Source organism: Camelus dromedarius, chromosome 11 (assembly GCF_036321535.1).
Source record: "Camelus dromedarius isolate mCamDro1 chromosome 11, mCamDro1.pat, whole genome shotgun sequence".
Lineage (NCBI taxonomy): Eukaryota > Metazoa > Chordata > Mammalia > Artiodactyla > Camelidae > Camelus > Camelus dromedarius.
In genome coordinates, this window is record NC_087446.1 from 36,836,955 (window position 1) to 36,909,043 (window position 72,089).

Consider the following 72,089-nt stretch of genomic DNA (forward strand, 5'->3'; position numbering starts at 1 on the left):
TACATTCTGAAAGGGCTTCCGATAATGAGGGTTCAGACTATTCTAGGCATAGTCCTCAAGCAGTTCTGCTGTTTTGGGGACCTGGTAAAAGATATTCCTGTCTGTGCCCCTGGAGATCCTGGGAGCCCTCAGAGGGACCTGGCAGAAGCCACACCTGTCTGCATATCTGGTAATAGGCCCACTGACTGAGGACCCAATTGTGGACCCTGAAGTGGACATTTATTCCTGTATTATCCTACTGAACAAGGAACTAGAAGCAGTCCCACCCACCCAGAGACCAGCAAGGATCCATGCCCACCCTAGCCCTTGGTAACAAGCCTGCTCCAACCGTAGACCTCACTGTGGACCTAGTGGCAGCATGGAAACTAGCTCCAATCCAGCATGACTGCAATTCTAGAGGTTACCCCATCAGCCCAGGGAACTGACAGAAGGACTTTACCTGCCAAAACCAGTCTGTAAAGGCTGGAAGAGGTGTTTGCTCCTTCAAAGGCACAGATACTAACATACAAAAACCAGCTGCTCTTGTAGTAGCCTACAATAAAAAAGAATATGAAAATGAATATATATGTACACATATGGACTGAAACATTATGCTGTACACCAGAAATTGACACAACATTGTAAACTGACTACATTTCAATTAAAAAAATAAATATGTAAAAAAACAGCTGCATTTCAGTACACTAACAATAAACTACCTCAAAAAAGTAATAAAGAAAATAATCCAAATTATAATAGCATCAAAAATAATAAAATACTTAGGAATAAATTTAACCAAGAAGGTAAAAGATCTGTACTCTGAAAACTATAAGAAATTGATGAGAGAAACTATATAAGATACAAATAAATGGAAAGACACCCTGTGTTCATGGAATAGAATTAATATTATTAAAATATCCATACTACCCAAAGTCACAGACTCACTGCAACTGCTACCAAAATTCCAATGGCATCATTTACAGAAATAGAAAAAACAATCCTAAATTCATATGGAACCACTAAAGGCCCCCTCCTACATACACTATGGTAGTTATGTTACTAACACTATAATACAGAGAATATCTTACTAACGGCTTATTACAATGTTTAAAATTTGTAGTTACTCATATAAATTTTGTTTGTTTGTTTATTTAATGTTTTTTTCCCCTGGGGGGAAGGTAATTAGGCTTATTTATTTTTTAGAAGAGGTACTGGGGATTGAATCCAGGACCTCATGCATGCTAAGCATGCGCTTTACCATTTGAGCTATCCCTTCCCCAGCTCAGGTAAATTTTGAAAGAATGTAAAGGGAAGAATGTTTCATAGTTTTTCTCATATTTCTCATTTTCAGTTCTCTTCATTATTTCCCAAAAGTCAATGTTTCTATCTGACATCATTTTCCTTTAGCCTGAACAATTTTCTCTTGCATTTCTTGTAGCATATGTGTGTTACCAATAAATCCTCTTAAGTTTTCTTTTATCTGAATATGTCTTTATGTTGCTTTGATTTTTGAAACACATTTTTGGAGGATATAAAGTTCTGGATTGGCCTTTTTGCCAGTGCTATAAAGGTATTCTACTATCTTCTGGTCTCCATTATTTTTGATGAGATGTCAATGGTATTCCAATCATTGTTCCTCTGTATATATGTGTCATTTTCATCTGGCTTCCTTCAAGATATTCTCTTCATTTTAGGTTTTCATAAAATTGCCTATAATATCCTTAGATATGATTTTCTTTTTTATTTATCTTGCTAGGTATTGGCTGAGTTTCTTACATATATAAATTTGTGTCTTTCATCAAATTTGGAAAAATTTCAGTCATTATTTCTTCACAACATTTTATGTCTTATTCTAGCTCTCCTTTCCTTCTGAGACTTCAATTACATGTACATTAAACCTATTGATAGTGTCTTCCAACTCTCTGAGGCTTTGCTCATACTTTAAATCTTTATTATCATTGTTTTTCATGTTGAAATATTTCCATTGACTTATCTTCAAATTAACTGTTTTCATCTCCAATCTGATGTTAAACTTACCCAGTGACTTATATTGCATATATTACATTTTTCAGTTATAAAATTTCCATCTGAATTTTATGGCTTCTCTTTTTTGCTGATATTTTGTGTCCTTTAGATTATGAGGATGATAGCTGATTTAAAATTACTGTTCACTAATTCCAAAATCTGTGTTATCTTAGAATCAGTTTTCATTGGTTGTCTCTTCACTATGAGTCACATTTTCCTGTTTCTTAAAATGTCAAATAATTTTGAGTTGTATCCTGGAAATTGTGAATAATACATAGTCTAGACTCTTGATAGTATTATATTCCTCTGAGAAGTATTGTTCTTCATTTGTTTGTTTTATCAGTTAACTTGGCTGAACTTAGCTGCAAAATTTTATCTCCCTGCAGTGAGCACCAGCTGAAATTTTAGTTCAGTTCTTTTAGCTTTGGATGCACTATTAGGAGTTTTTACCTAAACTATGCATGTATAGTTTAGAGTTCAGCCAGAGACTTGATCAAAGTTTATACACAGAGTTTATGGCTCTGTCTTCCTGTTCTATTCATCCAGGGACTCTCCCTCTTTTTTATAATTGCTCTGAAATCTGTCCTCTAGTTCTTCAAGCCAGTAATACTGTGGCTTGCCATAAAGACAGAAAAACTCACCCAATGCCATTTCCTTTTTCCTAGTGTCAATCCCCCTACAGATTCTGCCCATTTTAGTAATGCCTTCAGGTAATTGTTTCTTATATTCTTTCCAGAGTTTATGCTGCTATTTCCAGGAAGGTTTGTCATACAGGAACTACCTAGCCATGACCAAAAGTGGTAGGCTCGCTAGAATGTTGAGACAAACATTTGCAAATAATCCTGCACACAGTCTGTTGGGAAGTATTCATTTAGCTTTTCAGGAACAAAAATTAAGAAGGTGTAGTGTTCAAGGACTTATTTCAAATGAAGCCAACCTCAGGCATTACATGTAAATGTCACACTTCAGCAAGTGGTCAAACAGGTAAGCAGATATAAGCTGTTTTAAACTAGCATTCCCCTGAGTCCCAAATATCAAATTTCTAGCTTAGTGAATAGCACATAATGAATAATTTTGTGGTATGTTAGAAGGTGATATGTGCTATAAAATCAAAATCAAAACAGGGGAATTGGGAAGGCAGGGTGGGGTAGAGGGCGTTGCAAATTAAATAGGATGGTTGGGGAAATGGGATATTCATTGAAAAGATGATATCCAAGCAGATTCTTGAAGGAGGTAAGAAAATTTACCTTGCAGCTATCTCGTGAACAGTGTTCCAGGAAGAGGGAACAGCATCATATACAACATGTACCAAGTGCTGCATAGTTAATTCTCCTAATAATCCAAGGAAGAAGTTGTATTACCTCTTTTTAGAGATGTGGAAACTGAGGCTCAAGGAGGTTAAACCATTTATTTGTCTGCGGTTATAAAGCTGGTAAGCAACAGAACCAAGTTCCTTCAACCAGCTATTGAAAGGCACAGTCCCAACCCTCAAGGTGCATACAGTGTAGTACAGATCATGTATATAGATAGTTTCAAAATAATGTAGTAGGGATTATAACAGAGGTCCATTAGGGACACAGAAGTGAAGGCATCTTGCACAATTCACACTAAAAGTTGACTAAACAAAGGAAGATTAGAAAACTGACCAACTGCTACTTCTACTTCTATTTCTTTGTGTCAGCCCTGAAGTGAGTCTCCCTGCTTTGGCCTTAATGCTCTCCCTGCACACTCCCCACCCTCACACCCCAGCTGGAATCTACCCTAAACACTGAAGCAAAGGCAATCCTGTTAGAAAGTAAGTCAGATCGTGTCACTCCTCTGCTCAAAACCTCCCTCGTATAGGTTTCCCTCCCAGTCACAGAAAAGCTGAGAATCTTCACAGTGGCCTCCAGGGCCCTATGCTAGTCCTCCCCTCTCTGCCCCAACCTGCACCACTGCCATCTCAGCTGCTTTTCCTCCCCTCTTGCTCATTTTTCTTGTTCTCCTTGCTGTGCCTATAACACACTGGGCGTGCTGCCACTTGGGGGCTGGGCACTTGCTTGTCCCTCTGACCGGGATGCTCTTCCTCCCATAGCCTCAGTTTCTCTTACCTCCTTCAAGTACTATGCAAAGTTCCCTTCACAGTTAAGCCTTTCCAGTAAGATTAGCTGCATAATCTGTGGGACTCAGAGCAAAACAAAAATGCAGAGGCCTCTTGTTCAGAAAATATTAATAAAGGCTCTGAGAAATCCAGCAGCAGGAACTTCATTTATCACAAAGCTATCCAAACTTATTTAAGCACAGAAGCCTTTTTCTCTTTAACTATTCACAATATTTCCATTTTGCAAAATGCCTGGCAGAAACTTGAAGATCTCTTTCAACTCCCAAAGTCCATAAATCTATGCTTGTATTAATGTTAATAATCTATAAAATGATATAATTAATCATATTGTATCACATATAATCTACATTATAAAATAATGTGGTATATGTAATATAACAAAATGTATAATACACATTCATAATATCTAATAATATATATTTGTACAATTTATAATATATATTTATATCATATCTTATAAAGGTATGGACTTTAAATAATTTTCCTTTAGCTTTATAGGAGGTTTGTCGGGCAAATATGAAAATGGGAATTTGCCCTTTGGGTGATTTCTCCACCCAAATGTTTGGGAAATGATATAACAAACTTTGACAGTATATCTTCTAAATTTTTCTTCTAGCATTCTTCTCTTTTTTTAAAAAAATGGAAGTATAGTTGATTCTTCAAGGTTTTTATAAGATATCTGTGCTTTAGCAGTAAATGTGACTTTCATTCTTTGGCTTTAAACCCTCAAGACTGAACGGTGACACCAACAGCTCCAGAGATGACAGCCTCTGTATATACAAAGGCGGGACAAGATTTCTTAGAGACAAACAGAAGAGGCAGGGTTTCAAAAGAACTTTCTTTTCTGACAGTAACTGAGGACAAGGGGAATCCACATGCATGCTCTTCCATAGGGTATTTCTCTAATCTTCCGCAGACAGGTTGCTTACATATATATATATACACACACATATATATATATGTGTGTGTATATATATATATGCACATGTCTGTATATACGTTTATGTGTGTGTGTGTGTATGCTCAGGGTGAAGGACCAGGCTTGTTTGTTTAAATTACCATTCATCTACTTATGTTATTCAAAAATATAATTTAAAAAAAATTACTAGAAAAAGGAATTTAAAAAAAACAAAGCCACACAAAACACAAGGCCAAAGACATAATTATGAGATTCAATAAGCATAAAATCACTCCGTCAAATTTCTATAGAAGTTTCTAAATGCTTATCTTCAGTTTCTGAATTTATATCACCTCAGACCAGAACCAACATTTGGGGTATTGGTCCCAGCCTGTGTGCTACATGTTGAGCTGCCCTGCTCTTGACCTCTTGCCTTCACCGCTAATTTAGTATGTAGCAAATACTACCATGTATTATAATCTAGCTTTTCATTTCCTTGAGAGCAAGAAATACCTACTTGCGTCCTTGAAGCATGTGGGAGAAAACACTGAACATATTAGGTGCGCAGTGAATGTGTCCTGATGTGCATACACTCGACAGACCAGGGAGATGAGAGACAGGTAAGTAGGTAGAGAGAGCTTTTAAAAAACACTTGGCATTTTTTCTCCTTTTATAGCCCTTCTTGGTTCAAGGTAAACAAGGAAACAAAAAAGCCTCTTCAGAAAATTTCCAAAATAAATAAAAGCTATTGTAGGGCATAAAGTTTATGACATACACTAAGTCAAAAGATAATGGTTTTTAAAAGCTTTCAAATAAGGTTTTTCTTTTAAGGAAAAGTTGCACTTACACATTAACAAACTTGTATGTAGCTGTCTTGTTTTTAAAGATCTCTTGGGACAGACTTCAGAACTCCTCATAGCTGTCTCAGTAGTGGATAATGTTACTTTAAAGCAACCATATATGTGATTTTCACAATGAAGAAAATGAATTCCTGTTTCATCTGAGCTTCCCTGATAGAAACTTCAATTCTAAAACTCAAAAAAGGAGATGACAGATGCCTAATTAATCTACTTTTAAGTACTGGATGGTTTCCTTGATTAATCTCTAAAGCTCTAATGGCAAAAGGTTGTCATAAATCGAATACATTTTTCATGCATGTGGCTTGCTGTTATTGTAGGTATTAGAGAGCAGAAGGATCTTTAATCTGCAGTTCACTACCAGCAAGAAATAGCTCTTTAGTGCAATATGGTTAACTTCTTTCATACAAACTAAATTATGTTAGCAAAAAGATGGGCAGAGAAATGAGGCCTGGCCATCCTTACCTAGAAAGCAGGATTCCTTGAGAGTGTAAATCAGGCGGCCCTGTAATCAACCAATGGGCTGGTGACTACTGAGTTCTACAGGAGGACAAAGAAGGGCAGGTATGTCATAGGATCCAAGATACTGAGCTTGGAGATGTGCTCCGTTTAATTCTCTCCTCACGGCAGTCTCATGCCCTCTCTGCTTCTTCCACCTTTGGTTTCAGGATAAGTTGATCCACTGTCTTCCTTTGGACTGCAGCTCATTGTTTCATACGAAGTATCTGTTGGGATCACAAACCACAAAACGGGTTGGTTGGAAAATATAAAGAGTCGAAAGTACTTTTACAATAATAAAGAATGAAACTATAATAAAATAGCAACAGACTGGAACAATACATTTGCATCTGAAGTGCTCATGTTAAAATTTGCAAAGACTCATTCAAGTTTATAAAAGAAGTCCATCCCACTCAATAAATGAGCAAAGAACAGGTAGTTTATCCATGGGAAAATACGAATGGGAAATAAACAAATAAAATTTTTTGAAATCTTTGCTCGTGATCATATAAATGGAAATAAAAGAAATTGATAGCAAAAATATCTATTTAGAAATGTTGAATTATATTAAAAGTTAAGACTTTAGAAACTTGAACATTCATTAAAGATTAACATTCATACAAATTCTATGTTTGAGGCGAAACTGAAAAATTCACACACTTCCGATATCCTTCTAAAATGGTAATTCACAAAGGATAAATTACACAAAAAGCTATAAAGAAAAACATAGAAAAACATAAAAAAAAAATCCATTATCATTTGGGCCTGAAAAAATCACTGAGGGATTTATCCTAAGGACATAACTCAACAGATTCAAAAACCCACAAGCAGGGAAGATACTTACTGTAACTAAGAGAGAAAAACTTCTTATACAACAGAAGAAGATTAAGTAGCCAATAAAATTAATATTTTATAAAGCTACGTAGAAATTTAAAAGGAAATAGTGATTATAGAATGTCAAATGAACATCAAAAATGCAAAACAATTCCAACCATTTAAAAATTGCATGCATGTGGTGAACTACCCAATTAAAAATATACAAGTGGTTTTTGAGTGATAGGTTAAGGTTTTTCCCTCTTTTTTGCAAATTCCCTTACTTGGGTTTTTTGTTTTTGTTCTTGTTTTTGTTTTTTTTTGCTTATTCTATGCATTTTTTCCCTTAATTTTCTTTTTTTTCAAGAGAGAAAGGAAAGGATGAGTATCTGGAGAAGATACTTCTCCCCCTTCATCCTACAGTCAGGCTCTTGCCGACACTCAATTTTCTCCAGTGCTGTCAGCTCCTTTTCGGAGGAGTTGATGTGTAGCGCTAATCCTGTCTGCTGGCTGCCTCCCTATTCAGGAGGGTATGCAAATACTTCCAAACCAGAGCATTTTAGACCTATTCACGGCCCAAGACAACACACTTTTCATTAGCATTTGAAGTGTGAGGGCTGAAAAAGGGGAATGGACAACTTTTTTTTCTTTTTTTTTTCTTTTGGCTCGAAGCTTTGGGGAGACTTGAAAATGTACGTTTTTCATCCCTTTGCACACATCAGCATTGGCGCTAAACTTCAGAGAGACGCATTGACTGCCCTCAGGGGAAAGCATTCAGGAGGATTTTTACACATACACAGAGGGCCATCGCCTGAAATAAATCACAGAATGGAGGTGGCAGAGATGAAGAAAGAGGGGTTCAGTGGGCTAAGCAACGCGTCCAGAGGCATGAATTTAAATCACGATTTATTTTCTTCTCACTCTACTCTTGCGTGAACCTCAGTTTCTTAATCTTCAGCAATGAGGAGGGGGCGTCGGGGAAAAGAGACCCAAGATTTAAGATGCAAGGCAGGGCTCTCATAAAACAGCCCTCTGGAGGTGTGGTGTCTGCAGCCCAGCGGTTAGAGCCTGGTGCTCTGAAATCTAGGTCACAAGTTCAATCCCCTTCTGGGTCAGTTAGCTTTTCTCTGTTCCACAGCCACAGACTAAAGGCCTGAGCCCCTTATTCAGGCCGAATGTCTAACAAAATGTGTGCCCTTGGTCACTGCGCAAAACAGCCCAGCCGAAGCCTAGCAAATCTATGCTCCACTATGGAGGCCCATGGGGAAGCAAGCTGTTATTGGGGCCTGCAAAGGCAGGAGCATCCCTGCAAGGAGGCAGTGGGGGGAGTGGTGAGGAGTAGGTGCTGGAGGCTGCCAGACTTTGGGGGAGACCCCAGCCCTGCAACTTAGTGTGTGACCCTGAGTAAGTTATATAACCTTTCTGAGCCTTAGCTATAAATGGATAGCTACTGCATAAGGCCATTTTGATGACCGAATGTGTTAATGCACTTTAAAAGATTAACACTGTGCCTAGGGTGCACTGAACACTCAGCCAAAATTTCCTAGGACTCTCATCATTGATCGCCAAGGTAAAACACTGCTCTAAGGCTATTTTAGGATATTGAGGAGGATGATTGTGGGTGTTAAAGTAAAACAGAGAGGTCTCCAGCTGATATTAGCAGATTATTGCGTGCCTGAGATATGTCAGGTACCATGATAGACTTTTTGCGGGGGGGAGTATTAAAAATAATAAATCCCTCACGGGTCTTGTCCCAAAGAACTTATAAAGCTAGATGGCCCAACTATAAATTCTGATTTCAGTCAATCACCATCTAGGTTACCTTGGATCAGGTTTCTCTTTTGATGCCTCAGATTCCTCATCTGTAAAAGGGGGATAATAACATGTGAAGCTCTAGTGCTTATCTTAAGACTTTAAATGAGTGGATATTTGTCTTGTAAAAAAAAAAGTATGTTCTTGCCATTCTTCAGCTTTGAAAAAGTTACCTGTTGCAAGCCGGATCACAGCCTTGATATATTTTAAAAAATCTGATGACAACTTACCTCTCTAGTTTTGCTTTTGCGCTTCCAATCCACAGCACACCTTGTGCGACATACCTTGCAGTTCAGTTACAGTGATGGGTCCACCTTTCCTTGATGCCTCCTTTCTCCCCATCCTTGCACATGTCCTCACATGCATCCTTTCTGTCTAGCCTTTTCCTCTCTCATTGGTCCACCTCATGAAAAATGCTCAAAATGTCCTTTCTCTGGGAAGCCCTCCTTGAGCTGTCCAGAAGAATTTCTTGCCTCCTCTAACTGCACATTTATATATGCTCAAGGATAAATGGCCCGGACTCAAAGCCTCTTAAAATGAATCTGCTTAAAAGCAGGGACAAGATTTCAAGAAAATAATGAAAAACAGGTTCCCAGTTGGCCTTTTAAGGGGAGGCAATCTCTCTACCCACTTCCACTGGATAGAGCAGACTGTGAAGATACAGAGGAAAAAGGCTGTCAACCAGTTCTGTTTATAATGTCTTCTATACTCCCACTCCCAGTGCCACCTTTATTAAGGAAGCCTGGCTTTGTGTCCATGACAACTCCATTTTGTACTTGTTTCTTATCAGAGCTTGTTTTCTTCTTCAAGGTTGAGTGAGTGAAGGGGGAAGCTTTGAGCTCACTCAGGAGTAGATTTGGCAATTGGTTTCATTTCAAGATCTAACTGATTGGACCAAGAAGGGTTGAACTGAGGACTGCTAGTTTGGGACTGCATCTGGGATCAGCAGGGAAGAGAGCTGTGGTTGATTAATGACATTTGCAGTAAGTGCTAGGAGTTGCATTTTTGCTTCATATTTGGAGACTCTGCCTGAGAGGTTATACTGTGTTCCTAACACTTGCTGAATACTTTATCTACAAGTCTGAGGTCACCTGAAACGAGCTCCCCCATGTTCCCTCTTCTCTGCCTTATTATTTCCTTGTATTCTCACCTAGCCTCTCCTAATAATAAGCAACTCTCTTAAGGGAAAAAGAAATGTTCTTTCTCCAAAGCTAACTTTTCTTCTCCCACCCGTAATTCAATCCCCTCCCATCTGCTCCAGATCTGAAAAAAACAAAACAAAACTCCAGATGTATACATCCACTGCCTCTTTGTTATTTCCATTTAAATGTATAAAAGCCATCTCAAAGTGAACAACGTCCAAAACAAAAATCTCATGTTTTCCCTCTACATTTGCTCCTCCCATTATCTTTGCTGTTTCCATGAATAGAAATATTCTTTTCATTGATCACGCCACAAACCTTGGAGTGGTCCTTGACCACTTTTTCTCTCAAATCCTATATCTGATCCATCAACAAATTCTTTTGACTCTAGATTTTCAAAATGATCTGATTCCTGCCTCTTCTCATCTACATCATCACCCTCCAAGTCCAAGGTTCCGGCATCTCTCTCCTGGATTAAGGTAATGGCCTCTTAACTAGTTTCTCTGTTTCCATCCTTGTTCCCTATGTTCGTTCTCATCACAGCAGTCAGTGGAATCCTATTTAAACATAGCCAGATCTTACCACTCCTCTGCTCAAAAACCTTCCAATGTTTTTCTTCTTCCTCAGAATAAAAACCAACATCCTTTCAATGGCCCTTTACCATCTAGGACCTCACCTCTTACTACTCTTTCCTTGCTCACTCTGTTTTAATTACACTGGCTCCTTGCTGCCCCTGGGACAGAAATCTCACTCCCACCTCAGGGACTTTGTATTTGCTATATCCGATTCTGACCAGAATGCTTTCTCCCTAGGTAATCTCTCTGGGTGGTTCTCTGATCTCCTTAAATTCTTTTCCCAGTGTCACCTTCTTAGTGCATCCTTCCTAACCACCCTGCTTAGTACAGCTCCCACCTCCACCCCTGGCACTTCCTACCTCCTTCCCTGCTTTTTCTCCAGAGTTCTTCCATTGGTTGTTCCGTGTATTTGTTTGGTTGGCTTATTGTTATCTGTCACTCCCCTAAAATATATGAGCTACACGAGAGCAGGAAGTTTTGTTCCCTGTAGTATTCCCTGGGCTTAGAACAGGGTCTGGCGCAGAGTAACCAATCAGTGAAAATTTGCTGAATGAGTAAATGAAATGATGAATATAACAAGCTTACCACTGTGCCTGGTACACGGCAGATGTTCAATAAGTGTTATTTTTATTTCTCACTGGGTTTTCGTGGGGACCAAATAGTGTTAGGAATAAAGAAGCAGGATGCATTTCTATAAAATGCTACATAATTCTCAGACACAACTACCTTTATTGCTGTGTTTATCACAGTGCCTTGTATTTAGCCCATATGGATTTTGAGCTGAGATTTAGATGGGATTGTTGCCAGAAACAGACACAGGGACAGCAATAGCCCCTTATCTGCTGCAGGCTAGAAATCCAGATGACCGAATAATTTTAATTATGTTTAAAATGAGAATAAATGTTTTTTATTGTGTCTTGATGGCTGTATATAAGAGATAAATCCTATACAGAATAGCCACAAGGGCTCAAAAAGCATGGCCACCTGAGGCCATTCTGTGCCAGGGTAAGCAGGTCTAGACACCTCATCAGCTCTAGGGTATCCCTGCAGAGACCTGAATAAACAAATCTTAGCCATTAAGGAAAGATTAGAGGTCCAGTTACATGACATATCAAGGAAGGAAAACATAATATATGCTAGGAAGGTTTTCATAACAAATGGTCAAAATTTTATATAAACTTGTTTTTGAATCTCATAAGAACAAGCTTCAAGGCTCTAGAAAATCAATTCATGTGAATTCCTCCAGCTTTCAAAAACACTAGAAATGGCTTTATTATTGACATACTACAAATAGCCTAAAAATGCAAGGAAATAAAAGACTTAAAAACTGGTCTGTTCTCATTTCCACAGCCTTCCCCTTTAAGCCACGCTGTTTCCTATACTGAAAATCAAGTATTTTCTAAATCAGCCCATTTGTTATTTATATACTGTATATACTTTTAATGGGTTTCCTTCAGAGGTTTGAGAAGGACAATTTTTCTGTAAAGAAGATAAAACTGAAAGTATCCTGTAATGACCAGTGATGGGCTAAGGTAAGCAAATTTGAGGAAAACAAAACAAAATTACCCAGTTTATGCTAAAGGGGGCCAGAGAAACAATTAACAATTAATTCTAATGAATTATCAGAGCGTAAGTTAGATCTTAACCACGCTCCCAGTTGGAAAAGGCTCTGAGGAGGTGGTGATCAGATAGTTCATTTCTCAAAGATGCCAGCAGCCCTCTCTTTGGTTACATTCGAAGTTCAAGACTTCCAAGAACAGTCTGTGAGCCTTAAGGAGATGAAGACTAACATTCCTCTTCCCTGTTCAGGCCAGGATAGCCTGAGCCCCTGGAGAGATGACCTCAGGAAAGGTAATGACAACCACCACAGCACGCTATCCCCAGAGATCTGGAAACATACTGTCCATTTTATTTCTCTCAACTTCCTTTGGACTCAACTAGTGCCACATGGACATATAAATACTCTTCTTTTAGAAATATTTATGTTTGAGCACAAAGGAGAACAGTCAAAACCAGTCATAAAAAGCCATCAGCATTTAGTGTGAGTGGGCTAGCTTCCTGATTCTGGGTGTCAGGCCAGGACACCCTATCAGTGACAAGGACTTCAGGGAATGGAAGCCCTTGAATCCGTTTCTTCCTGCCCTTCTGAGACCTGGTTCAGTTAGTCTCCTTCTCCCTTTCCTGTCTCTTTCAGCTTCTGCCTCTCAGCCTAGAGGTATGCTCAAGTGTCCTGAGAGAATCAACTTCTCTCCAGTTCCTTTTTCTCTTCCAAGCTTTACATAAGCAAAGGCAGGCTTGCTTTTCTCACTTCCTCACTTTCCATTCCTGTGTGAGCCCCTCCAGGCTGCCTTCCAGCCCCTCCTGGAGTGAAAATCTTGCTAAGTTCACCAATTATATTTGCCCTCTCCCTAACCAAAGCCCTCTATTTCCAAGTGCCTTTATTTCCTTCATGGAGGGTTCTTGATCATAGACATTTTTGGAGATGAGAAAAGTGGGGGTTACAGAGGTAAGGAGATTAGCCTATGCTAATGTAGCTAATTTTGCTCAGGCAGGATTTGATCTCCCAATGAAAGCTAACACCATAGTCCACACTCTCCTTCTACGCACATCCCCTGCCAGACTGAAACCCTCCTTAAGTCTTATAACAAAGTAGAATCAAGATAAACGAGTTTCCCTGTAGGCAAATGAAAGGTATCTCATTTAGAGAGATAATCTGAATAAAACTGAAGGATGAGGAGCTGTGAGCTAAAAGTTATAGTCCTAAGAGAAAGTATCTAAAGGGCGGAGAATCACCTCATTTATAAATAATGGAAGATCTGTGTCAGAGTAGTGGCTATGGGAGAGAAGGAATATTACAGGACATTTTAGAAGCAAAATTGTTAGGGTTTTGTGCATGATGTGGGAGTGGGTAAAGACAAAGTGTGAGATGTTGAACAGGGAGCACAGAGAACTCAAGGGAGCTAGGGGAGTAGGAAGGGAAGGGAAGTAGTTTGGTTTGGGACAGGTGGGGTTTGAAATACTTTGAGACATCTTTGTAATTTCCAAAGGTTGGGTTGTCTTCAAGGAATCAGCATATTTAAAATACACATCAATAACAGGCAAACTTCTCAAACACAAGTCAGACCTTGCGTTGGAAGGATACTTGCTGGGTTATTTCTGGGAAGTTAATGTTCTGTGTGATCAGATGAAGGCAAGAGGCATAAAAATACGGGCTGCCACTGTTACATCAACCACTCAAGCCCACTGTGTACCTTTAAGCTTATGAAGCCTGGGAGTGTGCTTATTCTAAAGGCAGAGAATCCTTTCTCAGACTCATTCTAGAACTGAATCCAGGACCATTTCTGCAAGGTCACAAAAGGGACTTATTCAGTGACTCCAGTAAAAGGGTAAAATCTCTTTTGGTCTCTTTTGGTCTTGATGGATGATATAGGAGAAAGCCCAGGGAGAATTACATGGAAAAAATCTCTCACTGGACTCATTCTATTTTATGCTGGTCACATTGTGCCATTCTGGTGATACCTAACACTTGTTTACATAATTAAACAAATGTGTATGTAGCACTCCAATATACCAAGTCTGTGCTAAATGCTTTACAAATACTAACCCATTTAATTTTATATCGACCCTATCTTTAGTTATAATTATTACCCACATTTTATAGATAAGGAAACTAAGGTAAAAGGTTAATGAAAATTTCCAAAGTCACATGGATAGTAAATGATGGAACTGGGATTCAAACCCAGGTTGTCTGATCCCAGAGCCTATGATGTACTATTGTTCCTATCTGTCAATTAAATTTCTACATTGGAAAAATAAAATCTGTACCTGTATATAACTTGTGTGCAAGAAGATTTTGGCACTTTGTTCTAGTTCCATTTGCTCTATGTTCAGTTTGATATCAAATTATTAGGGTTGATATGAAGAAGTGAATTTGCCTGTTTGCTTATGCCCTCCTTCTTTCAAAAATAATTAAAGATGTAATTAGCATGTTCTACAAATCTGGAGGCATTGAGTTTAAATTGCTAGTTGGAGTACCTCATGTAGAAAACATCTATTAAGCATTGTAAAATGCCAACCCACAGAGAAGAAAGGTAAGAATATTTTGGGACTGGAGATTATAAAAGTCAGGATAGACTCACACTTGGGAGGAAGCCTGATAATATTAGTAACAGCAAACACATTCTGCTTCCTGTGTTTCAGGCACTCTTCTAGAAAATTTACACATAGGGAGTAAGTTTTTAGTGGAGAAATCAAAGCACAGAGAAGTTAAGTAACTTTCCCAAGGTTACCCAACAAGTACATGGTGGAACTGGATTTGAACCCAGGCAGCTAACCCCAGATCCTGAGTCCTTATTCCATGTGCTACGTTAATGCAAGCTGGCCACCTAGCAGCTAGCGATAAAGGGGCAGACTATTTGGCCTTGAGTGGAGGTTTTCTGGATTAAGTCCCACAGGAAGTCAAGAGAATCCCTAGAGAGATTCCTAGTGCCATGTGATCACTTTATGACTGAAAGAACAACTTTCCAAATTTGGGACCCACTAAAATCCAGTGAGGGTGAAAGTGACCCTCCCTGGGATGTGTCACTGGCATCATGGAAGGGATGCAATTTGGCCATTTGCATCTTAATCCCCAAAGTCAGTGTTAGGAATCTAAATTCTGATTTCAGTCTGTAATAGTCCCTTCCATTGGTGATGCTCATTCTAATTCAGTCACCATTTGCATTGAATCAGTCTCATTTTTGCCCTTACAGTATAGCAAATTAAAATTTGATGAAAATTAAAAATCAAGAAAAAGTTGATGATAATAATTTACACAATAATGGGCACTGAATTAAGAGTTTAAACTAGATGACTAACTTCGGACAATTCTCTGACACACTACATGGGCATTTGTTTATTCACCTATAAAATAAGGGTAGAAGAAGTCAACAATTATTGCTATTTATGTTCAAGGCAGTTTTTCTAGGTACTTCACATATGGTAACTCATTTAATCCTCATAATATTAGTAACTGATAGATTAACATCCATTTTCTAGGCTAACAAAACAGAGGCTTAGAGAAGATATGAATTTGGCTAGAGTCATTCAGCTAGCAGGAATCAAAGCATCAATGTTTATGTGGTTTTTTCTTTCTTTTTTCTTTTTTTTTTTTGCATTTCTCTTCCACTGTAAATCTGTAATTCCAGAATTTTAGCAGTCACAAAGGGACATGGTATTGCTGCTATTCTTCAACTCCAGTGCTACCACCTAGGTGACCACGTTAACTAATTTTTACTTCCATCTCTTGGGAGGTCTCCTGGGATTCTGATTTCATAGTGAAATACAATGGAAAAGTGTTTTTATTCTCACTAACAAAATTTAGATTTAATCACCCGTATGGTGGCTGCATGTACTATGCTTCATATATGGGTGTATGGTACCCCATTAAAGTGAAAAACTTATATGCATTCCCTTAGCAGGTTAACTTATATCTAAGGAGTGACAGGTATTGGGGAAGAGAATTTGATTATAGGTATTGTTTGCATGATCTATTTTAATTTCAAAATATTTGAAAGTACTTGATCTAAAGACAAGAAGGGACCTGCTTTTGGCGGTGGGCGTTTTCTATTCTCATGAATGTAATTTTGTTTCTGCTGAAAATTGGTAAGTTGCTTTGTCCAAAGGACACTGACATCCTATACTATGCTTTATTTGACATCTTATACTGCGCACTAAACCACACAGGGCAAACCTCAAACAACTCAGCTATAGGAATGTATATCTGATTTGAAAACTGAGGTCAGCTCCAATGTGCTTCCTCATGTTGCTCCCAAAGGAGGTGAAGACATCTGTGAATGCATCTTCGCAGTGTCTTTGTCTTCTTCTGTTTTTATAAAATGGTCATCAGATACCCAAACACTGAAACATCTTCCATTACATCCAGAGATTACTGTCTTCATCGCAGTTGTTTTGGATATTAGTAACAAAGCCAAATACGGACTTTTGATGACTTCCAAGAAAGAATGTGAGTGGATCATTAGAATAATTTGTAATTGATTGAGAAAAAGTTGCTCCACACCAATCTCTGGCATTATTATGGTCAAATAATTCACTGATGTAAAAGTTAGATAAACAGAGCTAAAACTTTTCTCTTATACAAGGACACAAACAAACTATGGGTTTTATCAGCAAAGGCATAAACAGAATCCCAAATTGTGGCATCATTTAAGTTAGAAAAAAATTATATCAAAGAAAACAGGCACCCATATATATTATAGAAAGGAATTCCCATAAAGACCCCTTTGGTGTTCTTAAAAATTTTTAAGTACACTTTTTTTTTTTTACAGAAAATTTGCACTGCCTATTTCTTCTACTTGGAATACTCTTCTTCCAGATAGCCAAATGGCTCACTTCCTTAATCCTTCAAGTTCATGCTCAAATGTTACCTCCTTAATGAGGCCTTAACCTGTTCAGCCCTGCTTAAAATAGAAACTATTGGTTCCCACATACCCACAGAATTCTCTACTGTTCTTAACTCGCTTACTTTATTGCTACAGTATTTATTATATACTCCTCTACCATTTTCTCTCCACTAGGATGGCAGCTCTCAAGAGCTAGAATTTTGGTCTGTTTTGTTCACTGCTTTATCTCTGAAAGAACTGAGTCAAGCTTTGGGAAAACCAAATATCAGGGCTGAGTTCAACAGGCAGGAGTGGGAAACAGAGAAAAGGGATAGTAACTAGGCAGATACTAGATAAGATCTAAAAGAATGCAGGTCAAGGCCAAACAAAAGGCAGCCAAGAACAGCTTTTTTGGAATCACATAAGAACACATATGCTTATAGATATTAGCTGATAGGTAGGAAGTTTGTATATGGCTGGACAAGTTTCAAGATGTTTGGCTATACAGACAAGGATGATGGTGAACATTTGCTATGTTTTTGATCACTCAGCAGCTGAATCCACCGTCAGTCAGGGTAGGCAAGGCTAAGCTACAGTAACAAAAAATTCCCCAAATTGCTGTGGTTTTAAATAATGACATTGATTTCTCACTCATGCTACATGTTCATCACAGGTTGGTAAGGAGGCTTTACTCACTGCAGTCACTTAGGGATTAAGGCTGACAGAAACCTCATCTTAGCATACTTCCATATTTGCAGAGGTAAGGAAAAGTAAATTGAGAAATTAGTGCTTCTGTCCTGAAGTGATATATGTCATTGCTACTCCTACTTAACTGGCCAGAGTTAGTCACATTGCTAAACCTGAGTCAATGGGGGTAAATAATACACTTTTCCTATGATAAGAGATGACTGAATATAAGTGATGATTAACAGTCTACCTCATCCAGTTCTGTAAGTGGAAACCCATCTTATGGCTTCTGGAGGGAAGTAGAGCCTGTCTCCTACTACAAAAATTGAAGGACCTGCCTTCCCCACCTCCCTGTCCCTAATCTTATGCACTGGGGTATGATCTGAACTGGGGTTGATGATATAAAGCAATGTGGGAGGAGGGAATCGTTTCTGGCAAGACTCTGGTGGCAGCAGCACTTGACTTCCAGGGACAGTTCTGCAATCATACCCATAATGACTTCCAGCATCATTAGGGTAAACTGGAGTGCTCAGAGTCCAGGGGTGGCCAACGTGGGAATCCTTACTTAAAAGTATGTGATGTGATTCAGAATGCAGTTATGGCTTTATAGCTTCCTGTCATAACCATGTATTTTAATGCCTAGTTCTCCAGCATTCCAATCAGTTCTATGAGCTCCCCAATGCCTTTTCAATTAATACCTTTGTATTTAAATCAGCTCAGTATGTCTTTATTGTCTGCATCATGATTAACACAAGTGGTCTGAAATACTGTGCACTCTTCTTATCCTATTTATCATGTTTGCAAACACCTGAACAAAAGCTGCTTTATCCAGAACTTGGCTAAATGGAAGAATATGGTTCCTATCACTTTAAATTCAGGGTTTTGTTTTTGTTTTTGTTTTTGTTTGTAAAGTTATCCATGAACATATACTAAAAAAAATAAATCAAATTTCTCCAAGGTATGAAAAGCAACACTCCTCTTTCTACTGCATCAATCTCTTCTTCCCACAATCAATTTCTACTTTTTTCAGTTGGTTGTTTTCGTATTTACTTCCAAGGCTCTAATAATATTATCGTGATGGTCAACATATCTGTATTGCTTGCTATGTGCCAAGTACTGTTCTAAGCACATTAGAAATTTAGTCATATAACAATCTTATGAGATAGATAATTATCATCCCAATTTTCAGATGAGAAAACTAAGATGCAGATAAGTAGAACAACTTGCCCAAGGTTATATGGTTATTAATTGGTGGTGGTGGGATTTGAACCCAAAGATTCTGACTGAAGAGTCTGCACACATTACTATGCTATGGTGTACCTCTCTATATATATTAACATTCTGATTATTCAGTTTAAAAATTTTTTTGTGTGTGGGGGAGGTAATTAGGTTTATTTATTTATTTACTTTTAATGGAGGTGTTAGGGATTGAACCCAGGACCTTATGCACGCTAGGTGTGTACTCTACCAATGAGTTATCCCCTCTTTCCTGATTATTCAGTTTTGACTATTTATCTATTAACTTCTTATTTGGTGAATACCTCTTTTCCCTACCACACACAAGTACAATTCCCATACCCTATAGGCTATAGAAATATTTACTAATCATTATATTTATGCAAATGATATTTATAGAAGAGCCACTAATTTAACTTCAAAATCTCCCCAAGTTGTGTAAACCTCCTCTGAATATATTCAAACATACTAAGTAATCTCTACATTTCATCTTCTTATAGATTGCTCTCAGAGTCTCCTAAAACATTCTAAGCTGAACAAGTTTTCTCTAGGCCTGATATAGAGCTATTGTTTTGGATCTTTCCTCATGGAGAGATAGTCATAGGGTTTTCTGTTACCTCTGTCTTGTGTTGGATCTTCTTTTCTAGGATCCCATATCTTCTATTTTCTTAGTTCATCATTCGTTTTTTTAAGACACATCCTCCAGTAGCTTCCTGAGAAAGAGTGCATGAGAGATAGTTTAGTAAAACTTTTCATTTCTGAAAGTCTTTTTATTCTCCATGCACAATCAAATGATAGTTTTTCTGGGTATAGAAACTTAGGTTGAAAATAAATGTTCCCTCCTAATTCTATAGGCATTATTCCATCATCTTTTAGCTCCTGATGTTGTTTTTGAGAAGTTCAGTTTCATTCTGATTCTTAATCCCATTTAGTCAGTAAATCTGACATTACAAAACAATCAAATAGTTTTCTTAATTATAATTTTAGTTTCGTAAGGATATTTTGCAAAATTACAGTGTACATTGACACATATTTATATAATTTTTATTTTTGGCTTATTAGTTTCATAATAACTTGGATATATTTTGCATTGTGCTTCAAATATAAGTCTTCTTCACTCTTATTGCTAATGTAAATATATTTTCTCTCCTCCCCTAATCTAATTCATTCCTACAGAAACTCTTTCAATGTTGTCACTATTTTTTTTTTTAACATTCCTAGTGGGAAGAGGGAACAGGTTGGCAAGGAGATACAGAAGGAATGAGTAAAGATGTTGAGAAATAGGGAACAGTCAGTACCAAAGCTGAAGGTAAGACAGAGTCTATCTGGTTCAACTATTTTATTTTATATAGAGAAAAAGCAGCCAGAAAAGTTGAAATGATTTTTTCCAATGTCACATGCTAATATGAGTGACCAAAGAATTTATCATTCAAATCAGGGCACTTATGAGAGTGAAAGAGGATATATGCATAATTATACTAGAATGGTAGATGTAAACCAGGTACACTAGGTCAACCCTGGACAAACTAGGATGTATGATTTCCATATGGTAATCATGGCATAACCAGCCCTAGAATTCTCATCTCTAGTGTTTTTCTCCCCTCTTCCTCCAACTTGAGCTAACCTCACTTAATTCAATCTCTAGTAGTTTCTTCTCTCACATCATTTTATTTCATTCGCATATTCCTTCATTCATTCTAAAAGTACTTATTGAACATCTACTTTGACCTCTGATCCTTAAAGTCATTCCTATCCTTTAAAAATGATTAGTTATTATCCTCAACTTAAAATCGCTCATGTGTGTAAAGACAGGAAAATATTAGAAAACTACCAGCATCGAAGCTGACACCACCATATTTTATTCAAGAGGTAAATAGGTAGGTAAATTGTGACACTATCTGGTAACACACTACAAATGAGAGAATTCAGTGACTCTTAGTATGAACTAGACACACAGCCAGCTGGGAGCACAAGTGGTTCAATGGGTTTCTGTGACAGCACTGGCGTACTTGTTCAAGGGGCATTTTGGAAGCTTTACAGCAAGTTCAAAGAGCATGCCAATTGAGGATGGAGACATGAAGTGAAGCTCAGTGAAGAAAACAGGGAAGTACAGACACAAATGTAAAAATAGCTTCAAAGCCCCAGCATCCAGTTTGACGATCAGGGTTATTTTTTTAACTTTTTAAAGGGCAATTTTAGATTCACAGCAAAAGAAGAAGGTACAGAGATTTCCCACATATGCATTGCCTCCAAACATGTCCAGCCTCTCCCACTCTCAATCAACATCCCTCATCAGTGGGTACCTGTGTTACAATTGATAGACTTACACTGAGACATCATAATCACCCAAAGTCCATATTGACCTTAAGTTCACTCTTGGTATTGTCCCAGGAGATTTTTCAAGTAGACTTTCTATTTTGATCATTAACTATATGAATTAGAACTTGATTTTATAAGAAATATATGACTCAAGGCCAAACTAGCTCATCTTTTTACTGGAAGTGTAGTGAAACTTGAGCTAAATTCCCAAGCTATTGCTATCAGTTGTTTACCATAAATTTTTTTTTTCATCTCAGCTATGGATTTTGAAGTATATCACTCTTTAGATGGACAAAACTGAAGCTGATAGTTTCATACAAAGAACTCAGGCTGAAACTTCTACATACCAACATTGGGTTTTCTATGGCTTTTGGAACATGTGAACAGACTTTTGATTTTGATCATAAACATCTTGTACTAAAATAGGTTATAAAACAATGAAGTGCAATAGATCTTTAGTTACTAGACAATCTTCTGACCTCACCATTTGCTGTGTCTTTTGGCAAATTTGTTCACATTTCTAACCTCCAAGCTCCTCAAGTATAGAAAAGAAAAAAATAATACTTCCATTGAAGGTTTGTTGGAAAATTCAATATAACATTGGACATTTGTGCTTTGCAGAGTGCTTGAGGTAGTAAGTACTCAGTAAATGATAACTGGATTTTCTAATCCCAAATTTTTTACAAATAAGTAAACCCTGTTTTAAGATTCAGTGGTAGATGTATGCAAATGTTTTGATATTTTTCTCAAAAAGCTATATAAATAATAATTTTGACACGGCTGACAAGATCATTTGATTAGTATATAATGAAATTCAGACTGCGTATTTCATTCTTGAAAGCAGGTATCAATGATATGGTTTCATGGCTACTGGTTATGCTTACCAATTGGATTCTGTGGTTGTACAGGAAGCACTAGCCTGTTTCTACTGGCAGCTGTTTTGTATTGGTGGGATTTATCTGGGGATGTGCTGGCATAATGATAATAACAACAATAATGAAGTATGTATTGACACATTGTCATTTATCAGGAGCTAAGTTTCATACTTAATATACATTATATTGGCTAAAATGAAGATACACTTGTGATACCCTGAGAAGGCCTGAAAATTTGTTGGTTCTATCAGGTTCTTGGAATTTGAAACTATTCAAGCAAAGTCAAGGCTGCAGGATTATCTAGATGGCCAAATAACAAATGTACACTATTCTTCTCCAGGGAAGCCGGGTAGGAGAGTGTTGAGGAGTTGGTAGAAATGGAAATGAATCACCTCTGTATAGCAGCCTCAGAACATTTAAATTTCCAAAGTTAAATAATCTAGAACATTTTTTGCAAGTCAATAATAAAAAAGTAACTCATTGTTAAATGAGTAGACTACTATTCTATTGGAAAACAGACAGATTTGGGAGAAATTAATTTGAAGTCCAACTGAGGATGTTTAGAATCCATGTGTTCCCACACATGTGATTCTATTTCTAAGCAAGGCTCTTCATTAAAGAAAAAATATGAATCCTTAATTTTCCTGCATGAAGCCCATTCAACTTGCTATTTTCACTGTTGTTTTTAAGGTAGAAGATATTTTGCTTTTCCTTCTTCTTTTTAGAGTCATCAATTTCTCAAATATGAGCTCATTCAAATTGAACTCACTTTTCTCTGCAGCACACAGGTCACATGAGTAGACCAGGAGGAAAAAAGAAAAGATTTCAGAAAGCACAATTCTTTTGAGGAGTCACTGTGCCTGCTGCAAAATTATTCGAATGAAAAGATTTTTTTTTTTGAGGTAAAACGACAATTAAGGTCGACCTCCTCTGTACAAATTAAAAAAAGAAAAAGGCGTGTAATGAAGAATCTGACTCCTTCCTCTAATTTTACAAGTTCAATGGTAATCTAACCGTGCCATTCATTTACAGAAACCATTAATTTTACTATGTGGCTGAAAGTAGTAGGCCTCAGCTTTCATTCTCCTACTTTTCCCCTCCCTTAGGCTTTGTGTGTGCACCTGTTCGGGCCACTTTAGCATCCCATTTGTAAAACTTTGGATAATCCTCTGGCACTAACCCTGGTGTGATAATACTTCTGTTATTCAGCAGCCTAATTACAAAGGACAACACAGATAAAACACTTCAGTCCTATTTTTTAATAGCTGATTTGCCAATTTCGCCAAGCTCCAAAGAGAATGGTCTTCAAACCTTGCTGGATTTAAACTTAATCTGAATTCATTCAATGCATGGGACTCCAATACCTCAGAGCAGACCTTTTGTTGTTATATTTTGGACACTTCATTCCTTCTTCCACCTTCACTCCTTTTAAATTGTGATGTTAGGAATCTGTTTGTTTTTCAGAATATCATTGAATAATACAATTAGCGCATTTTAAAGCATTCCCCAACATCCTTTGGAGACAACTGTTGACATCCTCCAATAACAAAACAATTAGAGAACTGGGGCTTTGGGCACTAAAGAGTTACTTTACTCAATTAAGCTAAGTGAAAGAAGAACTAGTCATACTTCTTAATTTAACAAATTTTTCTGAGGGTAATATCTTCAGAATTGGAGCTCAGTAAAGGAAAAGTGTGTCTAATATTTCTTTTCTGGTTTAAGATGGGAAAAAAAGAGGATTATTTCTAATTCATGGCAAACCAAAGGAAAGGATCATTACTTCAGTACAGATAAGCCTCCCAGCATCTGTGCACTTAGCTCTATTTCTTTGATCTAGATATGGGACTGGAAAGCTGGCAATGAGACAATCTTAAGAGTTCTGGGTACTTCCTGGTCTGTGGAGAATATCCTGAAGTTTTGAAGGGTCAACTAAATCTCTCCCCCAAAACACGTTTAGGGGGTTTCTAAGGGCACTGTCCAACCGAAGGGCAGCCCCTACCACTTTGTTAATCCCTTGATTTTTGAAACCCCAAATAACACAAGGGAAATTTAATACATATGTTTCTGACTTGCTTACACTGCTTCATCAAAACGGTGTTTTGTAAGAGCTATTTGATATCTAAGACGCCTTCTCAGTCTTCTTTCTAAGCCTTTTATTTTGCTCCAGGAAATCACATTTTCTTCATGTTCAGCAGAATTGGAAGCAGAAGAGGCCTAAGTTTGGCTCGAAAGGTCATATTCACAAAATCAGCAGAAGTTTGGACGCTAGCAGAATATGTTGCTGTCCTCTGCTTGTCCACAGCACGAGACAAGTGAAAAACTCAAGGATCCTACTTATCAAAAGTAGGATGCCATAGGTTAATTTTACTGACTATTCCACCTACTAATTTCATCCAAATGTACATTTCTGCTTTCCAAGATACTAATTGTCACATATTAAATGAAAGACTAATAAACATGTTCATCCCATTTTACAGATGGAAAAGTATGTCATAGACTAAAGTGATACATTTTAATCCAATATGACACTGTAATTTGTTAAAAACACCAGCTACACTGAGTCACACAACCAGTTCCTGTGTCATATAAAAACGAGTGAAAAATCTGCAGAAGAAAAGACATCTATTTTAGATTATAGGAGAGCCCATTAACTATGGGAGAATTTTAATGTTTTGGGGGAAATTTTCAATGTTTGAAATTTAAATTTTTGATTGATCACTGAAATTCTCAAAACAAATGAACAAAAAAAATGAACACCACCAAAGTGAAGCCAGTTAGCTATGAGTGGTTTAGAATAATATACTGGTATATTTTACCATTTGCTGGGTACTTAAGAGTTCAGACACTGTGCTAATTACTATAAATAAATTATTTCATTCAATTCTCACATAATCCTATGAAGTAGGCACTACTATTTCTATCCCCATTTTTTTCTAATGAGTAAAATGTGGTTCAATGGTTTAAAGGGGGAAAGATTATTTGTCAGGTATGGCTATTTCAGTCATTTCTTATGTTAGCACAACTTTTTTTAATCCAATAGGACATGACTGACATGTTCAGTTTTATGAATAGTGTAAACTTGGTAAAAAATATTCTCAGTAATGTTATGAGTTGGATATTATAAACCAGGGACCAGGTGTTATTTCTAGTCTCATGGTCTTAAGCACTGCATGGCACCCTTTGGGGTATGTGCTTGTTCAGTTGACCTTTGCCAAAATGAATCTTATTTGTCTAACACTTTTCTGGGTCTGATGGTTCTTTGATTCCTAGGGAACATGGCAATTGGGATGAGATTCACAAACAAGTCAGATTTAAAAAAGGATTAAATAAGGAGCCCTAAATCTAGAATGTTAGAATTTTCCACGAGGAAATGGTACTTCAGTGGTACACTTCTGTGAAGGTGTCAGTTGAATTCTAGAGAGTACATTCTAGATATATTTTTTATTGTTGTTACCTATCACACCTGGCAGGTCGCAGGTCCTCGGTAAATTTTTGTTGAGGGAAAGGATGAATAAACGACTAAAGAAGAAATAGAGGTCTTTACATTCCCTAGCCATGAGTTAGACATTAACAGAAAACTGGTGAGAGAGCTTGTGAGTTTCATTCCTAGGGTCTGTGTGTCTGTGGAGACTTGTATCTGGAGGATTAACCAGTTGGCTCTACTCTGTGAGTTGAGTGGGAATGACTCTCCCAAAGCAGTTACTGGAGTCAAGAGCTCTGCCATGGAATTTGTGGTAGCCGGCTCCCAGATGGCCCCTAGTTGATTCACTCTTCTTGTATTCTTGTTCCTCCTACAGTGACTAGGTCTGACTCATGCAAGCAATAAGATATTGAAGAAATGATGGAGTGTGACTTCTAAGACCAGGTCATAAAAGACATTATGGCTTCCACCTTGTTCTCTTAGGCCACTCACTCTGTGGGGAGCAATCGCCCCGTACACTCAAGCAGCCCAATGGAGAGATGCACGTGGTGAGACCCTGAAGGATCAACTGGACAGTCATGTGCGTGATCAGTCTTCAAAACAGATCTCCCAGCTCCAGGTGAGCTTTCAGGTGAATGCAGTCTTGGCTGACATCTTGACAACAATCTCATGAGAGACCCTGAGCCAGAACCACTCACCTCAGCTGCTCCTGAGCTCCTGGCCAACAAAAACTGCCAAAAAATGTTCCTTGTTGCCTTCAGCTGCTAAATGTAGAGGTAATTCCTTTGGCAGCAATAGCTAATACAGAGTTGCATTGAGTGACACAAAATCAGACTCTGACACTTAAGAAAATAAACATATAGTATCAGTTGGCTTATTCATATTTGTCCATCAGAAAGCAGTTATGAGACCCTAATCTTTCATATAGGAATTAGGCCTAACAATATATTTCCCTAGTGATATTCAAATGGGCTAGGGTATAATGTGTGGAGATTTGCGTGTATGTGTGTGTTTTAAAGGTCCCTAGTGACTTTGATTCATAGTGAAAATAATTCTGAAGCATCATGAAAATTAGATTCTGGTGTCAGGTCTACTATGTGACAATGGTCAGGACACTACAGCTCTCTGAACTGTAAAATCCAAAGTCCCATTTAATTAAAAATTTTATGAATAAAGTATATCAGCTAAACAAAATAAGGCCTGACAATGGTAATCAGTATCCTTGGACTTTAAGGACGGATACATGAAACTTCAGCATGTCAATGACTGACATAGAAGAGAGTTTGTTTTAAGGTGAGCATACGTGTGATGTTATCCCAAAGGTCTTAGGTACATTACCGCCCCCACACAGTGTGTTAGAAGCCAGCAGAGCATCTGGCAGGACTCCCAAAGAACAGGGATGTAGCAAGTCATCAGTGCAGACAAATGACACTTTGAAGATTACTTATCAACCACCGAAGATTTCATTTTCCACGGCTTGTTTGGAGACAGTGTGGTCTGATGCATGAAGGAGGGGAATTTAAGCATTTCTGAAAGTTGGTTCCTGGCACTGGCCTGAGCATGACCCTCAGCCAGGTTTCTTACCTCCACTGAGGAGTATTTCTGCTGACACTGGGGACGTGACTGGTTGTCGTACTTTGTGACACTGGGTGAGATGTGGGGTGAGGTGCAGTCATCACTGATTTAAGTGCACAAACCTTGGGAGCTTCAGACAGCTGTCACCTACAAGAAACAAACTGAAATTGTGGTATATAGACAGTTTGAATCCTTTCTTTACCACTTAATACAAGTATGACTGAGAATATTATTTCATCACTTGAAGTATCATTCTGTGAAAATGGGCCTGAAATTAATATCTACCTCATACAGGTGTTGAAGCACCAAATAAAGCATCCAGAACCTCGTGCTATCTAAATAATGGGATCCAATATCAGAATAGTTATTATTATAATTCTACCTATGATGCAAGTGGTTTGACTATGAATAATCTCTTTGGAGATAGGCTTTGGGGAGGTTTAAGCTTTCCCCTCCCTCCCAGGGAGATACCTACCTTACAACTGGAACTTAGAGAATATTTACAAATTCTGTCTCTAAACCAGACCAGAGAGAAGGTATGAATTCTTTCCTAACAAGAAAAGCAGAAAGCTAAAAAGCAATGTATGATTTTAGAAGACTTATTTCATTTGGACCAATGGATAACTTTTTGTTCCTGAGAGGGGGAGGGCTCTTCATGAGAAGGACAGTAATGTTATTATTCATGCTGTAGCCAGCCCACTTCAACTGCTGATCTTCACAATGCCTACAAGTGTAATAAAAAAAAAAGAATACAAAAAAACCACTTGCTTCCTTTTTTTATGAGTATTGACATTCTTCTGCAGTATTAGGAGAGCTAATTTAGCTTCCAGTTCTAAGAATTTTTGAATCTATAGCCGGTAATTATTGGCATTCAGAGGTACAAAAGAGGAAAACAAAGCTTGCAAATTCTAGCACATTCATGTGGGATTGGGAGCTGAATTAGGATCCTCACACCCCATTGAATGATCAGCCCCCCTATTAGAGCCTTATTAAAATGGTAATGATTATATGCCAGCTATAGGCAGGCAGCCGCACCTGTCAAAAACTACCCCGATTATCCTGTTCATTGAACTGTCTGGCTCTTGAATCAGTGTCTCAGGTTTACTTCTCTGTGAAGTCTTTTTCCCCCCATCTTAAATTAAAAAAGATACAAGAACAAACATTTCCTTAGGGTCACAGAACACTCTTGTAGTACATTATATCTTTTCCTCATTTTCTGTTTTCCTATCTGGAATGGCAATACGAAACGGGAGTGATCCCCTCTTTGGTTTGGGAATAGAAACAGGAGAAAGAAACAAAAGAAATGTAAAGTCCCATTTAAATAAAAATTCTTATGTTAGCAAAAGACAATGCAAATCTATAATTAATCTAAAAACTGGGATTATCTAATTATCAATTACAAATACTGTGATCAGGCATAGATTCTTTTTACTCATGCATTACTTACCAAGCCTAGAGATCTGCTATCCTTCATTTAAAAGACATTTTGGGCTTTCATCTATCTTTTGCTTTTAAAAACACAAAACAATAATGTGTTCCATTTGAAATCACTTTTTTTCCCTAGATGAACTATACCATTGAATGCACAATGCTGTTTTCTTACGAGACTAATTCTACCCTCACTGGGAGGAAAAGTGTCTTTTAAAGTACAGTCATCCCTCCTTGTCCGAAAGGGATTGGTTCCAGGACCCCTGTGGATACCAAAATCTGCAGATGTTCAACTCCCTTATATAAAATGGTGCAGCATCGCATATAACCTACACATATCTTCCCATATACTTTAAACCATCTCTAGATTATTTATAATACCTGATACATAAATACTATGTAAACAGTTGTGAATAAAAAGTAAGTGCTACGTAAATTGTTTGCTTCAAATTCAAGTTTTGCTTTTTGGAACTTTTTGGTAATTTTTTCTCAAATATTTTTTATCTGTGGTCAGTTGAATCCGAGGATGTGGAACTTGCAGCTACAGAGGGGAAGATTGATTGTGCCCTTTCATCTAGTGGTTTGTCAAATTCCATAATATAAGTGACCATCTGTATAAGAGGGCACCAAGAGGTTGGATGTCATCAATAGTACTTGTGACAGATGCTCTGATGGTAACTGATCAGAGCACTTGGGGAGTCAGGATGATGTGCAAAGAAAAGCAATTTTTTGTTTGGTGTGTTTTTGTTTGTTAGAGAATAGCTTTCTCTGATTCCTAGCATTTAAGGGGAACCACAAAGGATTTTCGTTTCCTACAATAGCTACTGGACTGAAAAGATTTCTATTACCTGTCAGCCACAAGTCTCAGTCAGCGGAGAACAGAGCAAGAAGAACACAGGTTTTTCCATCACTTGCTTTTTGGTAGAATGTCCCCCTGCAGGTATCTTGGAGATCCAGGAAGCTAATAATAGACAGAAAGAATCTTAAATTCCTTTTACACACTCTTTTGTTAACTGGCAGGAAGAAAACAGGATTCAATTTTGGGATTCTGTGACACTAACCTAGCTGAAAGCACCTTGGATTTCCAGTCCCTTTGATATTCCCACGTGAAAATATTCACAACTAGGCCAAAGTTAACTGAAATCTTAATTACACTGAGTTGCTGCTTCTATTACTGTAACAACAAAAGAATGCATCCTTTACAGTGGTTCACAATTCATCTGAGACATTCCTTCTCAGGACACAATTTATTTATTGAATGACTTCAGTGCGATGTATTCTCCTATCTCCTCTCCACCGGCCACCCAATCTACCCTGCCCTCAGCCAGCCAGTGTTGACTGAACAGCATGCAGTTCCAACTGAATAACTCTCAAACTTTTGTTGCCACTTTTATAAAAGATTGCATCATGAGATAATTCACTATCGAAATAACTGATTACTATGCAGCCAAGATTATCATCAGGGTATCTGAGTCCTCAAATCCCTTTCACAGTCCTTAAACCCCTTGACCTTGCTATAGCATGAATAATTCTTTGCCCTTCTGCCCAGGACCATTCAGCCTGACACTTTGCTGATATATCGACATCCTGGGTCTCCTCCTGCTTCCCTTCTTTTTTCTTTCCACACTTTTCTTCAATATACTATAAATATACCACAATATACAGTATTGTTTTATGTGCTATATAATGATATATTATATCATAATTACTGCTACTTAGATTACTGTAGTAGCCCTCTAATTGTTATCCAGCATCTACAGTCTATTTTAATATAGCAGCTGAAGTGATCCTGTGAAAATATAAATCAGATCATGTCACACTCTTACTCACAACTTTCAGTGGCTCCCCATCATTCAGAGGAAAATACATTGCCCTTATACTGGTCTCCCAGGCCTTACCGGTTCTGCCTCCAGCCCTGCTTTGCCTACGACATCTTTTCCTACAACTCCATTTCTTGATGCCTCTGATCCAGTTGCACTGATGTCCCTGTTGGTCCTTGAACATCCCAGCTGCTCTTCTGCCTTAAAGCCTGTGTCTCACTGTCCCATCTGAACACTCTTCTCTCAGATTTGTGTAGGACTAACATCTCACTCCCTTCAAGTCTCTATTTAGACATCACTTTCTCAATAAGATCTATTCCCAATAACCCTGTTTCAAACTGTACTTGCCCCAGGGACTCCTGATTCTCTCCACTCATCACCTTTCAACATACAACATAATTCATTTATTTATTCTGTTTACTTTATTTTCTTACTTCCTCTACTAGAATGTAAGTTCCAAAAAGGCAGAGTTTTTCATCTGTTTTGTTCAGATCAATTTCTGAAACATATCAGGTGCTCAATAAATATGGAGAGAATGAATGGTACAGTATTAGAATTCAAAAGAAGAACTCTAGAGTACTAGACTCTCTGGTCTAGTGGTTCTTGACTTGGGGGATCTCTGAAAGTCATGATGGCATCAGTTGGTTCTTTTTATAATTTTAAGAAAGCCTAGTGAAAATTAAGTATTTTGCTATGATAAACTTGCCTAGTTCTGTGGTTCCTGAACTGTGTGTTAAGGAACACAGGAGTGAGGGGGGCATGAGAAGGTCTCAGTGAACTCAGAGAGACACTACAGGATAATTTTATATTTCTGGAAAACAGAAGTACTCAAATCTGCCAGACATCAGGGAAATTTTTAGCCCAAGGTAGTTCACAATTTCAACATTAAATGTGCTACACTTATTTTGATAATGTCTTATCTGTCAAAGTGAATTTTCCACAATTGCTGTAATAAAAAAGCAAGTGAGTGCCATGTGGAAATCAATGCGGAACAAGAAATAATTTATCATTATCTGTTAATAATTTGTTTATAAATCTGATTCCAAGATCTGCAAAGGTGCACAGTGCCCAATAGGCACGTACACCTATAATTGTGGTTTTATAAGAATGAACTAAAAAATATTTTTAAAAGTTAGGTGTATTTTTTTCCCAAATGGCTACTAAGTTATCAGGACATAAATACCACCTAAGTTGTTTGGATCTAAGTACTTAATAAACAGAACTGCTAGACTTTATTTTATTTTTTTGGCCTAGGAGGACCATGAAAAAAATTGGGGGGCCTAAGAGTGCCATGAATTGAGAAAGTTTGAGCACGTCTGGCTTACGCACACAAAAAATTATTTTATTGATTTAGGCTACAATCATCAAATTAGTGTAACTTTGTGGTCTCATGTTTATGAAAAGGTCCAATTGGCAATACTATGTATGTTTCTGGTAGAAAATAAATCATTAATGAAAACAAATTAATCATTAATAAATGTTCTTTCTTAGACTAAGTCTTTCAAAACATAAGGAATCAGAGGAAAAGATAATTAAAGGGTCCTTGGTGTGGGGTGGATAGAGAAATTAGATCTTGTGCAAGGGCCTGGTTTAATACACAAGAAAGCTAAGACCTGTCAAGACTGAGTGACATGACCACAGTCACACCGCTGCTTAAGGAAGAACCAGGCTCACTATCAAGTGTCTGTCCCTTTTCCAATGTACTTCACCAGACTTCCTCCCTAAGCCTGTATGGAGTTTCTGGAAGGGTTTTTTTTTAATACAGTGCTATTTTGGTAGGTAACTGATCATTCTACCTGTGCTCTAGTGAAGAGAACTTTCCTCTCCATGCTGTGCCCATCGGGCCAAAAATAATTAACTAGAATATACTCAAAAAATGCATGCTAAATTGAATTATATAATAACCACCAAATCTATAGATCATATTTCTTAATCTCAGAAGTATATTGATGATAATTAACCCAACAGGGAAGTTAGAAAAACCAGTTCATTTACAGGAGGAAGGAATCAGTGCTGGTTAGTGAATTAATGCATTAAAAACTGAGTGTGTTGGGCAGGGGTGCTCAGAGATGACTTTATTTCCCAGCACTTTTTGTGAAATGCTAGAGAGAATACAGCTCTAGAGAGCTATGTACGGCATTCACAGTTAAGAGAAATGTTTGATTAAGAAGTCAAAGCCTTAATCATTTTTTTCTGTAGCTCATGTGTTAACATTTGAGGATAAGAATATTTTAAATGTCATCCTAGAATAGAAATGCCAGTCTTATTTACCAAATCCAAGCCAGTAATCTGAGAAACGTGTTGAGTTTGTAACTGTAAGTATCTAGAGTTGTACGTATACAGAATAGTTTCAAAAACAAGAAATAAGAAAATGCAGAAAAATTCCTGCTTCTTTAACATTTTGTACTCCACAGATGGTCCCCTGGCCAACATAATTTTCTCTCTCATTTTGATGATATGGGCTGGAAAATGTCTCAAGCAAATTAAGCTAATGGAGGTCAGTGTGTGGTATGTGCCATTAATTTGAAGAACAAGGAGATAGATGGAGGAAAGACAAGGTAATGATTTGTGACAGGGGCCCCCAAATTCGATTTAAACAATTTAATTACCCTTTTCAAAGTCCCCCAAAGTAATGTGCTGCAAAGCCCTTCATTCCCCACTCATGCAGATGGGACACAGAGACTGCTCTTAATCAGTTCTATATCACTTCCTCAGTGACATGCTGTGGGGATTGTAAGACAGAAACAAAATGAACCCCAATGTGTCCTATTGTAAAATGTTAGAGGTGGCCAGGCAGCAAAGAGCTGTTCTTGTATGGCTTGAAGGACAAGAGATGGCAAGCTGCCTGCGGAAAGACCTTCTGAGTGACTTCCTGCTAGAAGCACCAGGCCAATATTGCCAAAGTAACTCTGGCATTATAAAGACTTAAGGAAATTTCCATCTGTAACAGCTAGTAGATGCAAGGCAAATTTAAACTTCAGTCACAGCTACATAATGGGGGATCAGTGGGAGCATATACTCTTGTCAAGGACACAAGCCCTATATTATGCTAAGTGAGACAAATACTGTATGATATCACTTATACTGGAATCTAAAAAATACAACAAACTAGTAAATATAACAAAAAAAGACGCAGACTCACAGATACAGAGGACATATCCCAGTGGGGAGAGGGGAGATAGGAGGGGCAATATAGGGGTAGGGGGATTAAGAGGTACAAGCTACTAGGTATAAAGTAAGCTACAAGGATATATTGTACAACATGGGGAATATAGCCAATATTTTATCGTAACTATAAATGGAGTATAACCTTTAAACATTGTGAATTGCTATATTGCAAATCTGTAACTTTTATAACATTGCACAGTATTTATACTTCAATTTTTAAAAATATTAGGGGGGGAAAAAAAAGACATAAGCCCTAAAAGAGGCTCAAATCCTGGTTCCACGGCCTTCTACCTCCCTAAACTTGGGCAGACTGGTTAATGTCTCTAATCCTTAATTTTTTCACGTGTAAAATGGAGATAATAGTAAGATCTATTACACAGGATCCTTAGAAGGAATAAATGGGATAATTTACATAAAACTTTTGTAACCAAATCGCACTGGTGAAGGTCAGAGCTAACCTACTATGGACACCAAAAAACTTTCTAAAAAAGGACACTATAAGAAATTCTTTCTTTTTGTTTTTCTTATTTTAATAATTGTGAAAATACTTCAAAGTCTGAGTTTTTAGTTATCATCTGAGCACTTCCTTTGGAAACCAATGCATGTCATCACTTACCTTCAAAAGGAGCAAGGGCCATGAGCTTAACCTTGGCGTTGTGCACCTTCAACCACAGCAGTAAAACCCACGTGTGAGTCAGCGGTCTTTTGAAAGTGTTGCGTGAGAGAGGCATCACAAAGCAGGGTGGCCCATTAGGAAACAGAATTCCCTTCACTTTGGCATGTCTTCTGTATCTGAAACAGATTGCCCATAGAGGAATTTCAGAGTATTTTATAGATACATAGCCTCTGCAAGGGGCTGCCCCTACAATAATGCACAGAAGGACTGCACAACCCTCGTGCTATTCTGCATATTCACAGCATTAATAAAAGCAGCTGGGTGGATGTGAATGAGCACAGACTACAGTCATTAATTTGTGTCTGGCACATAGTAGGGGCTCAATTATTGGAAGGTATGATGACGGTAACAACGACGACAGATAACCATAAAGAGAAACCACATCTTAGGAAAACACACATAAGAAATTTGGGGACATACTGTTTGTCAGAACATCGATATTAAAAACTTGCTTCTCCTACTGCAAATATTTTGATTAGAAAGTGACTTCTACCTAACTATTGTATTCTTAAGCCCCAAATTTGCAAAGAATGTGAACCAGATGTAATGCTCCAAAATGTTTAACAGCTTGATCACTTCTTGTGGTACCTCTAGGTTGAAAATGCAAAGGCACAGGTCCACTTGTTGACAACTCTGTGACACTGATTACTTAATTCAACAAAAAATTATTTAGCATCTACTCATGTATATATGCTAAGTCAACTAAGACGAGCAAGAAGGAGAAATAGTTTTCTAGCAGCTCTCAGTTTAGCAAGGGATTCAGACACAGAAACCAGTAATTAAAAAATCTAGTAGGGTCTGGACTAGAAAAGAAGTATATACAGAAACACATACAGAAGTTGGACACAGCAGACCTAGAGGCCAGGCCTGGGGCTTGGAGGGTGAGCTGAGGAGTTTAAGATCTTTATCACTTTGACCACCACCTACTTTGTCAAATACAAAATGAATTACAACAGACACTTCCTTGCAAGAGCTCTGAAAGATTAAAGAATTATATTCAAGGAGAGAAAATTTTATCCTTTTAGTGAAAACAGAAAGCATTTTTCCAATGTATGAAATGCTATATTTGGAGAATCATTTTTAGTGCTTCTGGACTTCTGGCAAATATGACTAATTCTCAACCACCTGGGTATCAAAACATTGCACAATCAGGAGTATCACTTATCTTTCTAAAAATCTAACAATATAGCTTAGACAGTTCGCGTGACATTTTATAGACAACTTTCATTTCTATATACGGTGCAAATGCACCAAATTATTCAAGAATAAAAGGATACACATCCCTTGAGTAGATAAACTGATCTATTTGGTGCAATCTCCCCTTTGATCAGAAAGTTCACTTTCTTTTCCAGACTAGAGAATAACCCAATCTGGCCACACTGCAATTTTTCTGTTATGGTCTTAGTACATGCTTAGCCCAACTCTGTACATTACATGTAACTTTGGTTGTCTCTTGAATAAGGAAGTCAAACCTTATCTGTTTGTGCTGCTCAGATCCCCAAGGCAGGGGGCCATTGGCCCAGTGTCCTGCCTCTGGACCCACACATGCCAGGCCCACGGACTGGCCCATGCTTTGGTGGGCAATCTTGCCCGCGGAATCGGTGAGCTGATGATGAATGGCTGTGAAGGCTTTGTGATTGCTCAGGCTCCTTTGTGGGACCGGACAATGGAGGAGGACACAAGTCTGACTCAGGAGAGCAACGGATAAAACTGCTGGGCAGGATGGCGGGCTCCTGCCGACACGACCACTTGTTGACATTGAAAGGATTTCACAACAAGTGAGCAGAAACAGAAACGATTCTGTTCGGCAGGGCTATTAGTTGCAACGTGTGGCACCAGAGCGGTCACTCCTGATGTGTTTCCTCACTAATGAGCTCTGAATGCCCATTAAACTGGGCTGCTATAGGCCCAGAGCCACTGGGACAATGGCATGCATGAATGCCTTCCCCTGTTGCTATTGGTTGGCCTAAGGAAGAAACAACTGGTATCACTCAAATTTAAACGGAGTTGACAGTACAGTTAAATGATCATTAATTAGAGTTTGTGGTCAGATAAAGACTCACAGCCATTTCAAATGACAAGATAGGTTAGCGTGACTCCCTTGGGAGCATAACCCAGTCTGGTCCTGCCCTATTTCTTGGGCCATGTGGAGGGGTGTCCATGGGATTTCAGACAGGGTTAAATAATCTGTATAAAAGTATATTGGAGAGGACAGAAATAAAGCCGTATGATACACAGGAAGTTTTAAAATGACTAGTAATACCTCACAAAGAGTGGTGAGGACTGAATTCAATTGTGTAGGTGAAAAGTCCTTCATCTGGGATGTGGTGGTGTGGAAGGAAGTGAGAAAGACTTTGAGTCAGAAAACCAGGCTTGAACCCTGGCTCTTTATTTGTTGAATGACCTTGAGCAACTTTTAAAACTCAGGAATCTCCGTTTCTTTATCTGTAAAAATGGGGATAGCCACAATCCCAAGTTCACTGAGTTATCATAAGGAACATACGAGCAAGACTTGTCACTTATGTTGACTCACACAACTGTTGGTTCTCTCTCATTTTTGAGCTACATACACTCTGCAGGGCTATGACACATACATCAGGCAGAGTGATCTACCAGGAAGAGTAGAGGCAAAAACTCTTCCAGTGAAAGGGCAAATTTAAACCCTGTCTTCCAAACATTTCATTCTGAGAGGAACACTCTGAGCTGTATAATACCTCAGACTAGCTCAAGAGAAATATCAGTTACTCTCTGAAAGACATGTTTCCTAACTATTCATCTCATGATAGTCTCTTCAGAAATGACAGCAGGAGAGCTGAACGAAGAATAATATTTCACAGCAGTCATTATCACCAGAAAATTAACATCTTGTTCAGAAAATAAGAAATGTTCTCAATGTTCATGCTTGACATCAATGAACATCCCTATGCTGATCACTCCTAAATCTCTACGTAGAACTTCATTTACACTACTGAGATCCAGATCTAGAATCAAAACTTCCTACTGAAAATATCCTAATGGATATTTCACAGATATTTCAAACTTAGTATGTCTACAAAAGTGAGCATTTGCTGTATGATAAACTATCTTAAAACCCAGTGGTTCAAAACAATAGCTACTAATTTAGCTCATGATCCTGTGGGTTGGCAACTTGGGCTCCAGCTGGGTGGTTCTTCCAGCACTGGCTGGACTGACTTATATGTCTGTGGTCAGCTGTCTAGTAACGCAGGGGGCTGGCTGGTCCAGGATAACCTCAGTCAAGGTGATTTGTCTCCATTGCACGTGGTCTTCCATTCTTCAGTGGACCAGCCTAGGTTTGCTTGCTCACATGGGGGCTACACGGTACCAAGAGAAAGAACCGAAGTGTTCAGGGACTCTTGATGCCTACACTTACACCTGCTATACCATTACTTTCTCTCAATTGTACTGGCCAGTCAATGCAAGCCTCAAGGCCAGCCTAGATTCAAAGGGTGTGAGAAGAGGGGGTGGAATAGATTCTACTCCTTGGTGGTTAGAGCTGCAAAGTCTCAATGCAAAGAAGTATGGATGGGGAAATAATTAGGATCATGTTTGCTAATAACCCCAAACTGAACTCATGTTTCCAATGAAAATTTTCTCATCCCTGCTTCCCCAAATTTAGCTAAAGCCATCAAGACCTACCCCAAATCCTTCAAGTCATCCTGGGACATTTTGCCAGTAAGTGGCAAAAACTACAGTCGAATGTTATCTGTCTAAATGAAGGTACCTGTGAGCACTTTCAGTTCTGGCAGCATGGGAGACAGATCCAATGCAGAGCACCTTCCTGAACTAAACACACACGCATTAGATAAAAGATAATACAGTTTAGTTAAACATACATAAGTTCAAAATAAAGAAAGAGAAACTCCCAGGTACCAGAATGAAGAGCTAGAATGAAGACTGAACAAATGAACAGGACGGCAGTCCGGAGGATGCCAGTTCAGGTGCATACCCCAAAAGCTAGGAGTTGGGGTTTTAGGGAAAGGAGACCAAGAAGATGTGACCTTGGGCCTGCCTAAATGTGCAGCTGGAGCTGAGGCATGTGCATAAAGTTCTAACCCTGGTGGGGCTGCCTTGACACTCAAGAGTGGGGGAGAAAACCCCTGCCAACAAGGTCATGAAAGCAGCAAGAATGCTGGTCTTTCCTTAAGGCTCTAGGCAGGATACAAAAGCCCCCGCTTTTCCCATGAAATAGCAAAGCCCAAGCTTGAAATATCTGCAGGTGAGGCCTTGGAATGTACATTCCCAGAATGAGCTGGTAATCTAAGCAAAGAAACATGTAAGAATTTGTCTTAGCTAGAAACCAGAAGCAAATGAACCTACTACATGGACTGTAGAGACACTTCTACCCTGGCAGGTGGGGCCAAAGAAAGAAAATAAAGATGAACTCACAGTCCAAAATTACAAATTACATGAGAAAATGATCCACTATAAGGGAGAATCAGCAGACACAATAAAGGCTGAGCACCTCCACAATTCAAGATATTATTATATCTGAAGGAGATAATAAAATAGGAAATAAAGACCTTAACGTAAAAAATAGACTAAAAACTAAACACAACCAAATCTGCAGAAACATTAAATGGAACTGCCTAAAATGTAATTTTAGTTAAATTAAAACCTTGATAGACAAATTAACAGCAGATTAGGAAAAAGGATTTAAAAAATAAGTGTTCTGGAGCTAAATATGAGGAAATTACACAGAATGCTGCATAAAAGGATGAAAAGAGAGAACATTTGAAATTTTAAACGGATGTTCATGACAAGAGGGATAGAATACAGTGACATAATAACATGTCAATATGCATTTGGGAAGAAGAGATTTGAGAAGTGGTAAGAGGAAATATTCCAAGATATAGTAATGGAGACTTAAAAAAATTATTTTAGAAACATGAACCCTTAGATTGAAGAAGTACATTAGTACCACGTAGGGTAAAAGGAATAAACCCACATCTGATAAATCATAATGGGACTGCAGAGAAATCTTACTTTAATATAGCCATATAGCAAAAATGTATTGCTCCCGAGGGATGATAATTTGATTGACAAAAGACTTCCCAATAACAAAAATAGAAGTCAGAATAGGATGGAATAATGTCCAGCTTAATGAAAATTCAAGAGTGAGAGTGAAATAAAGATATTTCAGACATGTAATGACTGAGACAGTTTATCATCCACAGATCCTCACTGAAATAAGATTACTAAAGGATGGACTTGAATAAGAAGGAAGCTGAAAGGAATGGGATGCAAGAAGCAATCGTGGGAAAATAAGATGCTAAACATGAGGAAAAATGTAAACAAACATGGACTATTTTCTAAAAAAGTAATTTGGGGAGGTTTTAAAAAACCAACATGGAATTATAATTTTAGAAAATAACATAAAATATGGGATGAATGATCTAAGTTTTTGCTTCTTTTAGAAGGAAGGTAGAAATATTGCTAAACTTTACACTCTGTAAATACAGTTATAAATTACAAGTACCCACTAGAAGTACAAAAATAATATGCAGTTGACTCTTGAACAACACAGGTTTGAACTGTGTGGGTCCACTTATATGCAGACATTTTTTTCAACAAACATACTGGAAAATTTTTTTGAGATCTGCAACAACTTGAAGTATCCCTCAGATGAATCACATAGCCTAGACATATTGACAACATTTAGAAAAAGTTAGGTTTATCATGAATGCATAAAATATATATAGATGCTAGTCTATCCTTACATAGGCATAACGTGAGTGATATTTAATATAAAATTAGTAATGTGTTAGTTTTCTTACTGTTTTATAACTTTGCTTTCAAAAAAATTACTGTACCATATGCCTCTCTCTAACTAGAAAAACTGTATCAGCCCATCATCACAATTAAATGTTTTTTTAAGTAACAATGTTTCTAATACTACAGTATGACTATAATACTGTACGCTATAAATTTTTTATAACAATTCGCTCATTAGTGTGTAGACTTGGCTACTGTGAAGCAATCATATGGATTACACCAGGCTACTACCATAAGCAACCATATTGCTGCTTCTTTGTTATCAATGCATGAATCGTTATACCTATAAGTAACATAAGTTTCTTTTTCAGGTTATCTTTTACTTTTGATGTATAATATTAGTACCGTGTTTTATATCAAATAAAACAATACTGATTGATGTAGGTACTGACAGACAATTCATTTTGAAACAGACGATGTAAACTTACAGTATTGATAAATACAGTACTGTAAATATATTTTCTCTTCCTTATGATTTTCTTAATAGTATTTTCTTCTCTCTAGCTTACTTTATTGTTACAATACATATACATACAAAATATGTGTTAATCAACAATTTATTTTATTGATTAGGCTTCTGGTCAACAGTAGGTTGTTAGTAGTTAGGTTTCGAAGGTGTTGAAAGTTCTATGAAGATGTCTGACCACACAGGGAATTGGTGTCCCTAACCCTCACATTGTTCAAGGGCCAACTGTATATGACTTCTAAAGACTGATGGTGGGAAAAGAGGGAATAAAGAAAAGTCAATTGATTTTAAGAAGGCAGGAAAAGAGGGGGAAAAAGAACCACCAAAAAAAAGAAGTCATGAGAAAAATAAAACTAAAAACTAAACAACAAAAAGAAATCATATATACAAAAATCACAATAAATATGAATTTGTTAAACATACACAAAATATATACAAAAGTTATAAATAAAATACCAGTAAATCAGATCCAATTGTGTGTGTGTTTAGATGTAGGATTTATCATAGGAAGGTAAAGGTAATTAAATATTAGAAATACTTACTAATGTAATTTAATCATATGAGCAGATTAAAGGAGAAAAAAATGGTCATTTGGAAAAATAGAGTAAATACAACACAATCATAATTTTAAATTCCAAATAGGAATTCTCTTTATCTCTTAATCTGATGAAGAGAATCTGCCTCAAACTGAAAGCAAACATCATAATTACTGATAGTAGCATTCCCTTCAAAACCAGGAACAAATTAAGGATACCAATTAACCTCTATTTAGCATGTATAGATAATGATTGTAATCAGTTCCAATCCAAAAAATGTGGATTATCTAGAGACTTAAATAAAATATTCATAAAACATATATATCATAAAGGACTTGGATCCAGAAAATAAAAACAACTTTTCCCAGGATATATAAGTAACTATAAATTATCTGTGAATCTAGGTAACTATTTAAGTAAGGAAGTTATCTAAGGTGTGAAAAACCCTATGGAAAAAGTTATAAAAATCTGTTAAAGGTACACAAGGGAAGATAATCTTTGGAGAGAGAAATATGTCCAAGGGAAGACTTAATATTATAGAAATGTCAGTTTTCATCTAATAAATCTCTAAATTCAGTGCAAGTAATCACAAACCTAACAGGGTTTTTCATGTGCTTGCCAGAAAGCTAATCCTAAAATTTGTATGGATGAATAAAGGGTCAATAATAATCAAGACAATCTTGAAGAAGAATTAGGAGGGGAAATCTGCCTGGCAGATATTAAGAGTTATTATGAGCCAGATTAATAAAAGTGGGGTGATTCTGTTGCAGGTGTAGAGAAACAAACCAGTGAAACAGAATAGACAATTCAGAAACAAGCATACACACACACACTTGCTTCCCTGGATGAAGACAAAAGGAGACTTGGATACAAAGGCACCTGCGCGCATGGGTGTGGCGTAAAGCTAGTGTATGAGATAGGTGCCATTACACATCCATCAGGCGAGAAAGAACCATTTACTCTCTGGTTCTGGGACACTTGGCTTGCATTACAGAAAAAAGACCAAACTAGATTTCCACCTTACACTTTTCACAAAAAACAATTCTAGATAGGTCAAAGTTCTTGATGTGAAATGCAAAACTTTAATATGTTTAGAAGAAAAATAAGAAAATATCTTTAAAATATTTGGATAAATAATGATATCAAAACCAAGACACAAAAAGCATAAACCATAAATGAAAAAACTGATCATAAATAACACATTAAAAGTAAATATCTGTATAAAAATAGGCACCATGAAAAAATGAAAAAGACAGATTTTTTAATGCAAATTAAAGGGCTAAAGGCAATTTATTAGCATCCAAAAGAGATAAACAACTTCAATTCATTATTAAGTAAATGGAAAACAATCCCTCCTACATCTCCAGCTCTCTGGAATGAGAAGAGGTTATGAATAAATAATTCTTAGAGAGGAAGTAAAAACCACAAAAATATCATCCATAGTAATTAGAAAAATTCAATAAAGCAACAGTAAGAGATGAGAAACACTTCCAGATTGTAAAACTAAATAAATCCAATAATGTCAGATATTTAATAGTGTCCAGTATAAGGCTTTGATGCTAGAATCAGGATCTCCCACAGACTGCTATAACCTCTTTGGAGAGGAACAACCCACATGGTCCATCAATAAAGGGTACATAAATATACTATATCATGGAATACTACAGAGCAGAGAAGCCAAGGAAAAAGATTTATAACTATCAACATGGTTAAAACCTAAAATAAATTTGTTGAGGGAACAAAGCAATTATCCCAAGTGTACCTTGAATATGATACCTTTTATGTAAATTCTCAGAACATACAAAATAAGATTGCCTGTTGTTTATGGAAAATGTGTGTAGTAAAAGTGCAGAAAGGCTACTTAACAACCTCAGGTAAGAGTTATCTCTGGGAGTGGAAAAGCTGATAGGGAAATCTATTTTCTTCAAATCTATTTTATTTAAAACAAAAGCTCTGAAGTTATCATGACAAAATATTTTGTGAAATCTAAGAAGTGGATTAAAAACAGTTTTATATATTACTTTATGAACTTTTTTCATGTTTGAAATACATCAAACTTAAAATAAAATTTTAAAAATTCATACAAAGTTTGTGACTAATGCAAACACTGAATAAAATTACCAAAAAATGTAATGCTGAGATTCTGGAAGCATTAATTTTTAGTAATTTATAGCAAATATGTAAACAGATTTTAAACTGGTAACACCAGATGGGCTGCTTGGTCATTTTTAAATGCCATGTTCTCCACATTCTCAGCATCGATGACGGTGGAAAGGGCCAGACAGCACTAGGCAGCTCTTGCTTTTTATTAAACCCCTATTTGCTTTGGCTGCCAGGAAGCACAGAGCCCACTAAGTTATTAGGCATAAATCAATTCAACCTAGTTTGGGATCTTATTTATTTACTTATTCCATCTTTTGCCTGGTTTTTCATCTTTGATTTCCCTTTCAACAGCCTTCCAGTCCTTTACTTTAACCAATTCTAATAGCGCTGAGGTTTAGAGACCCTGGTTTTAAGTGAGCTGAAGTTTAATATCGAAGATTTGGAATAGGCTATCGCTTTTTACATGAAACTAATTGGTTCTTCTTAGATGTGACAGAATCCTTCAAATAGGTGTCTCATACACCTTATTTTGTGAACAGTTAGATGGGGTTTGGGGCATGACAATACCAATTCCAACCAAACTACACCTTTACTTCATCGATTACATGTCTCCTTTCAGTAAATGAGGCTATTTATATGAATGCTACAATAGATTCAACGGTTAAAACTTTTTTGTCAAACCACAGTTTTTCTTTAGTCTAACCACGATTAGTAATTGTTCTACCACTAGGGGAAAAAAAGGAGGTGTTTTCTATTTTTGCTAAAATATTCTAACAAGGTGGAAGATACTCAACTGTAAAGGGTTTGAACTGTTCAAATAAAATGTTGCATTTTCCATTTTAAAGAAAGAATTTGAAATTGTGTAAGGAGAAAGCCAGTTGGAGCTGCTGCCATTTGTAGGAAAGTGTGGCCTAGAGAGAAGAGACCAGTCTCAGGAATCAGAAGGCCTGTATTTTTTGTTTTGTTTTGTTTTAGTTGAAATATAGTCAGTTATAATACATCAATTTCTGGTGTACAGCATAATGTCCCAGTCATGTATATATATGTGTGTGTGTGTGTGAATATATATATATATATATATATATATATATATATATATTCATTTTCATATACTTTTTCATTGAAGGTTATTACAAGATATGGAATAGAGTTAGAAGACCTGTGTTTTAATCCGGTGCTTCTCAAAGTGGGGGCCATGGAGCAGTAGTGGCATCAGCAACTCCTGGGAATTTGGGAGAAATACAAATTCTGGGGCCCCACATAGACCTGCAGACTCACACACTCTGGAGTTGGGGCCCAGCCAACAAGCTCTCTATGTAACCCTGATGCACACTCAAGTGTCAGAACCACATATCTAAACTCTTTCACTGTTTCCTATTTATATCCCTTGAGCAAGTCAGTTACCTTCTCTGACCCTCCGTTTTTCTGCGTATTTCCTTCCCTGGATGGAAACAAAAGGAGATTTGGGTATAAAGGCACTTTATAAACCGCCGCAAAGCATGATGCTAATATTATTAATCTAGGACAAATCAGAATCAACGCTATTGAGTTCAGAAGGCCTGGACCTCATTTACAAATGTGTCCTTGGCTTTCGTCGCCCTGTATCCCCAAAGCAGAGATGTCTGCCCCTGGGACAAGTGGCTCAGGCCGTTTATCAATCTGATAGAAGGTTCACGGAAATGACTCTGTGTTTACCAGGGTAAGCAAGAAAACTTGCAAACCATGCAAAAAAGGAACCCCAAAACATTTAACGAGCGTTTGCATCATGGCATAATTGTATTCCAATGTACTTGGTCCTTGTTGACAACAAATTGCACACTGAACTTCAGTCTCACCAATAAAGTCTAAGAACTAAAAACACATTGTGGAAATGGCATTTGGTTCTGGTTGGTCATGCATCGCCTCGTAAAGAGGAAATGAAATCTTTATATTAATTTCTAAAGTAATAATTTTTAAATTAATCTCTTACACACTAATTTCCTTCTTCATTACTAAGCTGCCCTAGCACCAAATGCTCTCAGAATAACACAAGTTGTGGAATCTTGGCTGGATCCCTCAAAAGTCACTGGATTATTTTTTTGATTATGACTATAAAATAATCTGGAGATCTTTTAGTATTCTAATTGAGGTTCCAACATGATATTATGAGAGTATCTGCCCCTCCCCCACCCCAAGTACAGCTTGGTAAAGCCTCTATTTACTAGAAGGTAAGAGATCTAAACGATTTTATTTCCTTCACCTCATAAAGTCAAAAGAGCATCTTAGAAAACTGTACAGACACCGAAGTAAAATCATTGTAGGTGCTATTTTTATTTAGAGCGTGTAGAGAAATGAGTCATTTATTCACAGCTGATTGAGGTCTTGGTACCCATCTGTAAAGGTAGAATCGTATTACTCACTTCCCAGGATTGTTTGGATAATTTAATGAGATAAGAAGATGTTTAAGTAATGTAAAAAAAATTAATGCAGTGGTAGGCACACAGTTTAGTGCTCATTAAGAACATACATTTTATCTCTAAAATTTGCTTCAAAGACCCAGGCTTGCTTTTGAGAGCATATAAGGACCTGTCCCAGTTCTACCCATAGCATCTGGGTTTCCTTCGTAAATATGAATTAATTCACTTGTGGAAATCACGATTATAGGGGCAGGTATCATATACAAAAATCAACTCAAAATGGATTAAAGACTTAAACATAAGACAAGATACAATAAACCTCCTAGAGGAAAACATAGGCAAAACATTATCTGACATACATCTCAAAAATTTTCTCCTAGAAGAAATAAAAGCAAGAATAAACAAATGGGACCTAATGAAACTTACAAGCTTCTGCACAGCAAAGGAAACCAGAAATAAAACAAGAAGAAAACCTACGGAATGGGAGAAAATTTTTGCAAGTGAAACCGACAAAGGCTTGATCTCCAGAATATATAAGCAGCTCATATGACTCAATAAGAAAAAAATAAACAACCCAATCCAAAAATGGGCAGAAGACCTAAACAAGCAATTCTCCAAGGAAGACATACAAATGATCAAAAAGCACATGAAAAAATGCTCAATATCACTAATTATCAGAGAAATGCAAATCAAAACTACAATGAGGTATCACCTCACACCAGTCAGAATGGCCATCATTCAAAAATCCACAAATGACAAATGCTGGAGAGGCTGTGGAGAAAGGGGAACCCTCCTACACTGCTGGTGGGAATGCAGTTTGGTGCAGCCACTATGGAAAACAGTGTGGAGATTCCTCAAAAGACTAGGAATAGACTTACCATATGACCCAGGAATCCCACTCCTGGGCTTGTATCCAGAAGGAAATCTACTTCAGGATGACACCTGCACCCCAATGTTCATAGCAGCACTATTTACAATAGCCAAAACATAGAAACAGCCTAAATGTCCATCAACAGGTGACTGGATAAAGAAGAGGTGGTATATTTATACAATGGAATGCTACTCAGCCATAAAAACCGACAACATAATGCCATTTGCAGCAACATGGATGCTCCTGGAGAATGTCATTCTAAATGAAGTAAGCCAGAAAGAGAAAGAAAAATACCATATGAGATCGCTCATATGTGGAATCTAAAAATCAAAAACAAAAACAAACAAACAAAAACAAAGCGTAAATAAAGGACAGAAATAGACTCACGGACAGAGAATACAGACTTGTGGTTACCAGGGGGGTGGAGGGTGGGAAGGGATAGACTGGGATTTCAAAATTGTAGAACAGACTACACTGTATAGCACAGGGAAATATACACAAAATGTTATGATAACTCACAGAGAAAAAATTGTGACAATGAGTGTGTATATGTCCATGAATAACTGAAAAATTGTGCTGAACACTGGAATTTGACACAACATTGTAAAATGATTATAAATCAATAAAAAATGTTGAAAAATATAAACAATCACTTTTTTGTCTATCTACATAGGTAACAACATGAACAGGGTTTCAGTCATGGGGTGCTCTGGACTTGGAGTTTGGGTTATAAAAGAACATTTGTGAAACAATGGATCAATATGTGAACATATCATTGCCCCTGCTGATAAGGAGAGTTAAACAGAGCAGATTTTCACTGCCAAAATGGGGTGCTGATAAAGGTGTCCTTCACCTCCTGATGACATTTAAATTTGGGGTGTGATAAGGTGCCTGCTGCAGTCAGTATGTCATAGTGACCCTGGACCAAGCCCAGTTGTTCCATTACATTGTAGGCTTGTGACCTGCCAGCCCCTATCTCGGCCCCAAATCTCAAATAGCAGCAAGCGTTATTAATAAAAATAATGATAACACATTGAGCATCCACCCTGTGCCAGCAAAGTTCTCTCAGTGATTCAGCTAGTGATCATTTGCCTGTGGAGATGCTTGGAACGTGCTAAGGGTTTAACAGTATATGTGACAAGACCAGCCCCTTCCCCCACCAAGTTCCCCATTAAGTTCTCTGTGTACTTATTATAGTCTTCACTACAGGGAAGATATATTTATCCCCACTGCACAGATTAGAATCATGAGGTTCAGAGATTGTATTCAAATCCAGATTTGCCTAACTCTTAATCCCATCTTATTTTCAAAAAGTCATACAGTCTCCAAAGCTTTCACTGTTTAGCCTCTACTGTCAAAAGAATTATAAACTCTAAATACTCTTTCAGTGGAGATTAGCCACTTTATGTTGACCTAAAGATCATTTGGTCTTTAAAATAGTTTTGTATGTTTGTGGTTAATGACTTTTGATATTTTAACAATAACCTCCAAATGGATAGAAAAGAAGTTGCAACAGTGCAAAGGACCTAATTTAATTGTGTGAGAGTCTATTCATAGAAAGATTCTGGGATGTTCATTTCCTTCTGGTGTGTTCTCTAAAGGTGGTCTGGCTATAGCTCTGATTTGTACATGAAAACCATGCAAGCCTCATGGTCTTGAAAAACTTAAAGTTGTTTTGTCATCTATCAGGTGAAGCTTGTTTTATTATCACTGTAAAGATTAAATGAGATAATTTATGTAAAAATGTTTTATAAAATATAAACCACAAAGGAAAGTGAAGCATTAAATACTTTGGTGTCCTAAAAGTTTTAACTTGGGGGCATGAATTATGATGGTAAAGGGCTAGTGTTTTCATAACTCCAGAGGCTTAGCGGGAGCTCTTGCCTGGAGGGAAAACATGCCAGTTATTTACATGTCTGGAGGGCAGGTACCGTGACTCACCCATTTTACCTCCAGTACCTGGCACACACAAAAAGAACACTTAGTGCTTAATAAATATCATGAAAAACAAATGAATGTATGAGTGCATGAATGAATGAATGAAAAGTTTTATTTGAAACTGTCTACTGGGGGGTGATAACGTAAAGGGAACGTAAGGCCCTGTAGTTCACCATCAGGTTCTGCTGTAACCTCAGTGGCATGAGTGCCAATAGCAGTTAAGAGTTGGTCCAAAATCACGTGTGGACCTTTTGTATACTTTGTAATTTACTTGTCTCTCTAAGCCTTAGAACTCTTTAAGCACCTGGAACTATGGAGACACTAGCTTTTCATGTTGTGTTAAATTCATAAATTTAAGGAAACCGAAGTATTTAATACTTTACATTTCTGCAATTTATATTTACACATTCCTGAAGCTACAGCCCTAAGATTGCCTATAAAAATATATACAAAATGGGTGGTCACATGCCCCCATTAGCCCAGAAAGCCCCAGCTGCTGTCCTGAGGGTAACTATTAATAGTTCTTTCATTCTCAAAAGTGTACTGTTTTGGATAATTAAGATAAACTGATATGGATATAACTCACTGGACTCCTTTGCTGCAGCTAGAACTGAGGGCAGCAGTGTAGTTAAATGGTTGAGGGTACAGGGCTTTGGGGTCTAACAGCCTGGATCTTAATTCCATCCCCTTAATTTACTAGCTGTTTAATTTTAGGCAGTTACTTCACCTGTTGAATGCCATTAGTAATTCCTGTTATTAAAGCAGGGCTGATGATAGCCTCTACCTCAGTGGGCACTGTGATAATTAAATGATATAATACACGAGGGGAAGCATAAGGCTTCGTGTGTAATGACCACTCAATAAATACTGGTTATCAACTATGAATGTAGATTTCTTTCCCATTTTTTGTGCCACTGAGGTGCAACACAGTCAGCAAGTGTGGTTGTTCTTATCTGGGACAGAGATTGCGGCGGCAGAGAGAACTGCGGTGGCAACTCGTCGATGAGGAGTGAGGATCGGGATCTGACAGATACGGATAACTTTTTGGAGAAGGGAATCAGTGTTCAATGTCTTCCCCACAACAGCTATATGCTCCATGAGGGCACGACCATTAGATGAGCTTTCTACTCTTTGTACAAATTGTTTCCCAGCATCTAGCCCAACACATGGAAGACAGGAGACATTTAACAAATATTAGTTGAAGAGATAAATAAATTGAGCTGAAGGGAACACCACCATAAGCGAATGTGTGTTTGCCCCTACATGGAGTCACCATTCTGATCGCTCACCTGCAAGCCAAGCACTATCCTTCGTGAGAGGAAGAGAGAAGCAGCAGATTTTGCCAGCTCAACCCAAACTCACCCTTCGTTTTTTCTGTTTGCTCAAGATTCTTGGTGTGGTGGTGCACCTTTGGGTTATGTATGATTCTGGGGAAACTGGCCATTAGCTATCTCATTCAATTATCAACTAGGGAGATCCCAGAGCACCAGAAGTCTGGGGAGAAGGGATGGCGGGGAAGGGCAAAAGACACAGGAGAGCCCTTTTCTATGTTTCTGGAAAAAACAAATGTTTAATTTATAAAACCATCCTTTGCGTAGCACCTACTATGCACTGAGCACTATACTGCGCACTGGAGACACAGATATGAGTAAGAAAAGCTCCTTGCTGGAAAGCTGAGTTCAAGGGACAAAGAGCACATTTCTGGGACAATGCAGTAAGTACAATGATAAAAGCCCATATAAAAAGTAATAGGAACTCTGGGGGATGGTGATTAATTCTACATGCGAGCACTCTGGAAGCCCTCATGGAGGAGGAGACACTCAAGTTGGGTCTTGAAGAGTGAATTTGTGGGATGAATAAGTACAAAGAACGTATGAGTAGGTTCATCATTTCCAGAAGGATGTGATGACCAACTAGTGCGGAAAGTGATCAAGCACATTCTGGAGGTAAGAATATCTGAATCCAGAGCAAGACTGAGAAAGGGAAGGGGTCACAGTTCCTTAATAGATCAGTTGTTTGATGTAAGGCACTTAATTTCATTTCTTTGTGCCTCAATTTTCTCACAAATAAAATGGAGATAATAAAATTACCAACTTCATGTGTCATTTGTGAAAATTAAGTAAGATAAATGACAACTATTTCTATATTGTTATTAGTACTATAATAGTCATATGATTAATATAACTATTATTACTATAGCAATTATTAATAGTGTAATAATTATATTAACATTATAATTGTTTATAATAATAGTAATTATTATTTTTATTAAATTGCTTCTTAAAAGAAGCCTGGATTTGAAGAAGGTAATAGTAGAATGTTCATAGATTAACAAAGGGAATGGATGGAGGTTTCTCAGCATAAGTATTGTATATCAAAAACTTCAGCCAATATCAAGGCTCCAGAAGTTAGTGGATTAAATACTTTGCACTGTGGTCAAAATCATGAACTTCTGGGGACACTCATTCTGGCAAAATAAACCTTGAGTCAATTAAAGTGGGTAGAGACTCAGGTTTGTCTAAATCCTGCTTTCAAATAATTTCCAAGATATTCTATCTGTAATAGAGTGGAAGTTTAAAAATAGAGTAAGAGTCATCAAAATAATGCAAATGGAGTATGTTGTCTTCTGCCATACTTAGGCAGAGTTCATAGCCAATTAATCTTCATGGAAGTGAAAATAACATACTCTTGAACTTAATTATGCAAATTAAAGCTTAATTCTAATTTCAGAAATGGCTGAAGAATGGTTTTTACCAAAAACAGAAGATAAATTAATTAACAAGATGGACCAAGGGTTGACTTGGCCCTAGCCAGCTAGCTACATGAAAACCTTTCTTTGTGGCTTTGGAATGCTGCAGCAACATCTCAGCAAGAACATCATTCAAAGGAATGTTGTATCACTGACGTGCCCATAAAATCCAAGAACACTGAGCTGCATCCAATATGGAATGTCCTTAGTCTGCAGGACTTCTGTACCATGTGGCCATGAGGAACAGACCAGGTCAGCATGCAGGGAGGAGAGAAGGCTGGCTTTGATATCTGACTCACTGGGCCAGTGCTGGCAGGCTGTCCCCAAAATCATGCTGCCATTGTCCCATGGATCCAACAGGAGTCAGACCCTTAGGTATTTCTCCCATGTGAAGTTTGATTCAAATGACCACGTGTTCAAGAACTGCTACCCACAAGGGTTCGAGATTTGACTCTTACTGGATGAAAAGATTAGCACCTATAGTTTTTGTGACTCTAATATCTACATTACTATATTTTGTAGCCCAAGTCATACTTATTTCAAATCAGAAGGAAACCAATAACACAAGCACTTGAACATTTGTATAGGGAAATTTAGATGGAAATTACCTTACCTAACAGAGGTGGGATAGATTTCTGTGTGTTTGAGAAAACAGATGAATGGGGGTTAAAGGTGTAGTTTCAAAAATGAAGTGGACAAATGAGGAAATTTTAGAAATTTTTCAGGTTGAACCAGTCATCCAGTTGATGGATTCTGTTTTTTTGTTATCTGAAAAGTTGCCTTAACCCTTTACTTCATTTTGTATGCATAAGTACAGCCCTCATGTCTGCTCGAGGTGGCCATGGTATTCCTGTGATTTTTTTTCCTCATGAAATTCTACAAAAGGAGAAAAGTCGGGGTCAGGCTGGAGAAAGAACAATGGCCACAACTGGAAATGCTTTGAATTTTCAGGGGATGAGCCAAGGGGGTACAAACAACTTTGTTGTTTTCATTCTGCCAGCTTTTCCTTCTGTTTCCATTTGTGACCACTAACCCCTTGTTAAAAAGGAACAGGCAGTGATTTGTGGAGGGGTTCACAGTAAATGCATTTCAGTTATGAGAGTAGAACCAGAATTCCTAACATGCAGGGCACTAGGTTTTCTGCGTCTATCAGGGAATTTTCTTTGAGACCTGGGAGGGCAATGTAGGGCAAGGTTTTAGCCACTATTTTCATTAATTCACTCAGTCAACAAATATTTGTATTGAGCACCTACTATGTGCCAAGCACTATGCAGCTTCTAGGGATTCAGGAGTAAAGCAGACATATAAGGTCACTGGGAATATAGGAGAAAGCCTGACAGGCAGGAAAAATAGCTACATAAACATAAAAGTAAAATGGAGAGAATGTTGGATGGTGATCAGTTCTATGAAAATAAATAAATCAGAAAAGGGAGATAGAGAGTGTCAGCAGAGGGTTGCAATTTTTAACAGGATTATAAGGAATGCTCACTGATAAGGTAATATTTGAGGAGAAACCTGAAAGAGATAGGAGAGCAAGCTGAGTGCCTATCTTAGGGCTGCAGGCTCCAGGAAGGGGAAACACAAGGCCAAGGCTCTGATGGTGAGGAGACAAGGTCTAGCGCAGGGTGAGAAAGTCGGGAATTGAGAAAAAGCTATCATAGGCCAGATCACGATCGAAGGATCTTACAGACCAACATAAGGACTTTGGCTTTTTACTGTGACTGAGACAGGAAGCCGTTGGAGGGAGTGGGCAGAGGAGTGGTTTGGGTTGCCTTGCACCCCAGCAGGATGAACAGGGGCAAGGGTGGAGCAGGAAGCCTAAGGAAGAAAGTACTGTGAGAGCCCAGGTAAGAGATGATGTTAGCAGCGAACTGGTGAGAAGTGGTCAAACTCTGGATCTTTTTCATTGGAACTGTCATTCACAGAGGTTTCTATGGAGACTGATGCATATCAGGAGTTACAAATTGGGGGTTTTCAGGGACTTGGCCACAGTCTGTGTGGCTAGCGCCTGCTCTGTGCTGCCAGTCAGCCACAACCACCCTAAAATGAGGAGGTTACCTGAGGGAAAATTCAGCCAGTTGGCAAGTGTTTGCAGACAAGTAATTGTGAGAAGGGAGAGCAGAAGGCTTCAGTGTTGCTCAGACCCTCCCACTGACTGGGTCAGACAGCAGGCTGCCAGCTTCAGCAGGTGGCAGGAAGTCAGTTTCCAAGATAATCCTCAAGTGCCCCTGGGCACGTCTGTCCCAGCTATGGGTCAAAGAAGGTGTCTGATTTGAAGGAATAGGCAAGAGATATGGCTTGAGAAACCAGAATCCTACTACCCATCACAAAGCACTAATTAAGGAGTCCAGTGAGGAAGAATTAGTGCATGACTGAAAACAAACAAAAAGTTATTCTATGTTTAATATACTAGAACTGTTTCCTGATATGGTAGCCATTGGCCACATGTGGCTACTGGACATTTGAAGCATGGCTGATCTGATCTGAGATGTGCTGAAGGAGCTTAGAGATTTCGTTTAAGAGCAAGAAGTTAAAACATCACGTTGAAAAACTTTCACATTGATCACATACTGAAATGATAATATATTGGATAAACTGTAAATGAATTATTAAATTAATTTCACCTGCTCCTTTTAAATTTTTAAAATAGTAACTATTAGAAAAGTTGAAATTATACTAATTGCGTACATTTGTGGCTCACCTTATGTTTCTATTGGGCAGAGCTGCTCTCAAGTGGGCAGAGCTGCTCTTGAGTGTGCAAAACACTTTCACAAATATCAGGTCACTCAATATTTCAAGGTAGGTGCCAATTTGCCTCTGCTTTACTTGAAGAAGTCAAAGTTCAGGAAATACTTGCCAAAAGATACCTAGCCAGTGGTTGTAACTCTTAACTCTTTCAGCCAGGATAGGACTATGCATCAAGAACGGAAGCAAAGCAAATTAATCGATATTCAAAAAAACTGATATCCATTACTTGGTAAAAGGCTAACAGATGACAGAGAAAGCTGAATTCCTCTTTCACTTGTTTCTGTATTGCATCTCACAAAGCATGGTTTTTGCAAGAGAAGTGGATGCCAATTACCGTTAATACAACTGACAATTGATGAGGACTTCTGGGTCAGACAGCGGTGTGTTCACAAGTGATCATTTCCATTGTTCCCAATTCCCATTAAAACCACCTACACAATATAGAAATAAAGGTGGAGGAGACTTAATATAATACAGAAAGAATGTATTTAGTTAATTCTGAAGGAGAATGTCATTACTTTGCCAGGAACATTGACAGATTTCTGCCAGAAGTTGTGTATGAGAGAGCATGTTGGACAGGGACATTGTCAACTCCCAATCCTTCATCCTGAGAATAAACAGCATCTTAGGATATAAGTGAAAAAGGTTTTGGTGTAAGTGCCTAACTCAGAGTTACTAGGCTGAAAAAAGAGAACACACAGTCTGGGCTCTTCCTTCACTGCAATGAACCTCTGAGGAAGCAGCTAGTATGTCTGGGTCACCCTTAGAGTTTATGGTGATGAAGGCAGTGACAGTAATTGACTACTCATGGCAGGAGCTGTTTCCTGGCTGAGGTAGCACATGCGGGAGCAACACTGCTGTCTGTATCTGCCTCAGGAAACTGGATGAAAATAAAAGGCAGGTTCTGGTAGGATAAACCTCCTAGAGATGTTTGATTTACTGAGAGCAGAAAAGACTGCCTGCTGCTAGGAAGGCCCACTGCTCTGGCCTTTTCCATTACACCTCTAAGAAGAACCCCAAAAAGCTGAATGACCACTCTTGATTTAAAACCATCGAGAAAATCCACGTTGTAACTAGGCATGCCTAACTTCTTAATACAACAAATTTATCTATCCAAAAAGTCATGATAATCATACCTAATGGTTAAATGTTAGTTTCAGATCTATTAATGCCAGGAACAAGATAAGATGTCCATTATGAGAGCTATTATCAACATTTTTCCTGAAGTCATAATCAATGTACTTGTTCAAGAATGGGAAGAGAAGTTAAATATGAGAAAGGAAGATGCAAACTTATTAGCATTTGTAGAAGTGACAGAAAATTCTACGACATTAACTGAAAAAATAAACAAAGAGAAAAAGGACTAAGAAAGGTGCTTAAAAATGCCATCCCCTATTAGTTTCCCATATAACAGTTAATTTTTTCTGAAATAAGATTCCTCTCACAAGAACTACTAAATATGAAACAACTGAAAATAAACTTACAAGAATTTTATTCTATGTAAAAATATAGTGACAAATTTACTAAGGGATATAAAAGGAGACATGAATATATGGAAGGGCATATAACACCCCTTGTCTAAAAATGATAAAATATAAATTCTCCCAAAATTAATATTAAATTTAAAGGATTAGATTGAACCGTATGAAATTGCCAATATTCAATCATTTTTTACTTGCAAAGACTGTAATTTCAATAAAATTCCCAACAGATTACTGATGAATTTTATAAATGATTTTAAAGAATCTTTAAATGACTTCAAAGAACGAAAAAAATACTTGCACAACAATAAAAATTATAACTAAAGTTAAAAGACAAATAACAAACTGAGAAATTATTTATTGCATGTAAGAATATTAAGGATTATTATATATACCATATGATGAATCTTATAAATCAACTTTTGAAAAACAAAACACTCAAACAAAAATAAAGAAAGAACATGGAATACGATTCCCAAAACAAGAAATGCAAATTGCTAAAATATGCAAACAGATGTTCAGTCTCACTAATAATCGAAAAATTCAAATTAGCAGTGTGATACTACTCTTTTTACCTGTCACATTGGCAGAGATTTAAAATATTGCTAATATCAACTGTGAATGATGATGTGAGAGATAAGTACTGTCATATAGGTTTGAGAGGAGCATTACTTGATTATTTGATTATTTTCTAGAGAAAAATTAGCAAAATCTACAAAGGTCATCAGACCAGAAATTCCATTTCTAGGAGACTATCAGAAAGAAATCTTCCTTCACTAAGATTTATGTGCAAGAATATTCACTGCAGTGTTTCTTACACTGGGGAAACACCTGGAAATAAAGCGGCAAAAAAAGGGCAATGGATAGGCAAATATGGTACAGGAATAAAATGCAGTATTCTGCAATATGAGTTGTAAAATGTGATATTAATGCAATGGGATACAAGACAATGTGCATAGCATAATCTAATTTTTGATATACACAGGTATATTGTTTGCATTGAAAAATGCCTGAAATGAAAATGTGTGTGACTGTATGTGTGTATATTTATATGTATGTTTGTGTGTGTATACACACCCACATGTATATGTACACGTATGAGTGTGTATAGAGAGAGGAGAGAGACAGAGACAGAGTAAGAGATCTCATGGGGCAATCTTGCCTCCCCACTAGGGGACATTTGGCAATGTCTGAAGATATTTTTTGTTTATCACAATCAAAAGGGGAGAAATATTAACATCTACTGGCTGGGATCAGAAATGCTGCTAAATATCCCATAATGAACAGGACAGCCTTTACCTTAACTAAGAATTACTTGGGCCAAATGTCAATACTGCTGAAGTTAAGAAACCCTGAAATATATACACACATATATTTCTATTTATAGTACTTATGGGAATATTCTTTGCTTGATTTTTCTTAGCTTCTTTATCTTCTTCTGTGGCTTAAATGTCTTGGGCAATGAAGCTAAATTATTTTGAGTCAAAAATCATAAAATAATATCTAATTTGGGGAAGGGGGAAATACCTTTAAAGTGCACTTTCTGCTTGCCTCTTATTCTTCAGGAAACTTTCTCTCCCTTCTCTGAACTAATAATCACAGTTCTATTTTGGGCATGGGGGGAGGGTGTAGCTCAGCGGCAGAGCACATGCTTAGCGTGCACGAGGTCTTGGGTTCAATCCCCAGTACCTCTATTAAAAAAATACTTCTAGTTAGTATCACATCATGTAAGACAATTATAGTCCATTTGGTTTTATTCTGGTATAGTTTTCTGTCCGTTTGTCTCAATTCTCCAATTAAATTATAAACTCACTGAAGTCTGGAGCAATGAACAACCTGAGAGGAAGGTTCATGTTTCCCAGGTGCCTATCCCAGAGCCTGACATGTGAGCTGTGCTTGGCACTTGTTCACAGAATGGGCAGCATGGTTGAGAGCATAGGTTGAGAGCTTGTGTAGTAGAGAGAGTACCAGCTTTGGGGTTAGAGATGTGGGTTCAAATTTTGATCCTGCAACTCACGATTTTTTTCTTACTCAGGAAACACCCAGGGCTTCTCATTTGCCAAGCACTGTTCTAAAATTTTGCAAATACTTACTAACTGCATCCTTTTGGACAAATGCATTAAGTTTTCAGAGCCCTGATATTTCATCTGTAAAATGGGAACAACAGTACCTTGCATGGTTGTTGCGATGTATAAATGTGGTCACAAATGAAAAGTGCTGTGGACAGAGCACGATGTGTGGTAGGAGTGATCATAATCATTCTTGTCATCATTATCCTCATCATCCTGATCATCCAATTAAGTCTTTTCAGATGATGATTATTAGTATGACAAATTATTAGTTATTAGTAGGACTAATAGACTATAAGATTTAAAATATATCTTGAAATTCTTTCTACAAATGAATTGCTGGTTTGCTAGAGGGTAGCATAGTCTTTCACACATTCTTGAGATGTCATCTTCCTCTAGGGAAGTCATACTGGCTGACTGATTTCACCATCTGGGGTATGTTTTGCAGGGAGTAGTGGGGGAAGTGGGAGGAGCTATATTGGTTGACTCAATCCGCAGGGTCTGTGGTGTGGACTTCTCACGCATTTGTCACTATGACCCTTGATAAGCACAGTGCACGCATGCTATATCCTTGGAAGCTGTACTTAAAGACGAACAGCAGAGCTGTGGACTGCAGGTTAGGAATACAGGGAGAGGGAATGCTGACACCAGGCCCAGAAGCGTGCTTGGGACAATAGGAAAAGAGACCATGAACAGATATGGGAAGAACAATGATTGATTTCTCAGACTCTACGTGACTCCAGTGTGCTGTGCTACACGGAGTGGCATCAGGGCATGTTGACCCTTGACCCTGACCAGAGCTGAGTCAGATGAGATGAAAGATAGGAAAGTTGATAGGAGAAATCCAAGCAGTCAGGGTGTGGTCTCTTTGGACATACTTCATTGGTTTATTCCATTTGCCTCCCTCACTTTTCTCAAGCAATAAACCAAGCAACCAAAGTATTTCTTCAACAACTACTATATATCAGACTTGTCCTAAGTGATTATTGTTTTCGCTGCCTGTTGATAAGCTTGCTCAGAGTTTAAGGTTCCTCCCTTTTCTTTCTTTCTTTTTTTTTAATGGTATCCTTTCTCACCTATTATGGTGGGTTTCTCTCTATTCATACCTTCCCAAACTTTAGAGGGCATGCCAGCTCAGTCTTCTCTACCCTCTGTACTCCAGAACACTAAATGATTTTTGTCTTTTATTTCCACAACTCAACTTCTGGCACAAGGTGACCTTCCAATTCACCCCAAATGATTTCTTGGCCCATATTCTGGGGACATCGGCTACTGTCTACTGCTTCACAACCTAGCCTCTCTCTTCAATATTGTGTGTGGGCCTCTTTATCTTGCCCACCTCTCGTCCTCAGCACCCATCTAAACCCCCAGACAAACACTAAGGATGCCAACCAGCTAGAATCCGGGATGTTTTCCCCATCCTCTTCCCATGGGAAAAGTGCCTCTCCCATGGAGATTTCTGGGAAACATGTGAGTGCTTGACATTTTATAATTGCTCCCCCAGATATAGACAACATAGCTACCCGTTCTACAAATAAACCTTTGTGCCAAGCCCTTTAAATATTATGTTTCCTCTGATTAGCTAAACAGTTTGATAATTAGTATTATTACCTACAATTTGCAGGTGGAAGAGCTGAGATGAAATAAGGTAACATCACTTGGTGAAGGTCATACAGCTACAGGTAGTAAAGCACGGATTCAAAGCCAACTTTGTCTGCCGTCAGAGTCTGTGTTCTCAAATTCCAGATGAGGTGGCTCAACTGAGGATTTATCTTTAATCATCATGCTAATAAAAAGAAAATGAAACTTACATTGTGGTTTTCAAAGAGATTTTTGCTGAACCATCTCATTTGATCTTCACAGTAGCCCTATGGGTTGAAAGAGGAAACTGAGGCTGGGAAAGAAGACCAGGGTTATTGTAGCAGTTTGGGTCCTCCCAGAAACTGACTCTGAGCTGGGCTTAGCCTTTACATCATTTCTTAGCAAGTGGGTTGCAGATCAAAAGGAGGGGAAGATTCAGGTGTATATATATATACATATATATATATATTCCTTTTCATATTCTTTTTCATTATAGGTTATTACAAGGTATTGAATATAGTTCCCTGGGCTATACAGTAGAACCTTGTTGTTTATCTGTTTTATATATAGTAATTAGTATCTGCAAATCTCAAATTCCCAATTTATCCCTCCATTCCCCTTTCCCCTCTAGTAACCGTAAGTTTGGTTTCTATGTCTGTGAGTACCACCATGCTATACACCAGAAACTAATACAACATTGTAAACCAACTATACTTCAATTAAAAAAAATTTTTTAAGATTTTTTTAAAAAGACAAAAGTTGAGGAAGGAAGTAGGGTTGGAGAGAAGCAGAAGTCAAGCCAATGTAGACTCAACTCAGCCTCTCCCAAGGCTGGGGAGCTCTGGAAGTAGAGTGACCTTGAGGGGTCAGGAAACTGGCCTAATTACCTCACAGTGATTGGTCACTGGGTGGGGACTACCCCTAGAAGGTTGCATGACCTGGTGTCAGGCACCTCTTTGCTGCTGCTGCAATCCTTGGTAGCTGAGGGGAATCTGGGTGGTGCACTGTATTTGTCCTCACAGCTCTCAACTAGTTAATGGGACAGCCAGCTTAAGAATTTGGTCCTCAGATACCCTGGTGGACATCCTAGCCCATGCACAATTCTAGATAGACTGTGGCATCTCTTTCTTAGCATTAACAGTTCTTTGTTGATTCTGAAACCATATCAGAATACAATAATTTGTCTTGACTATCTTGATACAGCTGCCTGCCTACATGGCTACCCAAAGGGTAGGGGAGTTATGCTAGTGGGAGTTACGGGGCAGCATATAGCATTACAAAACTAATCTATCCTATGCCAGAGAATTCCACACATTACTAGAGGCGAAAAAACTTCCATGAACTAGAAATTATTGTGAGGTACTGGTGAATTATTTGGTGTTCTTGAAAAATTTACATGGAAAGAGAAGGATTTTGAATTCTTTGGGAACACATACAAAATCTGATGCATGAATACGATTAGTCTTGACTCTTAACTTGTTAAGAGTTACGCATTTACTATAGTTCTCTAAGCAGACTGTGTTTTCAGCCCCCAATTGTATTCCAATCTGAAAGCCGTAATCTGGGAAATAATCCATTTTCATTTACTTTCACATAGTATAACTTGTCAGATTTTCCCCTTGATGATTTTAATCAAATTATCTGTGGCTGAGTTAAAGCTCCATACTACTTTGAATTTCCAAGATTTTTTGAATCGTATGTAATACTTCTGTTCATTCTTACCTTGTTTTCTCAGTAGAAATCTGTAAGAAACTCAATCTAGAAAGACTCTCCTCTAAAGATTTTTCTCAGAGAATTAGACACTTTTAGTCGTTTGAGTAGGAGTTCTGGTGGGTGATGGTGGTGGTGATGATATTCTTCTTGGTGGTGGTGGGGATGTTGAAGGTGGGGTATTGGTGGTGGTGGGGGGGGCAATGTTGGGTGATGGTGGTGGCGGGTGATGTTTTATTGGTGGTGGTAGTTAAAGAATGATGTTGGTGATGGCAGTGTTGGTGATGGTAGTGAGGACTTCTCATATTGAGAAAGTCACACTTTAGACCATCTATCAAAAAGCTAAGTATGAATTAGACATATTTGCTTCCTTTCCTGCTCTTCCAAAATTTTAGCCAAAATGGGGGTGAACAGTACTGGATAAAACCCTTTCCTGAGATGCTCACTCAAAATTCTTTTCCAGAAAATTACAAATTTCCCACAAGAAAACAAGTCAGAAAAGAAAATTCCTTGCACTTCCTGAGGAACCGAGGTCACCATTCTCCCTATCACCTCAATTTCACTTTTGACTGATGCTGTAGCACACCTCATGAGCCAGATTGTTTTCTCCCTTTGACTCTGACAAGCCAAGTCACTCTCCATTTTGCTTTTTGTTCATCTTTTGCTTTTCTCTAGCATCAACCCATCCCTTGCTGTTCTTTGTTCAATTCTGTCCTTCAAGATTCAGCTCAAATTTCAACCCCTCTATGGGGCTAATCACCTATCTTGGTAGAATTCTTATTTCCCTAACACCGCACAGTTCAGCACAATCATGTATGTGTGTTGTTCCTAGATGGTGCATGTGAGTTCATCTGGTCTCCCCAGATAGTTTTTTTTCAGCTCTACAAGAGCAATATCCTTGTCCTGTACTTTGCTTGTATTCCCCATAGGATCCAGCACTCAGTAGATACTTAACTGAATACCATACTTTACTGCAAAGCACAAAGAAAGGACACCAAAGTGGAAAGATGGACCCTAGTCCCAGGTCTGCCCCAATCCATTGCATGATCTTAGGTCTTTTCTTCTCTGGCCCTCAGTTTCTTCATCAATAAAGTAAAATATTGAACCAGATGACATTATTTATTATTATTATTATTATTACTACTACTACTACTACTACTACTATTCAGTACTATTTTCCAGATATGGATGATATATAAACTTCTTTTGTATTTTCAAACAATATTACTCAGTGGATTGCAAGTATAACTTTTGAATTTGCCATTATTACTCCAGGCTAAAAAATACCCCCCGAGTTCCTGTTACAGATGTTCCATATGGTGGCTTAAACACATATAGAATCATCCTCATTCTGCTTCTACACTCATAGAAATGATAGAGGACAATATTGAAAAATATGAATAAACATATATAGCTGAGCTCAAAAACTAAAGCAGAATAAGATTTCCAATGACTAAAAAAATTATGATGTATATGTTTCTCTTTAAAAAAAAAAACAGGCAAGGAAGGAGGAAGAAAATTTACAGAAAATTTACAAGTGAACATGGGCTGACTGAGAGACGGCTAGAAATAGAGCTGGGCCACACCAAAGGGGTTGAATGAATAAGTGAAGTTTTATCTGTCACAGTCCAATTTTTTAAAGAGACAGTGAAGTCACGTATATGATTTGTAATTTAAAATAAAATATAAATATAGGGTACAAAAAGATCAGAAAGTAAATATGCCCAAAATGTTTCATAATGGTGGACTATGTAAGAATGCTATTTTCTTCTTTGTCCATTTCTATACTTTTTAAGTTAAAACAGACAAGTAACTACCACTCCATTTCCTCATCCCATGGCTCTACAGGTCTATCTTTATAGCCTGAAATAATCGCCAAAGTACAAGCAACCTGAGCTCTACGCCCAACCTCCAAGTGGCTAAAATACTGAGAACCCCTGCAGTGGGAGGAGAATCTAAGCCAGTCAAAGGTGGCCTCTTCTGTTTGTAAATGGAGTTGTCATTTGGGAAGATCAGGTGGGATCGTGTGTATGGCCCGTTTGTCCCTTTCCCCACGGTATTCTTATACAACAACACAACATTTGATCATGAAAGGCTAAAAACCCACTGGCTTCTGTTTTTGAGTCATCCCGTTGTATTGATGCTTGTGGTAGGGCAGCCATGAATGGAAGCCAGGCTGACCTAATCTAGTCTAAATATTCAGCACCCGAGAAGGGAATCCTCTGCAGCAGAATGCCAACCTACATCTTTTAATTGCCTCAGCTCCTGATAGATTGGCTCTTACCCCGCTTTGAATTCCTTTGTTGCCAAGGAGTTAAAATTCATGAGCGTCCCATGCCTGGGAAAATTTACTCCAGTGCTGCGATTTTTCCCGAGCCAAGCTGGCCAACATCGCATAGAGTCGGAGGTCTGTCGGGCCATCTGTTACATAATAGTCAACAATCTCGAAAATCTAGGGAAACAGGGATGAGGAGAGCGAAGATGATGAGGCATTTAAACAGAACAGATTGCTGCCTTACTTACTGGAAAAAAAAAAGGGGGGAGAGATAATATGCTTTGATTGAAGCAGAGACAAGCTTTATTAGCATAGAGAACAAAACAAACTTTAAAAAATGGCACCAATAAAGCTGACAGTCTAAAGAGGCTTGGTGACAACCCCCATGTTGAATTGTAGGTCATAGGGGCCCCAAATGTGACGGGGAGACACACACACGCAAACAACACACAATGTATGTGCTCGCACACAGATGCACACACAGCAGCGATGTAGGAGAGAAAAATTGCAGTTGGATTCAAATGCTAAATACAAGCCTATACTTGAATTTCAAAAGCTCACAGGCCTGGGAATGACACTTTGCCTTGACCACCTTTCAAGCAAACCACCTTTATTATGGGGTGAGAGGAGTCAGGGTCTACTTTGACTATTTCAACAAAGCACACTCACATGTGACCAGCACTGGACTTTCAAATTCCCCACGATGCTGCCTGTAAACTTTATCATCTTTACTATGCACAAGTCTGTTTTTAGCCGCGACCTACATAGCATTCGACCTGAGAAATAATGTTTCTGAAAGAGAGGAAATTGGAGGTAACAAAGAGTGGGGGGAAAAAAAGAGATGAGGATCATTGGGGAAAGAGAAGAAATAACAAAACAAACGTAAGAAAGTCTGAAAAAGGCATAATGTTAGTAGAGAGCCCCAAAATATAGGGCAAAAATAAAGTACGTTTAAAACCAACTAATTGGCAAACAAAAACTGAACTCCAGTTAATGGTGTGAGGGCTGAAATGTTTGGTGGGGAAGCCTACTGCTGCCTACAAGTTTTGAAATGCATCCAAAAATAAAATGGATTGATAGATGGATAGAAGGATGGATAAATGGATCGCTTTTTACTAAAACAAAAAAGATAACTGCTAATTGTAGACTTTAGGTGGCAGGGACAGGAGTTTGCACTGCACAATTCTTTCACCTTGTCTGTATTTTGAAAATGTCCACAATAAAATATTGGGGAAAAATAAATGAATACTTTGACTCCAAACATTAAAATAGAATGAACACTGAGATAAGAATTCTAGATATTTTTAAATATCTAATTAATCTTATCTTTAATTTCCATTTTTCTTTCACATGACATTGTTTCCAAATGTGTGGCCTGATTTAGAAACAAAAGAAATGGATTAAAGAACATGATCACAAAGCCAAAGCGACTAGTTTTGCTGCTGTTATTTCCTTATTGTTATTTTGTTGTTTTCAGTAAACTAAAATTAGAGAAATTGGTAAAAGTCATAATTTGGTACCAAAAAAGGTAGATTTTACTGTCACTTTCTCACAAATGGACTCTCTTTGAGCTGAACAATACTAATTCTTCACGAGCTCCTACCCCTGAGAAATAATCACTTAAAAACATACCAACAAAACCAGTTTAAAACCTAAAATATTTTCAAAGTGCTAACCTGTAACGCTTTTGGCAAATTTCACTCCAGTTAAGGTGAAAGTATTTGGTTTATTTTTCTTGCAAGTCTTCACTGGATCTAAATAACTAAACTTCTTAGATGTATTTTTCATTGAGGGGCTGGCCCCAACCTAAGACTCTTACATACCAAAAAGAGAAAGAACGGAACAGAGAATTTTTACTTCTAAAAGTTCCATTTTTCCTACCTCTTTGAACTAAACTATAAAGTACTGGTTTGGATTCAGTGATGGGAGAAATCAGAAAGGAAAAGGGAATTCAGAGGATAGCTAAAACTTCATGTGCGTTTGTCTGTGTCACAGAAAGAGCTTAATCTCATGCTCAGGACATTTTATGCCTGACTCAACCTGTGCAGCAAAACACTTTTTTTCAGTAATAACTAACAGTGAAAATATAAATATATATTTTAACCAAGTCCACCTAGTTTGCTCAAGTCAAAATTTTAAGCACAAGGTATTGGAATTTCAAATAGAAACGTAAGCAATTCCATTTAATATACAAAACGACATTGTGAGGTAACCTCCCAGCTCAGAACATGAAAACGCAGAAGAGGGCAAGGTTAGAGGCTTGGGTTGGTTCAAGAATATCTGTCTGTGAGCAGCACATTTTACACTGGAACATGACAGGCGACAAGGTTATTGTCTGCAACTTTTCATCCCAGGGGATAAAAAGGAAAAAATGTGAAAGTATTTGAGCAAATAGTAGACACTGTGGGGTGTCCTCTTTTCCAAGCCAGCAACAGCGGTTTTAACGCCCTGACCCATGAAAAGAGACACTGGTAGTTCAGTGCTCATCAAATGGTGGGTTTGGGATTCAGTATTGGAAAATTACTGGGTGGAAGTAGATGCAATTTATAATAGCAAAAGAAAACAGAGGAGCTGGAGGAGGCCGGGCTCTCTGGCTGTTTGTTATGTTCAGTGGCATTCCCAGCCTCTGTCACTCCTTCCACTGTCACATCCCAAGCCTGTGGTCACATCCCAGGCCTGAGAAGTCAGTGAGGTACCACCTCAGACACCAAGATCCCCAGAAAACTGCACTCTGACAAGTGGCAGAAACTTGGCCCCAGTTGCCAACTGTGTCTGCATACTCAGTGTAGATGTGCAAAACCCCAGTCAATTTTTTTATGAGAATGAAAATTCACTTCACGTTTTGTAACAAGTAACTCCAAAGGCTTGCATTTCCAGGTGCAGAGGCTTTCTCTAATAGGGGAAAAGGCCCTTGGAGAATTCATCAGACACAATAATAGAAAAATTTGGGGAAATTTTAATATAATTACAGTCTCTGAAACACAAACCAACCAACCACTTGTTAATAGTCAAGACTGTCTAGGTTTGACTCTCAGCTCTGCCATTTACTACTTGTGTATATTGAGGCAGGTTTTTATATCTCTGACTTCAGCTTTTCTGTCTGTAAAATGCGGATATGATAATAATAACAATACTACCACTATCTCATTATCATTATTATTATTATCCCAGGGTTATTATGAGGATCAAATGAGCTAAATCGAACATAGCATATACCACCACAGTGCTTCACAGTTAAGTGCTTAATAACTTAATGGCTGCTATGTTCATTATTATTATTATCTTCTGGGGAGAAAGAAAATATAAACTTGGGTAATATATATTTGTTGGGGGACTTCTGACTAGGACATGTATTTCTGGAGCTTGGCTTGAAATGTTTTTCAGTAAGTTACTTTGGCTTCATCCTGTTAACAGAAAAAGCAAATGAGAGGAAGAGAAGAAGAAAAAAGCTAAAAGAGTGCATAGATGGGCAACCTTGGCTCTGAATACAAAGTCTTTTTTCTCTCCAGAAATCTGTGGCTATTTGCAGTCACCTTAGTAAGGCTGAGGAAAGTCCCATAGTATTTTTCTATTCCTAAGTCATATCTGAATTAAAGAAGGTAAGTCCCTTAATGAAAAATGAGATACCAGGATGGTAGAAAGTACAATTTTCTGATTTTGCAATGGGCCAAGCAAAGTAGATGCTGGTATCAGCTTTCATCATGCAGGGCAATGAGAAAAATCTTCCACATGTATTACATTTGAGAGTTCAGCTTTAACATACATTCCTTATGGCACTAAAAAGAAGCTTTCACAGGGGGTGATATAATTTTGAGAGGTGGAGGAAAGTTACTTAGCATCCACAACTTAAAAGAAATCACGTTATCCATTTCTATGTAATCAGAGTTCTTGGTTGCAGGCAACAGAAACTGATTTGAGCAACTTAAGCAGAGGGGAATATTTTAGAAGGATATGGAGACTGCTTAGGAGGACCAGGCTTAGGATGAGCAAGAACCCTGAGGACCCTTATAGAGTAAGTTGTAAGAAGTACACTTCTGCTGCTTAAGATGTGTGATTGGCATCTCCATTACCTATTCTTTCCTCAAGGTTCAAATTCCTAGAAGAGCATATCTGATTGGCTAAGGCTGGTCATGTGACCTACTCCTGGCCTCACAGCTTCGTTCTCTTCAGCTCCAAGAGTGGGAGTGGGCAGTATCTCCTGTGACTACATACAATGAGGAATATCCAGCAAAGCAATCAAGATGCTATGAGGATTAGTATTGGATACCAGACAGCCAGGAAAGTACTTTCACACTGCACTTTTCTAACATTCCCAAAAAATTAAATTTGAACTGTTATTTCTAATCATGGTTACTATCTTTCACATTTAAAATGATTCTTATTTTTACTTTTAGAAGGTAATTCTTAGAGTTCTGAGTCTTCCAGTTTCAATTCAGGAAGTTATGGAACTTTTTCAGTTTCACAGAGGCCTTATGAAAAAAGGTAGAGGTGATCATGGCAGTAAACAGAGATATTATGGTCTAGGATCACCTCTCTTGCTTTGAAAAAAGATGGGCTAAATTTGTTTCTTTGTATATGAAATTGACCAACATAAAAATAGAATAATAACCATCAATGACATGAGTATAGTGAACCAGGCACTCTCATACACTGTTGGTAGAAGATTAAATTGGTGCAGCCCATCTGAAGGATTATGTATTTAAGATTCCACATCCTCTGACCTAATGATTCCACTCTAGGAATTTATCTTAAAGGAAAAATCAGTGTAAGCACACATATATTTACTCCAACATTGTATATAGTTCTGAAAAATTAGAAACCACAAAAATATTCAACAAAAAATTAGAAACCACAAAAACATTTTTAAAAAAGATTGGCTGATTAAACTGATAAACTATATAATGAAATAGTTTGCAGTCATTAAAAGATGTGGAATTCTTTGTTAACATTTTAAGATATTTATGATATGTTGTTGAAGAACAAAACAGATCACAAAAGAGTATGTGAAGTATGGTGACCTCATGATTTAAAAAATGCAAATACAGTTTGTGTGGATTAATATATACAAATATATGGAAAGAGAAAAAGTCTAGAAAGTTATACTTTAAAATGCTAATAATGGTAATTTCAAGTGGGATTATGGGTGATTTTTATGTGTTTGTGTTTTCTGTTTAATTTTTGACTTTATATACTGTATATGTAATTGAAACATCATTAAAGTTACTTATTAGGCTTTTTTATGTTAAGGAAACACAGGCTAACATAAATGAGCATGCAGAGGCAGGACCAATGTCACTTAGACTATTTCAGAAATATACCTTGTCTAAATTGTGCTTTTTAAGGAAAAATTACCTTTTTGCACAAGTTGACATCTTGAAAATATACTTACATGTTTATAAGACATATAACACTCTTCCTTATGTCTTTGTTCACATGAGGCTAAGATATTTTTTCCCAAAACTGTCTACTAATGCGGTTTGCAAAATCCACGGGCTATAGGAAAAAACTGCTTCATTTGACCATGGGAAGGAGAGGAAAAAGCTCCTGCATTTCACCAAATAAACAGAAAGCCCACTAAGGCATCCAGAACGCTCTTCAGCCTAAATGCCATTCAGGCATGTACACGTAAGATCAATAGATCAACAGATAAAGTGGCTAGCAAATTGTCCCAGACTTTTATTTCTAGGAGGGCAAGGTTGGCTCATGGGGCATACATCCCAAGGATGCAAAAGATGCCCTCATTTAGTGCAAATCAAGATGAATTTGTATACTTATTATTTAAATTAAGCTGTACTAGTGGTTTCTGTGAATAAGAAGGCCCATAAAGGATGCAGAAAAGCAAGCCTTAATGTGTCTCCCTACGCTGTGGTCAAAATGAAGTTTCAAAGGAGGAAAACAATTTGGTCTACTCTTTTCCCTTATTTTGACTTCTAGCTTTCATTTTTCTAAACAATTATTTTCTAATTCAGCTGCTTAATAAGAACCTTCAAGTCATTATGATGAAAGACACTTTGTAAAATGAAGAACTAGCATTATATCAAATTAAAGTTTGAGTCTTTGCAATGAATGAACCACTTTCTATATAGAAAGCCATGGCTATGACCTAGGGGCAATACAAAGGTTAATTTTTTTTTTTTTTTTGATTCTTTCTAATGAAACTTTCTCTCTCTCTTCTTTTTTTTTTTTTTTCCTTTCCAGTTGTCTCTGTGTCTCAGAATTGAATGTGACTCACTGGATTTCACTGCTAGTTCCCTCCCTTCTCTGCACTGCACAGCAGTAACTACTACACAGAGTGTGCTCTGTGGAGCTGCATTTGTGCAAGGCTGGTGTTCGCCTGGAGTGCTGGTACAGGATATTTCATCTTGTTTAGGTCCCTGGCCCCCTTTTCTATCTTGGCTCTGAAAAACCTTGTTCAGCTGTTATCAGAGAGAACAAAATGCCCAGCAAAATGGGGGAAAGGATTGCAGAGAAAGTCTGTTTACACAAGACATATGGACCAGCAGCCAAAATAGCCTGACTGACTTAGTGGTTTAACTTTTCATAAAGTAAAAACCATGGCTCTGGGGGAACAATGGGAGAAATAAATGTCGGTAGCATCCCCTTCCCTGTTTTAATCAGTCATAGAAAAGAGGGTCATTTAACTTAAAGAGGACTGGCATGGATGGTAGAATCACATCTTTTTCTATATATTTATTAATGGGTGACAAGAGTAGACAGAAAAATGAATTTGCTTCATTCCAAGCAAACAATGTAGGTTAGTGGAACTGGATCCTCACTGAGGTATAGCAGGGACATGGTTAAGTTCACGTGTGAGCCTGCCAGAAGTCCAATTATTTTACATTATTTTTAAAAATTATTGAAGTATTTTAGGTTATTCTAGATTCTTGCCGTTAAGGGTCTTGCTAATTAATGAAGTCTGTGACTGTAGTTATCACTGTATGCCTAGATCCAGAGCCAACCTCTGAAGTATGACTTCAGAGTTACCGCTCAGATTAAGTTTCACTTTAATCTATGCTACTCCCAGAGTCCTAATTATGTTTTTAAAAGTTTAGTTTACAATCTTGGTTTGTTATGGTTTTGTTTGGCCCATACTGTACCAACAGGAATACCTAGTTGGAAATTTTCTGCAAATTCCACTTTATCTACAGTTCAGTGCTTTTTGTCCCCCAAATTACATCTTAATTTACCATCCTTGTTTGAAATATTAGAGCATTTTTGAAAAGTGTGACTAAAGAGGATTCATTTGCTTTTGATAGTTAGTTTATGCCATCTTTTAGCCCTATGACTTGTTTACTTTTTATTTCTTCCTTTAGTCCTGTGTCTTGTTCTCTGGGTCCATGGACCATGAACTGAGCAGATGTTAAATGGAGGTCATTCTAGCTACATGGATGTGTTAGCAGATCTAAATAATAGTGCTCATTTTAATAAGATGAGGTATCTTGGAACAACCATGAAAAACTTATTAGTTTCCTATTATTTCAGTATTTGTCAGTTATACCTCAATAAAGCCATAGAAACAAAACCAAAACCAAACAAAATAATAAAGTAAGTTATTTAAAGATCCAAGAAGGGCCAAGAAAAGGTTATTGTGGCACATCAGCTAGGTACAGAAAGAATGGTTTTTTCAATTACTAGTATTGTGTTAACTGAGTATCACTACAGAAAAAAAGTGTACCTTAACATCTGCTTTACACTGTATACAAAATTAAATTCCAGGTAGATTGCAGATTTAATTGTGAAGGATGAAACTATAAAGCATTTAGAGAGAAACTGCAAAAGAATATCCTCCTGACTTGGGTTTAGTAGATTTTTCTTTAAAACATGACATATAAGGCAAAACCATTAAAAAATTTGTCAAATCAAACTATGCTATAATTTTGTGTAAGCAATACTGAAGAAAAAGAATGAAGCTAGAGGAATAACTCTCCTTGATTTCAGACAATAGTACAGAGCTACAGTAATCAAAACAGCATAGTACTGGCAGACAAACAGAAATATGTATCTATGGATCAGAATAGAGAGCCCAGAAATAAGCCCACATGTCTACCATCAATTAATCTTCAACAAAGAAGGTGAAAATATACAATGGAGAAAAGACAGTCTCTTCAACAAATGATGTTAGGGGAACTGGACAGTCACATGTAAATCAATGAAGTTAGAACACTCCTTCATACTATACACAAAAATAAACTCCAAATGGCTTAAAGACTTAAGACAAGACACCATAAACCTCCTAGAAGAGAATATAGGCAAAACATTCTCTGATATAAATCATAGCAATGTTCTCCTAGGGCAGTCTACAATATAAACAAAAGCAAAAATAAATAAATGGGACCTAATTAAACTTACAAGCTTTTGCATAGCAAAGGAAACCATAAATAAAATGAAAAGACAACCTAAGAATGGGAGAAAATATTTACAAACAATGCAACTGACAAGGGCTTAATTTCCAAAATATACAAACAGTTCATACAACTCAGTAACACAAAAATAAACAACCCAATCCAAAAATGGACAGAAGACCTAAACAAACATTTCTTCAGTGGAGACATACAAGTGGCCAATAGGCACATGAAAAATCAGTATCACTAATTATCAGAGAAATGCAAATCGAAACTACAATGGGGTTATCACCTCACACCAGTCAGAATGGCCATCATTCAAAAGTCCACAAATGGTAAGTGTTGGAGAGGGTGTGGAGGAAAGGAAAGCTTCCTACACTGCTGGTGGGAATGTAGTTTGGTGCAGCCATTTTACAGCCATAAAACAGTATGGAGATCTCTTAAAAAACTGAAAACAGACTTACCTATAATCCAGCAACCCCACTCTTAGGCATATATCCTGAGGGGACTCTAATTTGAAAAGATACATGCACCCCAACAACCTAAATATCCACTGACAGATGACTGGATAAATAAGTTGGTTTTTTTTTAAAATATATATATAATGGTATACTACTCAACCTTAAAAAAGAATAAAATAATGCCATTTGCAGCAACCTGGATGGACCTAGAGATCATTATTCTAAGTGAAGTAAGCCAGAAAGAGAAAGAAAAATACCATATGATATCACTTACATGTGGAATCT

The 72,089-nt window shown here is 37.6% G+C and overlaps 1 long non-coding RNA gene across 1 annotated transcript; it reads right to left on the bottom strand.

Annotated features, from left to right (window-relative positions):
• Nucleotides 1–6,355: 6,355 nt before the first annotated feature.
• On the bottom strand, nt 6,356–34,428 carry LOC116156287 (uncharacterized). Its single transcript, XR_004140035.2, has 5 exons — nt 34,226–34,428; nt 29,470–29,582; nt 27,203–27,340; nt 19,621–19,716; nt 6,356–6,585 (listed from the first exon to the last, which is right to left on the bottom strand). It is a non-coding gene; the product is annotated as an uncharacterized LOC116156287 (long non-coding RNA).
• Between the last annotated feature and the right edge of the window lie 37,661 nt (nt 34,429–72,089).